This window comes from Bidens hawaiensis, unplaced genomic scaffold (genome assembly GCF_021521415.1).
Source record: "Bidens hawaiensis isolate Kalapana, Puna unplaced genomic scaffold, B.hawaiensis_p1.1 tig00026856_1, whole genome shotgun sequence".
Lineage (NCBI taxonomy): Eukaryota > Viridiplantae > Streptophyta > Magnoliopsida > Asterales > Asteraceae > Bidens > Bidens hawaiensis.
This window is the reverse complement of record NW_027494328.1, coordinates 190,920-263,008: the sequence shown is the minus strand read 5'-3', so window position 1 is coordinate 263,008 and position 72,089 is coordinate 190,920. Positions and strand designations below refer to the sequence as shown.

Genomic DNA, 72,089 nt, shown 5'->3' with positions numbered 1-72,089 from the left:
CATCGAATACGAAAAGGTTACATAATGTTTGTTGATATGGATGTTTTGCTTTCTTCAATAATTCATGTTATAAGTTGTCATAAGGAAGTTGTATTCATCCGACTATGTTCATGATTTAACTAAAAAATAAACAGGTAACTGTCAAGTGTCATGTTAAATTAACGTTTTAATAGAAAATGTGTTATCCTTTAAGCCTTAAACAAAAAAAGCATATAGCATTTGATCCTTTTTTTAATAAATATTAGTTGGTTAATGTGACTGGTTGAATTAAATTGTTATCCTACCTCCTTACCCCTCTCACACATTAACGGGGTAGCATCCAAAGGGGCTCACTAGCCATGGCGTCTTAGCCATTGGTTTGGTGGAAGTTTTGGTGAATAAAACATGACGAGGTGAATTGAGGCATCACCCCCACCACAACCATACCCAGGGAAGGGTCATGATTAGTGAAATGATAGCCGTTTCATATGTGTGGTCGGTGTATCTTGTCTTTGAGTATAGACATAAGGTGGTGTTAATAAAGTTAATCTTTAGAATTGAAGATTTAATACTATTTTCTAATGACAACAATTTTATTATGTTTTTAGATATTATTATGGCCGGCTCAACGGTCTCGGAGGCCTAAAACCAACTAAAATGTGGAGGTTTTTTTTTTCTTTTCTTTATACATATAGTATCAGAGAGTATCCAAAAATTATGGAGTATGATGATATGCAGTGATAATTAATATGAGACAATCCTCTTTAGCTTGTGGCTTATCAAGAGTTACTAATTCTAAAAAGAACTCTACTTTCAAAAACCTATAACATATAACCCTTATTTAAGATTAAGGCCCTAAAACTGGAGGCCTAAAGCCGTTGCCTCATTTAACTTACCCACCAGACGGATCATATTATCGTTAGTAATTTAAAAAGAAATAGTGATTTTGTTTCTTATTTGGCAGTTGGCATACATGTGCCTTGATTTATAAGTATCCATGTTCTTCTATCTACGACAAATAATAGATGCATAAACATTGTTTACAAACGTTCCATTATTTGAACCACAATAATAACGTGTCTACATTTCTTATTGATCCTAAGAATGTTCGTGTCTTTCCATATAGTTTAGATCATTGGATATTGGTTATTTGGTACAAATAAATGAATAATCATAGTGACCCATTGCTAGATTCAACATGAAATCGGTTTTGGCGGCAATAATGTATTTTGCGGCTTCGAACTCGAAGCAAAAGCATATTTGCATCATTTATCACGCTTCAATATATATATTATTAGTTATAATTTTTAGAACGTCAACTTTCTTTTAGTGTTTAGGTTATCACACTTTTCAAATTAAAGTGCCTCGTAGCTCCACTCTGACTAGACCATGTTATCAACAAATCCACGTTGGCTTCAGAATTTGGCTTGGGCGTTTTCTTGGGAAGCCATACAATCGGCTGTCACTTGACAGTCGTTATGCCGGCACAAGAGCAAAACTCTATAGCGTAACACACGGTGGAACGTAAACCCGAGCGGGCTTGGGATCCGAATTGACAACCTCGCAAGGCCTAGCACAAATCCTTTATTATCAATAATATTCACCAAAAATGACACAGGTGAGGATTAAATTTGAATCTCCACCGGATAACCAACCTTCCTACCACTATGTCATATATTATTTTATTTTTTAAACAACCAATAAAAATTTATTGCAAGTAAAATAAAACATCCTAGCAAGAGACTAGACTAGAAAACAGTAACACACCCAACAACAAAACCAGAGGACGCAAATTTTCAAAACGAAAAATAGCATCAGTTTTCTCATTCTAGCCCCTCTTGTTTTCTCTTATTCTTTACCCAAAGTAGCTTAACATATTATTATTTATATATAACATTTTCAAGCTTTGGTGCCGCTAAATACCAATTGGGACACTTGGTGGCACCGTGTTAGCCGATGTTTTTATTTTTGGTTTCTTTTAGGTTTTTTTAAGTTTCAGTCTGTAATGAGCGTAATGAAAATTGACTGAATGTCAATTTTTTTTCCTATTTTATTATTTTGTTTTAGTTACGGTATAGTGACGAACGTGACGGTAACTGATCGAATCGCGTAGACTCGCCGCATTTTGTTTTAGTTCCAGCACCGTAACGAAAACCGACCGGATGCTGATTTTGTTTTTTTAGTTCCGGTACCGTAAATACATGATGAAAACCGGCCGAATTTGCGTAGATTCACCGCCTTAACGTCTGGGATCGATAACGGTTGGGTTTTACAAATGATCGAGTTTTTACTTACCGACGTCACGCCTTTGGTCTACCCCAAATTTATATTTTTTTGTATTAGTTTTTGTCTTAAATCTGGTATAATAACGCACGTAACCAAAACCGACCGAATTGGCTTTGACTTACCGCTTCAATGTATAGATTTTACTATCGTCCGGATTTTACCGACTGCCCGGCGCAACACGTCAGGAAGAACACTAGTCAGTTATATAATGCACTAAAGTCGGGATATGAATAATAATCATTAGTTAATAGAGGTTAAATTAAAAAAAAAATCGAAGGAATTTCTTTTTTATATATTTTGGCTAGTCAAAGACGCATGTGAGAAGGGAATTTAAGAAACCTAAAGACTTAATATTCTCTTGTTTGGTCAACAATGTGACGGGATGGTAACGGTCAAACCCGGCGTCCATACTATTCCCATCCTTATCATACGTACTATTCTCCTCAAATAGAAATTTTAAATTTTAATCTATTTGGAATATAACTATTGATATTTTTTCAGAAGCAGCTTTATATCCATATTTATTTCTTCTCTACAGAGGGATTTTTTATTTTTACAATTTGCAAAATGCATCTTTATATCCATATTTATTTCTTCTCTACAGAGGGATTTTTTATTTTTACAATTTGCAAAATGTTGATTGTGAACATATAGAAATATTTTTATGGATAAATTATAGCTTTCAAATTGTTAAAACCGATCAAGCCATTAAAGCCGAAATGTATTAACTCGTTTGGCCGGTTTGAATTTACATATGATTTGTTGACAATTTACGATTTGAAAATCAAATAGAATTGTTCAATTCACGAGTTAGAACTTAAAATAATATTATGACGTGTGGCAGAGAGAGAAACTGGATAAGGGGGTTGTTGGAGCCCCCGTTGGAGCCCTGGCCCCTGGTGTGGAGGGGCTCCAGCAGGGGCTCCAACGAAAATTTTTATTTTTATTTTTTTATAAATATATTCAAACAACGTATTATTAAAAAAACTTATAAATTATTAAAAAAACACACATTAATAAAAAAACACATTAATATCTAAAATTCAAATTACAAAAAAAAAACATACTAAAAATTAAACAAACAATAATACTTAATAATAACACTAATCTAATACAAGATCATCGGGTCGCCTCGCCCACAAATGTTCAACCAACTCATGTCGAAGATTCCCGTGTATCTCACGGCTCTTGATATTTGCTATGTTATGAAGTCTTTGTTGATCACTGATTGTGGACGGTTGTGGCGGAATGTCACCTTGGTAGTTTTGGCAGATAGCTTTGCCCTCGTCTTCTAACGTCATGTTGTGTAGGATCAGACACGTGTAGACGGCGTCCATTATCCTCTCTCGAGTCCAATAACGTATCGGGTTCGCCAGCACATAATATTGTTTTTTCAGAACTCCAAAAGCTCTTTCAATATCTTTTCTAGCAGACTCTTGCTTCTTCGTAAAATACTTCCGTTTATCGGCGATTGGATCTGTAAAAGCTTGAACTAACAATGCCCATTCGTTGTAAATACCATCAACCAGATAGTACCCGTACTTGAAGAGTTCTCCATTTGCAACAAAAGATTGAGGTGGTTCAACCCCGTCGATAAGGTCGTTGATCAAATGTGACTGATCGATAACATTAAGGTCGTTATTTGACCCAGCAACACCAAAAAAAGCATGCCAAAACCAAAGATCCTGTAACACCGCCGCCTCAAGTATAAGGGTCGGCCCTTCATGATCACCACGGTGGAACTGACCTCGCCAGGCCGTTGGACACATAGCCCATCCAACATGCGTACAATCGATGCTACCTAGCATCCCAGGAAAACCATGTTTTTCTGCGTGCACCTCATATATGCGTTGGATGTCATACATTGTAGGTTTACGCAGATATCTCCGAGAGTAAATCGATATGACTCCTACGTATATAAAATAATCTATAAACATATAATATATATTACAAAATGTAATAAATATTTAATAAAAACTAAAATTAATGTTTTTTACCTTGGCAGAAAAAATGAAGGGATTCACGTGCAACCCTTTTCGACATCTGTAAATACTCATCCAAAGCGTCCGACGAGATGCGTACGCTAATTGACGGATAGCAGCCGTGCATTTTTGAAGAGAGGTAAAACCGGGGAGACCCCTAGCATCCTCCCTTTGTTGAAAAAAGGGATACCGTGCCTCTAAATCACTTGCTATACGCATGAACAATTGTCTGCTCATTCGGAAACGAGTTCGAAAATCCGACTCCTCGTATACCGGTTGAGGGCAAAAATAATGCCTAATCAAAGTATCGTTAGCACCCGATCGATCACGATCACGAGGTGGTGCTCTAACTCTCGGGACTTGAGGTTGATGGGCTTGATTTTGCAAGAGATCCACCACGGTTGCGGTCAAAACTCCCCCTACATGAAGAAGCAAATCATCCTCTTCGGAGGAGTCGGAATCAGACGAGTACCACGACATTTTTTTTGTGTTAGTTTTGAGAGGATTTTAGGAGGAAATGTGTATAATTGTGAAATGAAGTATATTTTATAAAGATATTTATTTATAGTTTAAGAAAATATTTTTTTTTTAATTTAATATGAGCTCAACGGCTCTTTTCCGTAAACCTATATAGAAAATATATTTTTTTTTGTTTTTTTCGGCTCCCAACGGTCCAAAATACCTCAAAAGGTGTGCTCCTCTCTCTATTATCCCGCTAACCAGCTCACGCCTGCATTGTTTTTCGCGTTAGTGCCCCGTTAGCGCCCCGGTGGTGTGGTTTTTAGCGCCTGGGGGCGCGAGCGGAGGGGCTCTAGCGCCCCCGTTGAAGCCCCACACACCTCAGCCTTATTGGATGGATTACCAAGTCTAGGTCAAGTCTAAGTCATTCATGGTTTCTTGTTATTGCTTGTAATATTTACTAACCTTTTTTACTACAAAATTTATAAGTTACTACGTTATTCATGTCGATCTTTGTAGTTTATATAAGTGATATATCATCGATATATCGGTTATCGGACCTCTTGAAACATATCGGTCATAATATCGGTCCCGATATTATTGGCGATAATTACCGATATATCGCCAATGTTTGCTTCAGTGATATCGGTTATATCATCGATTTTCTCGATTTGGCCATTTTTATATCCAACATGAAAAAATTTTCAAATTCAGATTACCTGGTTGCTTCAAACGCACTTGGCGATCACTTATTGATCAAATAGAGAACTTCGGCTGTTATTTCCGGCGAATATTATGCCGGAAACGAGAAAGAAGGAAGACTGCGACGCCATTTAGAAGCGAGGATGAAGATGGATAGGTTTTGAACTTTTCAGGTTAAATAAAAAGTTTATGTATTTTATTTTTTAACACTCTCTTTTTCACTAGTTTACATTTAATACCTAAAATTTCCAACAAATATTTTTTTACGCATTAACTACATAGATGTCGATCAAGGTGTGAAAAGAAACAGATTTTGCCATCGAATACGAAAAGGTTACATAATGTTTGTTGATATGGATGTTTTGCTTTCTTCAATAATTCATGTTATAAGTTGTCATAAGGAAGTTGTATTCATCCGACTATGTTCATGATTTAACTAAAAAATAAACAGGTAACTGTCAAGTGTCATGTTAAATTAACGTTTTAATAGAAAATGTGTTATCCTTTAAGCCTTAAACAAAAAAAGCATATAGCATTTGATCCTTTTTTTAATAAATATTAGTTGGTTAATGTGACTGGTTGAATTAAATTGTTATCCTACCTCCTTACCCCTCTCACACATTAACGGGGTAGCATCCAAAGGGGCTCACTAGCCATGGCGTCTTAGCCATTGGTTTGGTGGAAGTTTTGGTGAATAAAACATGACGAGGTGAATTGAGGCATCACCCCCACCACAACCATACCCAGGGAAGGGTCATGATTAGTGAAATGATAGCCGTTTCATATGTGTGGTCGGTGTATCTTGTCTTTGAGTATAGACATAAGGTGGTGTTAATAAAGTTAATCTTTAGAATTGAAGATTTAATACTATTTTCTAATGACAACAATTTTATTATGTTTTTAGATATTATTATGGCCGGCTCAACGGTCTCGGAGGCCTAAAACCAACTAAAATGTGGAGGTTTTTTTTTCTTTTCTTTATACATATAGTATCAGAGAGTATCCAAAAATTATGGAGTATGATGATATTCAGTGATAATTAATATGAGACAATCCTCTTTAGCTTGTGGCTTATCAAGAGTTACTAATTCTAAAAAGAACTCTACTTTCAAAAACCTATAACATATAACCCTTATTTAAGATTAAGGCCCTAAAACTGGAGGCCTAAAGCCGTTGCCTCATTTAACTTACCCACGAGACGGATCATATTATCGTTAGTAATTTAAAAAGAAATAGTGATTTTGTTTCTTATTTGGCAGTTGGCATACATGTGTGAAGAAACACTTATCGACCCCGGGCAGATTACGGATAATCTGGTGGTTAAATAGATGTTTCCCACGAGGGGTTAGATCCGGCAAAGATGGTTCTTCTGATAACATGCAAAACAGACACCGTGAGCTCGTCACTGAGAAGGGGGGGGGTTCCTCCTTGTGACCACCCTCCGGCGTGAGAATCAGACTAGATTGCTCTTGAATATAAGTATATATTAAGAGATTGCTAGAGCAGATATCAGGTATAATATGTAAGATACAAGATAGTATATCATATGATTAGATGATCATACCATTTGGGGTATTTATAGCCGAAGGTAGGTTTCCAAGAAGGTGTAGCCGGATGAATAGTATTCCTGTTCTACCAACTGTGGCCTACGCACGTGCCATGCTGGTAGTTGGTGGGTAGGCAGCAGCTGACAGTGACCAGGCCTGCTGTGTACTATTCCTTTTCCACCAACTGCCGGCTATGCACGTGGTATGACAGGAGTTGGTGAGTAGGTAGCGGCTAATAGTGACATACAGTACAAGAGCATGCTGCTCGCCATACTGTTGTCAATGAGCTGTCGTATCTTTGTTCAGATCTTTTGCCCATACTTCGTCAGGTACAGTACAAAAGATCTTTCAGTATCGTACGGACTGGCTCATTTGGGCGGGAGTATTCCCCCTCCCGCCTTTGTGCGGGATTGTTCCCGGCTTGCTCATTCCTTCTTCATGTGACTACTGAATTATTATGAGTGTTAAGCCTTGTGTGTGTAGCCTTGCTCCGCGGGTAGCCTTCCCTGATGGCTGGTATCCGTAACTGCGGGAACAGGCGGAGTACTTGGAAACCATTGGGAGGCGTTTCCTGTGGGAACAGCTAGCGTACTGCGCGTAAGGACGTCACGTCTCTGAGCATGGTGGGTCCTGCAGATCCAGTTGGTTTCTGCGCAGACGTCTCTCTTTGAGGTGAGACTTGCGAGTTTGGTCTTTGCGCAGACGCCCTCTTTGAGGTGAGTCTTGCGGGTCCAACTGCGCAGACGTCTCTCTTTGAGGTGAGTCTTACGGGTCCAACTGGGCTCTGCTGGGACCTACCTCTTCAAGTCCCCCCAGTCCAATGTTCTTCTCATGAATGTTTATTAAAGTGAGGTGAACTTTTGGACTTAAGCAAAGGGTTTTTGAAAAGGTTTTAGTTTTAAGGTTTTCCATGGGGATTTTTCCCGCGGAAGTCCTAATGTCACTTGCAGAAATTCCCGACTTTCCTGCTTGATCTTTGGGTATGATGCGGGTAGGTCTGTAACCTCCTCGCAAGTCAGGAGCGTTGAGTCCTAGTTGTGTGGATTCTCCATGAGGTTTTGGTAGTTTTTGAACATAGTGATCAATTATGTTAAAACCACCAATTCCATCTTGAAGCTTCAAACAATTTAGTTCTCGACGTTCCTGCTATGCGGGGATGTTATTCCCGTTTCCGCAAGCATGGCCCAGAAGATCCTTCTTGGTTTCATTTCCCTGCGGAGTGCTAAGTATGTGAAGGGTTTTGCCTTGACACTGTACCCGCACTCGTCTTATAGTTACTTTACTTCCAAGGTATTCCTGGCGTCAATTCCCTGCAGGTGCTAGGTATGTGAAGGGTTTTACCTTGACACTGTACCCGCACCCGTCTTATAGTTACTTGGTTGCCGAGGTATTTTTGGCTTCAATTCCCTGCAGGTGCTAAGTATGTGAAGGGTTTTGCCTTAACACTGTACTCGCACCCGTCTTATAGTTACTTGGTTGCCAAAGTAAGGGGTATTTTTCCGCTTACTTTTGAATCTTTGGGACTTGCGTTATAAACGTTACATGACTTGCGCATGCATATTTTAGTTTATTTTAGCAATTTTCCCAGTGTTTTGGGTAAGTTAACCGTTCGACGCGCGGTTGTCAATAGGTTCAGTTTCCTCTCATGATTTGTGCGGTTAGGACCGGCACTTTCATTTAGTGGGATGACCAAAGTTTACCTATGACTGACCTGCGTGAAGGTTTGCCGTTTTTTGGGTTTATGCGGGTTTTACCGCCTTCCCCACGCCACGGCTTTCTTTCACACTTATGTATGCGGTGAAGACCGGCATATCCGTGTGGAAAGTTAAAAGTATAAATGTAAAATCATCAGCGTTGATGTTCTAAGGAGAATCATTTCCATTAGAAGTGGCTCTGGGCCTTTTCTTTACAAATTTGGAATTGATCTACATGTAACATTTGCGTAATTGAGCTCCGTTCCATGTTCGTGGGACGGGAGTGCCATCGAGCCTTTCGAGCCGGTATGCGCCCTTTCCCAGTACTTGTTTGATAACGTACGGACCTTCCCAGACAGGGGTCAGCTTTCCTGGGCGCTCTTGGTTCGAAGCCTCGTTGTTACGCAATATGTAGTCTCCTACATTGAAGTTGCAGAGTTTTACCCGCGTGTTGTAGTACTTTTGCATTTGTCGTTTGTAGTTCTCTTCACGCGCTGCGGCTAAGTCTCTGCGTTCCTCGGTTAGCTTAAGGTCTAACCGTCTTTCCGCATCATTGTCCTCTGGTTGAATCATGACCCTTGGTGAGGGTAGACCAATTTCGACCGGGACCATGGCTTCAGTGCCATAAGTGAGGCTGAACGGGTTTTCTCCCGTACTTGCCTTTTTCATCGTTCTGTGTGCCCAAAGTACGTGTGGAACTTCGTCCACCCAGCCGGATCTGTGTTCCAATAGTCTTCTATTTATGCCGTCGACGATGCTCCTATTTGCTCTTTCCACCTCACCATTACCCTGCGGGTGCGCCACCGAGGTAAAGGTGTGGGTGATTTGAAGTTCTTTAAGCCACTGTTGTAGCTTCTTGTCAGCAAAGTTGGTGCCGTTATCGCTCACCAAATTCTGTGGAAGCCCGAAACGACAAATAATAAATTCCCAAATGAATTTTTTGATATGTTTTGCGGTCGTTTGGGCTAAGGGTTTTGCCTCTATCCACTTGGTGAAGTAGTCGATGGCGACCACTAGAAACTGGTCGTTCCCTGCTGCTGTGGGAAATGGGCCTGTCACGTCGATGGCCCACTTCTGAAATGGCCATGCAGAGGTGACTGGAACAAGTTCATTCTTCGGGCGATGCGTGTTGGGTGCGTAGAGTTGACAAGACCTGCACTTTCTGATGTACGCCAGCGCATCCGTATGCATCCCCGGCCAAAAGTATCCCGCGTTGTTTAGCTTAGCTACAACTGCGCGTGGACCTGCATGTATCCCACAGATGCCTTCGTGTACTTCCCTTAGGAGGTAGTTGGCATCTTGGTCGTCAACGCATCTGAGGAGGGGGCCAAGAAAGTTACGTCTGTAAAGGATGTCATCGATGAGTTGATAGTTCAGTGCTTTACAGCGTAGTTTTCTTGCCTGTGTTTTTGACTCTGGTAGTATACCCGCCGCAAGGTAATTTATTATCGGTGTCATCCACGTTTCTGTGCCGGTTTGGATGACACAGACTTCCTTGTGTGGGACTGATGGTGCTCCAAGGAGCTCAATGCGGATGTCCTTTCCCAAGTGGGTGAAAGCTAATGACGCAAGCTTGCTTAACGCATCCGCAGATTTGTTTTCGCTACGCTTGACGTGTATGACTTTACAATCATTAAAATCGCGCATGAGGGTTTTTGCTTGAGCGAGGTACAGGGCCATTGTGTCGTTCACGGCCGTGTACGTCCCGTTTATCTGATTGGCTACTAACATGGAATCCACATGGGCTTCCAAGTTCTTTACTCCCATTTTACGCGCAATCCTCAACCCGGCCAAGAATGCTTCATACTCAGCTTCGTTATTCGTACTTGGAAAGTCTAGTCGAATAGCGTAAGTGTATTCTTGGCCTGCTGGGTTGGTAAGTTTTAACCCTGCGCCTGAGCCCTCGTTGCTGGCTGCTCCATCAGTGTAAAGTCGCCAGACATCATCGATGTCTTGTGCTGGAGAGGGTTGAGCCTCGTCCTGGCACTCTTTCTCCCGCGATGCGGGGACTTCGGCAATAAAGTCGGCCAAGACCTGGCCTTTTATAGCTGGCCTTTGCTTGTACTTTATCGCGTATTCTCCCAATTCTATTGCCCATTTGGCTAGGCGTCCCGAAAGTTCGGGTTTGCCTAAAACGTTTGCAAGTTTGAAGTTGGTGAGAATAGTGATTGGGTGACCTTGGAAATATCATCTTAGCCTGCGTGAAGCCTGTACAAGTGCTAAGACTAATTTTTCCAGGGTAGAGTACCGAGTTTCGACGTCTGTTAGGAGACGGCTAACATAGTAGATTGGTATCCGGATGCCTTTTCGCTCGACTAACAGGACGGCCCGGTTGCTCTATCTGTGGCGGAGAGGTATAGGATTAATTCCTCTCCCGCTTCTGGTGCTGTGAGCGTTGGGAGTTCGATCAAACGTGACCGAATTTCCTGAAAAGCTGCTTCCGCTTCTGGTGTCCAGCGGAAGTGCGTTTTCTTTAGACAGTTTCTCAGCGTCGACACGAATGGGAACGACCTATCCGCATGATTTGCCAAGAAGCGGTTAAGTGCAACTAGGCGTCCGTTCAGTGTCTGAGCTTGCTTGATGGTAGTAGGTGATTCCATTTTGATAATGGCTTCGACCTTTTCAGGGTTCGCTCTGAAGCCATCTTTTGTAACAATGACTCCTAAGAACTTCCCTTCTTCCATCCCAAAGGAACACTTGCTCGGGTTGAGCTTCATGTTTATCCTTCTGAGTGTGTTGAATGTTTCTTCGATGTCTTTCAACATCGCTTCTGGGTCAAGGCTTTTGATGACCAGGTCATCCATGTATACTTCCAAGTTCCTCCCAATTTGGGCATGAAACTCTTTGTCCATCAGGCGTTGATATGTGGACCCAGCATTCTTAAGTCCGAATGGCATCATTTGATAACAGAATGTGCCATCGGGCGTCCGAAATGCGGTTTTGTCCTGATCGTCAACGGCCATGTGGATTTGATGGTACCCTTTATACGCATCAAGGAAGCATTTAAGGCGAAACGGTGCTAACGAATCTACCTTAAGATCAATTTCGGGTAACGGGTAACAATCTTTGGGGCATGCTTTATTCAAGTCTTTGAAATCTATGCACATGCGCCATTGCTTGTTAGACTTCGGTACCATAACGGGATTTGCAACCCAAGTTTGATATCTGCTAACGCGTACGATGCCCGCGTCAAGGAGTTCCTTGACTTGGGTTCTACACGCGTTAGCTTGTTCCGCCCCCATTACTCTACGCTTTTGTATGACCGGCGTAAAAGCCGGGTCACACTTGAGCTTATGCTCTGCTTTACTTCGAGGTACACCAGTCATGTCTGCTGGTTTCCATGCGAAGATGTCAGCGTTTTTCTGCAGTAAGCGTTTGAGTAATGTGCGCGTAGGATCAGTGATTGTTGGGCCAATGGTAACAGCCTGGTCAGGGTATTTGCCATTGAGGGCCCATTTTTCTGGTTCGGTGATGGTTGGTTTAGCCATCTTTGGTTTGGGTTTAGATGAGACAGATGCGATGCATACCTGGGGGATACCGGTGATCATCGCTACACCCTCAGCAGTTGGCCATCCCATCATGCCGTGGACTGAAGATACCACGGCGTTGAATCTTGCCATCCCGTCTCTTCCGAAGAGAATATCGTATGTGTGGTGTGGCTTCCTCATTACGACGAAGTCCACGTCTTCTGTGCGGGAGTATTTCCCGTCCGTAAGAATGACGGGGAAAGATAGGATACCCAGGGGGTGTTTGTGCTGCCGTCGAACCCTTCCATCGAGGCGTAGACCGTTTCTAGGCGTTCCTTGTCTTCATCATCTAGCTTGTCGAAGAACTGCCTGTACATAACCGTTGACGAGGCGCCGTTGTCAACAAGAGTGCGAGAAGTGATGTAGTGCCCCAGCTGGCTTTTGATGACGATAGGGCCTTCTTTGCTGGGTCCTCCTGGCACTCGCGGGAAGCGCACCTCAGCTTCTTTCCATGCGCATGGTTCTGTCGTCCGTCTTTTTCTTCCTCTGATGTTACCACGAACCATGTGAATGCTGATGTCAACGGGCTTTCGTCCGTTGCTTTTGTATCGGTTGTCATTCTTCCCTCCATTCCTGATTGATGCTACCAGGTGTGTAAGTTTGCCCTCCTTGACGAATGTTTCAATAATATCCCTCAAGGATGAACACTTCTCAGTGGTGTGACCCTTTGTGCCGTGGAAGTCACAGTATTTGCTCTGATCCGCGTCGGGTCGTTGCCGGACCGTTGGAGCTTTTGGCCATGGGAGTTTCTCAGTGGCAAATATCTCCGTGACGCTTTTGGTGAGCGGCGTCCACCTGGGGTGTCGGCTTGATGGGTGTGTATTACCCCTTCCGCCTACTTGGGAGCGAGAGCTGGATGAGGTGTCAAAGTTTACCCTTGACTGCCACATGCTTAGCTTCCTCCTTTTGTTTTGCCGGGCGGTCTGGACGTTGTTTTCTCTAGTTCTCTGCGTGTAGAAGTTTGTAGTCTGGGGCAGATTCCCACCTAGTTGCTTCTCTGTTTCGGCAAAGCGCTTGGCTGCCGTCATGATGGCATCCCATGTGGATGGCATGCCATCTTTACCCGTCAACGTGCGGATAAGCTCTGGGTATTCGGCGCCCTGGATGAAAGCGGCGCGAACAAGGTCTTCGCTTATAACGCCCAGACTCAGCTTTTTCGAGTTAAAGCGAGTGATGAAGTCTAGTAAAGGTTCATCCTTATCTCTAACGCAGTTGAGGATCGTCCACTGTTCTTCAATATATTTCCTCTGTTGACTGAAGTGTTGGCTGAACTTGTGTTGGAAGTCCGCCCAATCATAGATGTGGTGGACCGGTAAACGGTCAAACCACGCTCTAGCCGCTCCAACCAGTGTCATCTGGAACATATAACACCACGTGGGTTCCGTCCAGTTGCTGACGGTTGCCCCCGCTATGAATCTGTTCAGGTGATCATCTGGGTCGGATATACCATCATAAGTGCCGATGTTGGGCATTTGCTTGGCACTTTTCGAGGCGATTGCTTCCGCAATGTCCCTTGCAAACTTGGATGTTCCCGCGTTTGCAGCAGTTGGTCTGAAGGTTTTGGAGAAGTCACGGGGGTTTCCCCCCGTGTTCCTTTGTTTGAAGGTTTCTCCGAAATTCCTTCTCGTTTGGAAGTCCGTTTCCTTACGCTTCCCTTTCGCCCTAAGGCGAGGGTTTGCGTCGGTGTCGGATTCCTCCCGATCATCGTCCGAGGACTCGTACTCACTGCTCATGTTGAGCTGTTGAGTGCTTCCAAATTCGTCAGCCTGTTGGACGGAACGCAAGCGTTCGTCCAACTCGGCTTGGAATTCCTTCTGACGTGCCTCCGCCCACGCTTTAACTTGTTCAAGTGTTTGGCGGGGGAGTCTCGTCTGTTGTCCTTCCGCCTGGGTATTACTGAATCCCAGGGGATGGTTGTTTACTGCACTTGCCCTGGCTTGGGTAACCGGGGTAGTGTTCGTAAAATTTACTGCACTTGCCTCGGCTTGGGTAACCGGGGTAGTGTTCGTAAAATTTGTGTGTTCGCCGGTGTTCCCCCCAGTAGCTGGGGTTGTGGTTACCGGAGTTTCTTTAACCATCTTTCCAGAAGTTTGAAAAAACTGAAAAGAAATGAAGTTCTAGCTTTTATGCACGGATGGCGCCAATGAAGAAACACTTATCGACCCCGGGCAGATTACGGATAATCTGGGGGTTAAATAGATGTTTCCCACGAGGGGTTAGATCCGGCAAAGATGGTTCTTCTGATAACCTGCAAAACAGACACCGTGAGCTCGTCACTGAGAAGGGGGGGTTCCTCCTTGTGACCACCCTCCGGCGTGAGAATCAGACTAGATTGCTCTTGAATATAAGTATATATTAAGAGATTGCTAGAGCAGATATCAGGTATAATATGTAAGATACAAGATAGTATATCATATGATTAGATGATCATACCATTTGGGGTATTTATAGCCGAAGGTAGGTTTCCAAGAAGGTGTAGCCGGCTGAATAGTATTCCTGTTCTACCAACTGTGGCCTACGCACGTGCCATGCTGGTAGTTGGTGGGTTGGCAGCGGCTGACAGTGACCAGGCTTGCTGTGTACTATTCCTTTTCCACCAACTGCCGGCTATGCACGTGGTATGACAGGAGTTGGTGAGTAGGTAGCGGCTAATAGTGACATACAGTACAAGAGCATGCTGCTCGCCATACTGTTGTCAATGAGCTGTCGTATCTTTGTTCAGATCTTTTGCCCATACCTCGTCAGGTACAGTACAAAAGATCTTTCAGTATCGTACGGACTGGCTCATTTGGGCGGGAGTATTCCCCCTCCCGCCTTTGTGCGGGATTGTTCCCGGCTTGCTCATTCCTTCTTCAGGTGACTACTGAATTATTATGAGTGTTAAGCCTTGTGCGTGTAGCCTTGCTGCGCGGGTAGCCTTCCCTGATGGCTGGTATCCGTAACTGCGGGAACAGGCGGGGTACTTGGAAACCATTGGGAGGCGTTTCCTGCGGGAACAGCTAGTGTACTGCGTGTAAGGACGTCACGTCTCTGAGCATGGTGGGTCCTGCCGATCCAGTTGGTTTCTGCGCAGACGTCTCTCTTTGAGGTGAGTCTTGCGAGTTTGGTTTTTGCGCAGACGTCCCTCTTTGAGGTGAGTCTTGCGGGTCCAACTGCGCAGACATCTCTCTTTGAGGTGAGTCTTACGGGTCCAACTGGGCTCTGCTGGGACCTACCTCTTCAATGTGCCTTGATTTATAAGTATCCATGTTCTTCTATCTACGACAAATAATAGATGCATAAACATTGTTTACAAACGTTCCATTATTTGAACCACAATAATAACGTGTCTACATTTCTTATTGTTCCTAAGAATGTTCGTGTCTTTCCATATAGTTTAGATCATTGGATATTGGTTATTTGGTACAAATAAATGAATAATCATAGTGACCCATTGCTAGATTCAACATGAAATCGGTTTTGGCGGCAATAATGTATTTTGCGGCTTCGAACTCGAAGCAAAAGCATATTTGCATCATTTATCACGCTTCAATATATTTATTATTAGTTATAATTTTTAGAACGTCAACTTTCTTTTAGTGTTTAGGTTATCACACTTTTCAAATTAAGGTGCCTCGTAGCTCCACTCTGACTAGACCATGTTGTCAACAAATCCACGCTGGCTTCAGAATTTGGCTTGGGCGTTTTCTTGGGAAGCCATACAATCGGCTGTCACTTGACAGTCGTTATGCCGGCACAAGAGCAAAACTCTATAGCGTAACACACGGTGGAACGAAAACCCGAGCGGGCTTGGGATCCGAATTGACAACCTCGCAAGGCCTAGCACAAATCCTTTATTATCAATAATATCCACCAAAAATGACACAGGTGAGGATTAAATTTGAATCTCCACCGGATAACCAACCTTCCTACCACTATGTCATATATTATTTTATTTTTTAAACAACCAATAAAAATTTATTGCAAGTAAAATAAAACATCCTAGCAAGAGACTAGACTAGAAAACAGTAACACACCCAACAACAAAACCAGAGGACGCAAATTTTCAAAACGAAAAATAGCATCAGTTTTCTCATTCTAGCCCCTCTTGTTTTCTCTTATTCTTTACCCAAAGTAGCTTAACATATTATTATTTATATATAACATTTTCAAGCTTTGGTGCCGCTAAATACCAATTGGGACACTTGGTGGCACCGTGTTAGCCGATGTTTTTATTTCTGGTTTCTTTTAGGTTTTTTTAAGTTTCAGTCTGTAATGAGCGTAATGAAAATTGACTGAATGTCAATTTTTTTTTCCTATTTTATTATTTTGTTTTAGTTACGGTATAGTGACGAACGTGACCGTAACTGACCGAATCGCGTAGACTCGCCGCATTTTGTTTTAGTTCCAGCACCGTAACGAAAACCGACCGGATGCTGATTTTGTTTTTTTGGTTCCGGTACCGTAAATACATGATGAAAACCGGCCGAATTTGCGTAGATTCACCGCCTTAACGTCTGGGATCGATAACGGTTGGGTTTTACAAATGATCGAGTTTTTACTTACCGACGTCACGCCTTTGGTCTACCCCAAATTTATATTTTTTTGTATTAGTTTTTGTCTTAAATCTGGTATAATAACGCACGTAACCAAAACCGACCGAATTGGCTTTGACTTACCGCTTCAATGTATAGATTTTACTATCGTCCGGATTTTACCGACTGCCCGGCGCAACACGTCAGGAAGAACACTAGTCAGTTATATAATGCACTAAAGTCGGGATATGAATAATAATCATTAGTTAATAGAGGTTAAATTAAAAAAAAAATCGAAGGAATTTCTTTTTTATATATTTTGGCTAGTCAAAGACGCATGTGAGAAGGGAATTTAAGAAACCTAAAGACTTAATATTCTCTTGTTTGGTCAACAATGTGACGGGATGGTAACGGTCAAACCCGGCGTCCATACTATTCCCATCCTTATCATACGTACTATTCTCCTCAAATAGAAATTTTAAATTTTAATCTATTTGGAATATAACTATTGATATTTTTTCAGAAGCAGCTTTATATCCATATTTATTTCTTCTCTACAGAGGGATTTTTTATTTTTACAATTTGCAAAATGTTGATTGTGAACATATAGAAATATTTTTATGGGTAAATTATAGCTTTCAAATTGTTAAAACTGATCAAGCCATTAAAGCCGAAATGTATTAACTCGTTTGGCCGGTTTGAATTTACATATGATTTGTTAACAATTTACGATTTGAAAATCAAATAGAATTGTTCAATTCACGAGTTGGAACTTAAAATAATATTATGACGTGTGGCAGAGAGAGAAACTGGATAAGGGGGTTGTTGGAGCCCCCGTTGGAGCCCTGGCCCCTGGTGTGGAGGGGCTCCAGCGAAAATTTTTATTTTTATTTTTTTATAAATATATTCAAACAACGTATTATTAAAAAAACTTATAAATTATTAAAAAAACACACATTAATAAAAAAAAACACATTAATATCTAAAATTCAAATTACAAAAAAAAACATACTAAAAATTAAACAAACAATAATACTTAGGTGATTGAGAGCCTTTGTCCATCTCAAACTTTTTGAACCATTTCCTGATGGGCTGATATTGTTGTTACTTCCCTCTGTTAACACGACAAAAAGAGCAACAAGTTAAAACTTTTAGGATGACTCGAATCCAAGACATTAGGTGATTGAGAGCCTTTGTCTGGCTAATAAAACTCTTCATCTTTATCTAAAATAAAACCATATCTCTGTTAAAAGATATCATATGTTGCAACTTTTTTTTTTCTTTTTTTTTTCTGTTCTTGTCAACCATGATAACCAATGGGACCATATCTAAAATACAAAATTTAAGGAAAATATTGTGAATGAAACTGTTGACATATTTACCTAGACAAGTGGATTCTTTGGAGAGAGTAGTATAGATAATGTTATTTCCATAACCGTTATATGCGCATCTTGATAAGGTACAACTAGAATCTGAAGTAATATTTCCCAAATCAAAATTGGTGCCTACACATTGAGTAGAAGGACAAGTTCTCCCATTTCGCGGATTAAATATTCCTGATGGCTCACAGTTCACTCTGAAATATCGAAATGAAAATCGACTATAAGAATTCAAAAACAGTTGACCAAAAATGAAAACTTGAAGTTGACTTACATCCAATTGCCAGCAGCATTGCATTTGCATCGGACACAATTGTTAGCAGTATAAGCGTAAGTGCCGTTTGGGATTAGCAAAGGGTAATCCATAGAGTTATTTCTCACTTTTGTGTTGCAAACTGATAAAAATAGAAATAAAGCAAAAACGGTTATAGTTGGCCGGGTCAAAGTTAACTACCTCGAACAAAAGGTACCTTTTTTGAATAAACTTTTTAAGATTTTTCTATTATCAAAAACGTTATATTTTTCCAGGATTGCCGGTTTTAAGATGTGCGGTGGTGGCTTTATACGCGCTACTTTTTTATTATTATTTCATTTTATATTAAGCATATATATTTTGGGTTTTATCTTTCTCTTATTGTAACGAATACACCAACACCGGCTGAATTCCCGCCCGCCGCAGGTAATCATTCTCGTTATCCCTGCAATTCTAAATAGAAAACTTTGTTTAAGCGACATTAGCTTGGTGACAGCGGTATCTCTCTTAAAGGGTCATAACACTTACCAACCTCTTCTTACCAAAGTTCGAACCTAGAAGAGTGGTGTTCTTCCCCATTTAATGGCATAAACTTGTCGGATTCGAACCTTGAACGCCAGGAAGAAAGACATAAACAACCCCCCGACCATCATATCATCTTGCAAACCTTTGTCTCAGCCATACGAGTTCATCTCTCTCATCTTGCTGAACTCGTATTTTCTTGTATGTTGATCATCGTCGTCATCATGGTGATGACAGCTGTGTAGGCTTTGGTATTCATATTATTGTGCGTAGTGTTTAGAGTTAGATCTATTGTCAGTTGTTCCGTAATGTTGATTCAAGAATTTGGAGGAACAAAGAGTTTGAAGATTTGGTGTTTGCGAGACAACATTACCTTTAAGAGGAACATCAAGAATCGAATCAGGTAGCAACTCTGCAGGACTAGTCATCCCATTCAAATCCAACAAAGTGCTCTCCTTGGTATTTAACTGCTGCGCAATCCCACTCACCGTGCTCCCGGCTGCGGCCAAGTATCCGTAATGAATCACCTGCTCTCCGCCAACACCATCACAGCTACACGGCAGCGGAATCCACAGCTTCTGGCCTACTAATATATTATTGTCGTCGGATATGTTATTCACATTCTGGATCTGCTTGTACGTCACCAGCCCAGAAAACAACTCAGCGGCAATATGGTAGAGACTATCGTCGGGTACGACGGTGTAAATGGGGCGGCGGTTGGATATTCCGGTGCCGTTATGACATAAGCATGGGAATGGGATTTTGAGGACTTGGTCGGGGTTGAATTGTTGGGTTTTAGGGGTTGTTGGCGCCAAGGAGTGATGGGAAGTTTTTTATTTCAAAGAGTGTGGCTATGGCAGACAAAGTGGTGGTGTTTGGTAGTTTGTAGTCGATGAGTGAATGGCAGGTGGTGGTGGTGGCGCATCGGAAACCCAGCTGGTCTTGTGTAGTTGATTGAATGGAGACGATGGAACAGAGTATAATTAAGGTGGGGAAGAAAGCCCCCATAGTCTACTGTCAAATATGTGTAATGAGGTGGGTACATCTACATGCAGATTGATGCATGTTTGAATGACAAGAAGATGGAAAGGTTGACTTGGTGTCTTGCTAATATTGCATTATTACATCAAGAACTATTTTCTTTTGTTTTTTTTAAATAGGGAAAAATATAAGCTAAAACTCTAAAAGTGTTTTCGAAGAGAAAAAGAATTGAAGGTTTCTAGGTGGTTTGTTATCTTAAATGACGGATTATGAAATAATGACAAGTTGTGTCAGATTTTGTCTAATAAGGTGGACTTCTATCCTGTATTCCGTCAATTAAAATGACATAAGTGATAAAGTTATCTTGTGTTCCGTCATTTCAAATGGCGGATCCCACTACCATCTAATTCGTCACTTTGACTGGCAGATCTTGTATATCGAAGCATCCAGCCCTTATAATTTTTTTTGAACATTTGAAAATCATCTGTCATTTGAAATGGTAAGTCTGGATCACATATTTTCAAATGGCAAATGTAAATAGTGACTTTTCTAATCGATTTAACGACTGACGCATGTCCTTTTCTACAACAACAAATGACAAGTGTTAAATAATATTTATAGGTATTTTAAATTTATAACTTATAAGTATACATATATTGTTTGAAAAATCTTTTTTATTTTCGATAATGGTTATCTTTTATTATTATCATTATTTTTGAACGGCATTTTTCAATAATATTTTTTTAATTATTTTTTATAATCGATGTTAAGTTAATTATCGATAATTTTTCTTAACAGCTAATTTGAATCATTAACGGGTCACTGGCATGTCCTATCATCTTCATTCTCGAGAGTATCGAAGACCACTCTTAGCAGGAAACCCACCGAAGGTGAATATTATTACTTATTCGTTGAAATAATATTAGTAATATTTAACATAAAAAATATTTGTATACAAGTTATAAATTTAAAATACTTATAAATATTATTTAATACTCGTCGTTTGAAATGACAAGTTTGAATAGCAGTGGTCAAAAAGGACATGTGTTAGTCGTTAAATCGGTCAGAAAAGTTACTATTCACATTTGTCATTTGAAATGATGAATGTCTGATTCACACTTGTCACTTTAAATGGCAGATGTCTTTCAAAGATTCAAAAAAATTATAGGGGTAGGCTACTTTGAATACGAGATATGCCAGTCAAAGTGACGGATTAGAGGGTAGTGAGATCCACCATTTGAAAAGCCGGAACACAAGAAAATTTTATCAATTCTGCCATTTCAAATGGCGAAACACAGGATAAAAGTCCACCTCACCTAACAAGATTTGACACAACTTGTCATTATTCTATGATCCATCAATTCAATTAACGGTTCACCTAGAAATACCTTCAAGTCTTTTTCACTCTCCTAGAAACCCTTTTAGCTTATCATTTTTTCCTATTTAGAAAAAATCCATCAAGAACATTGTTGTGGGTTTGCGTTAACCCACAAGGCCACATCAAATAGCCTAACCACAATCAACATGTTCATAGTGAAGTTTCTTGTAATATGATTTAAGAATAACGACTACCTCTTGATTGCTATCAGGTACCATTATGTCAAGGCCGCCTCAATATTTTTCAAGGCTTAAAATGCATAATAAAATCGGGGGTCTTTTTTTATAAGAAAAATCGTTTTTGATTATGTGGCTCCTACATCATCTATAAGTATATATAATTATCGACCACAAAGCTCTTGCCTTATTTCACTTATTTAAAGACACCCTCTCCAACACATGTGAGGATCCAACATGATATAGAGGGGTCAGAAAGTAATGAGGTGGAAGTAGGGTGGTTGGAGTGTCATCGAGCCGAGCTCGACTCATTTAAATCAAGTACAATAATGCATTAGTGAATTGAACTTGATGGATTGTAAACTTGAAGAAACACTAACCGGACCCCGGGCAGATTACTGGTAACCTGGGGGTTAGATAGATGTTTCCCACGAGGGGTTAGACCCTTGGAAGATGGTTCTTCTGATAACCTGCAAAACAGACACCGTGAGCTCGTCACTGAGAAGGGGGGGGGGGGTTCCTCCTTGTGACCACCCTCCGGCGTGAGAATCAGACTAGATTGCTCTTTAAATATAAAAGTATATTAAGAGATTGCTAGAGCAGATATCAGGTATATTATGATGATAATGTGATAATGTAGTGTTGAGATGATCATACCATTTGGGGTATTTATAGCCGAAGGTAGGTTTCCAAGGAGGTATGGCCGGCTGCTACAGTGTTCCTGTTCATCAACAGTAGCCTACGCACGTGCCCTGCTGGTAGTTGGTGGGTAGGCAGCGGCTGATAGTGACCAGGCCTGCTGTGTACTATTCCCTTTCCACCAACTGCCGGCTACGCACGTGGTATGACAGTAGTTGGTGAGTAGGCAGCGGCTAATAGTGATACAGTACAGGAGCATGCTGCTCGCCATACTGTATCAGTGAGCTGTCGTATCTCTGATCAGATCTTTCGCCCATACCTCGTCAGGTACAGTAAAAGATCCTTCAGTATACGGACTGGCTTATTTGGGCGGGAGTATTCCCCCTCCCGCCTCTGTGCGGGATTGCTCCCGGCTTGGCTCATTCCTTCAGGTGACACTGAATGATCGAGAGCTAAGTGCCTTGTGCGTGTAGCCATGCTGCGCGGGTGGCCTTCCCTAATGGCTTGTATCCGAGGCTGCGGGGACAGGCGGAGTCCTTCACCATTGGGAGGCATTTCCTGCGGGACCAGCTTGCGTACTGCGCGTAAGGACGTCACGTCTCTGAGCATGGTTGGTCCTGCGGATCCAGTTGGTCTCTGCGCAGACGTCCCTGTTTAAGGTGAGTCTTGCGGGTCCAACTGGGCTCTGCTGGGACCTACCTCTTCAAGTCCCCCCAGTCCAATGTTCTTCTCCTGAGTGTTTAATAAAGTGAGGTGAACTTTTGGACTTGAGCAAAGGGTTTTGAAAAGGGGTTTTGTAAGGTTTTCCATGGGGATTCTTTCCGCGGAAGTCCTTGTCACTTGCAGAAATGCCCGAGTTTCCTGCTTGGTCTTTGGGTATGATGCGGGTAGGTCTGTAACCTCCTCGCAAGTCAGGAGCATTGAGTCCCAGTTGTATGTATTTTCCATGAGGTTTTGGTAGTTTTGAACATAGTGATCAATTATGTTAAAACCACCAATTCCATTCTGGAGCTTCAAACAACGTAGTTCTCGACGTTCCTGCTATGCGGGGATGTTATTTCCGTTTCCGCAAGCATTGCCCAGAAGATCCTTCCTGGTTTCAATTCCCAGCGGAGCGCTAGGTATGTGAAGGGTTTTGCCTTAACACTGTACCAGCGCTCGTCTTACGGTTACTTTACTTCCAAGGTATTCCTGGCGTCAATTCCCTGCGGGTGCTAGGTATGTGAAGGGTTTTGCCTGAACACTGTACCCGCAGCCGTCTTATAGTTACTTGGTTGCCGAGGTACTTGGCTTCAATTCCCTGCGGGTGCTAGGTATGTGAAGGGTTTTGCCTTTACACTGTACCCGCATCCGTCTTACGGTTACTTGTTTGCCAAGGTTTATTTGGCTTCAATTCCCTGCGGGTGCTAGGTATGTGAAGGGTTTTGCCTTTACACTGTACCCGCATCCGTCTTACGGTTACTTGTTTGCCAAGGTTTATTTGGCTTCAATTCCTTGCGGGTGCTAGGTATGTGAAGGGTTTTGCCTTTACACTGTACCCGCATCCGTCTTACGGTTACTTGTTTGCCAAGGTTTATTTGGCTTCAATTCCCTGCGGGTGCTAGGTATGTGAAGGGTTTTGCCTTTACACTGTACCCGCATCCGTCTTATGGTTACTTGTTTGCCAAGGTTTATTTGGCTTCAATTCCCTGCCGGTGCTAGGTATGTGAAGGGTTTTGCCTTTACACTGTACCCGCATCCGTCTTATGGTTACTTGTTTGCCAAGGTTTATTTGGCTTCAATTCCCTGCGGGTGCTAGGTATGTGAAGGGTTTTGCCTTTACACTGTACCCGCATCCGTCTTACGGTTACTTGTTTGCCAAGGTTTATTTGGCTTCAATTCCCTGCGGGTGCTAGGTATGTGAAGGGTTTTGCCTTTACACTGTACCCGCATCCGTCTTATGGTTACTTGTTTGCCAAGGGGTAAGGGGTATTTTCCCGCTTACTTTTTAATATTTTCGAATTTTGAATTTTGAAATTCGAAGAGTTGGTGAAAAGATAAGAACAGTCCAAACCTCTGAAACGTCGTGCGACGGTTTCTTCTGACTGTCAGGACGTGCAGGAAGTTATGGTGACGTGACAGAACATGGTCATTCCAGTCGCTTTTTCTGGCGCGTGGGCACGATTTTTCGGGCGCGTGGCCGCGAAATTACTGGCACGCGTCCTGTCAACAGCTGTTGCCAGCTTGCTTTTTGCCACGTGTCATAGTTTCATTGCACCTTCGATTTCTCTCTCTTCCGCATTAAATTCACCGCATTAATTGCGATTACTATATAAAGGGGGAGAGGGTTATTTGTAATCCATACTTTTCACTCTTCTCTTCATCTTTAAGGCGATTTCCGGCGAATACTCCTTTATTCAATCGAGCATTCTCTCGAAATCGTTCTTTTCTTCCTCTGCAAGATGTCTTCTCGTGATGCTGAAGCTATAGCTGACGACAGGGGTACTGCTGGCGAGTGCCAGTGTGCTCTGCCCGGCGATCAGTACCGGTATGTTGTCAGGAAGTTCATGCTCGATCATCTCGAGCCTGAGTTTCCTGAATCCCACCAGACCGTGTACGATGCCCCCAGAGGCAAGATCGGGGTTTATGCTGCATTTTTTGTCTATGGGAATCTTAGATTCCCATTGACAAAATTTGTTTACCGTGTCCTTGAGAGGCACGGTGTTCATTTGACCGAGCTGCACCCTATGGCGATCGCCAAGATTCGCCATTTTGAGTGGGTGTGCCGGATTTTGGGCATCGAGCCCCATGTGGACCGCCTGATGACCTTCTATACCTGGAGGTGCATCCAGGGGTGGTACACTTTGACGACCCGTATTAAGGGTCTGAAGATTTGCGACACCGAGCGCAGTCTTCGCGCGTGGAAGCAGGAATTCTTCTACATTTCTGCCCGCGCCATCCCCCTTGCCATGAAGTTTAAAAATGGCCAAGCGATACCGAGCCTTCACGCCCCCAACTACCAGGAGGCGGAATGGTTTTCGAAGATATCCCGGATCCAATCTCCGGTTTACCGGTTTGCGGAGTCCGGGATGGTCATGTTAGGGATGAGCCGGGTGTGGAAGGATGCGTCTCAGGTTCCCATCCTTCTCGAATACGGTTTGAACTCTATTCCCTATGGTATGTCTTGTCTTTCTTTTTGATACGCGTTTGTCTTCTAACTGTTTATTCTTTCAGAGGGAAATGATTTGGAGTCGCTTCTGTACCCGCGGGAAACCGATGGTCCTGCGCGGATGGGTATTCGTGCTCTGGACGAGGGCGAGTTGCCCATCCTGGAGCAAACGGCGGATCGGTTTGTGGAGGTCTATCCACTGGGCCACGAGATCCTGAGCCACCGGCGGCCAGGTAAGGCGATATTCTTTCCTCAATCCCTCAATGCTGTACCTGCTGCTGGAATTCCTGACCCGTCTTCTTCTGAGGAATCCTCAGATGCTCCTCCGTTGGTGCGGAAGAAGAAGGCTGCTGCCGGCGTGAAGGGGAAGGAGAAGGCCTCCACAGCTGATCCAGTGGTTCTATCTGACTCAGAGTCAGATAGTGAAGAAGTGGCGGGGAAGCCCGGTGGTGAGAAGACCACTGCTCCGGAGGCTACGACCGTTACCTCCGGAGAACCAACGAAGACGACGGTGACCGGTACCAAGAGGCCGGCTCCATCGGGTTCCTCCCCGCCCGTCCGTACGTTCAGGGTCAAGAAAACCCGTAAGTACAATCATAATGTCTGTAGATTTATCACTTCATAAATTTATCTAACACTTTCTTCTTTGTGCAGGCGTGGATGTTGACGCATTCCGGGGTGAAGCGCAGGGGAGTACCTCCCCGCCAATGACGGTAGGCTCGGTCATCCTTCCTGAGGCGTCGACCCAGGCGCCTGCGCCTGCATCCGCTGGTCCAGTTGCTCGTTCCTTTGAGCCAACTGTTCCGGCCGAGATGACGTCACCGCCGGCCGTGAGTGCGATTTTTACAGCATCCTTCACGGAGCCGGCGGTTACTGCTGCTGCTGAGGAGGCGGCGACCGCGGCGGCGACCACAACGGCGACCACGGCGGCTGCCACCATGCCCGCGCCACCGGCACCTACGGCCGGACCATCAGGTACGCGCAGGGCTTCCCGCCGATCTTTGCCCCCTTCCCGTCTGCCTGACCTGTTGGATGGATTTCCTTTAGGTTCAGGTGATGGGTTTGGCGGCTATCGGCCTGTCATTGACCCTACAGGTGCGTAGGGTTCCTTTCTTTTTCCCTTATGTTTTTTATCATCTTTTCCTTACTGCCTTTGTTTCTTTTGCAGTGTCGGATTCCAATGAAGTGTATGTTCCGCGATGGAACATACGCCGAGGAACAACCCTTCGTACCCCTGTGGAGTGCGTGGACTGGGCTCGCCACGCTGCTCCTCATGGTGCGTTGGGGGAAGCCATGGCTAGCTACCAGGAGGGTAGGCTAACCAATGAGCTTCGGGTTCTCCAAGCCCGGATGCAGCCGCGCGTCGAGCTGCTTTGTCGTGAGAACGACAAGTTGAAAGCAGCTCGCGCCAAGGACGTATCTGAGGCGCGTGCTCTTCGGGAGGAGAACCAACAGCTGGCGGCAGCTGCCGCCGACAAGGAGAAGGCCTTCAAGGCCCTCGAGGTTGAAGTTCAGGCGCGACTCGAGGCCCGCTCCAAGGCTGCCCAAGCTGTGAATGAACAGCTTCGGCTGGCCAGGGAGACTGCGCGAAACGCAACCGAGAGGGCTGCCAAGGCTGAAGCCGTTGCTGAGCCTTTGCGTGTGGAGAATGAGGAGCTCAAGGCCAAATTAGAGGCTCTCCAACGCGCTCATGATGCCTTGGCAATGGAAGATGCCAAGAAACTCCAGGAAATCTTGGACCAAAGAGGGGTGCTTGACCACACCGAGCGGAAGCTTAAGGGCGTCGAAGAGGCTGTCGCAAAGGAAGTTTTACTTGCCAACCTTAACAAGAGCGTAGCCGAACGCGCCCATAACGAAGCTCAAGCTGCCCTCCAATGGCTTCTTCGAGAAGCGTTGCCTCAGGTATGTTTAGCTTTATCTTCTCGCTTTTCTTTTGTAAGAAAAGGTTCTAATACTTGTATTTTTTCTTTGTAGGTTGTGCGTCGGGTCTTTTCAGAGACCTCTTATGATGATGCTATGACCGCAGCCCTCAACGCTTCTCATGAGGATGGGGAAAAGGCCGGCTTCCTGCTTGGTCTAGGGTTTGTTGAGAAAGGCGTCCCGCCTTCCAACTTCCCTTTGTTCGATGTGGATACCGAAGCCATTTATGACCAAGCATTGAACCAATACGCCGCCTTCCCGCATCCAGTGGTGGAAAAGGTCGACGAAGTAGCTGCTGCTGATGATGGGTTAGCTGTCCTCAAAGCGTTCCTCGAACCACCCCGTTCTTCTGACGGAGCGGGTCCAAGTGGAAGCGGCCCTGAAGCTTGATCCTGAAGATCCCTTCCCATTGCTAAGACTTGTATAGTTTTATTCTCTTAGGCGGGTAGTTACCCGGCCATTCTTGTAATATATTCTTGAAATATTAATCTTTTTGCGCATAAGATTGTTATTTCCTTCTTTGGGTTCCTTGCTTTATAAACTTATGACTTGCATACTTAGTTTAAATTAGCAATTTTCCAAGTGTTTAGAATAAGAACCTTTGAACGTGGTTGATAATGGGTTAAAGTTTCGCTTCCTCCTTCGTGATTGTGCGGGTAGAACCGTCACTTGCACTTGGTAGGATGGCTAAACTTTAACCTTCATCTGACCTGCGTGTAGGTTTTCCTTTTCGAAATTTCTAAGGCATTAAGGTAAGTTAACCTTTGAACGTGGTTGATAATGGATTAGAGTTTTTGCTTCCTCTTTCGTGATTGTGCGGGTAAAACCGTCACTTGCACTTAGTAGGATGGCAAAACTTTACCCTTATCTGACCTGCGTGTAGGTTTTCCTCATCCTTTTGAGGATAAGTTAACCTTTGAACGTGATTGATAATAGGTGTGAAGTTTTGCTTCCTCTTTCGTGATTGTGCGGGTAGAACCGTCACTTGCACTTAGTAGGATGGCAAAACTTTACCCTTATCTGACCTGCGTGTAGGTTTTCCTCATCCTTTTTAAGAATTTTGTTTTGAACCGTTCGACGCGCGGTTGTCGATAGGTTAGTGTTCGGTTTCCTTTCATGATTCATGCGGATAGACTGGCACTTTCATTTAATAGGATAATTGAACTCTTCCCCTTCAACTGACCTGCGTGAAGGTTTGTCAAGTTATTGGGTTCGTGCGGGTAGGACCGCCTTCCCACGCAACGACTTCACGTAATGTGAACGCCGTCACCAGTGTTGCATAGTTTAACCGTTCGACGCGCGGTTGTTGATAGGTTATTATTCAGTTTCCTTTAATGATTCATGCGGATAGACCGGCACTTTCATTTTTGGGTGCTGAACTTTTTCCCAAACTGACCTGCGTGAAGGTTTGTCATGTTATTGGGTTCGTGCGGGTAGGACCGCCTTCCCATGCAATGACTTCACGTAATTATGCGGTGAAAACCGGCATATTAGTGTTCAGAAAAGTATGAATGTAAAATCATCAGCTTCGATGTTCTTAAAGAGAATCATTTCCATTAGAAGTGGCTCTTGGCCTTTTCTTTACAAATTGGAATTGATTTACATGCAGACTGTGTAAATGAGCTCCCTTCCATGTTGGGATGGGAGTGCCATCGAGCCGATACGCACCTGGTTCGGGATCTCGTTCTTTACGCAGCATGTAGTCTCGATTTTGAAGCTGGAATTGATTCGTGTCTTCCCCAGCTGAGGTTCTATACGCACCCGCCTGCTCAGCCTTTATTGTGCCACGAGGTGCGCGAGCGTCCCATCTCTGACAAATGCTTCGACCATGTCCTTTACGTCTATGCATTCTTCAGTGTTGTGGCCTTTTGTCTTGTGGAAGTCACAGTATTTGCTCCGATCAGCATCGTGACGATGTCGGATTATTGGAGGCTTTGGCCATGGGAGCTCTTCAGTGGCGAATATCTCAGTGACGCTTTTGGTGAGTGGCGTCCATCTGGAGTTCCGGTGCGACTGTACATTATCCCTTCCGCCCACTCGATGTTGCAAGCCGGATGAGGTGTCAAAGTTTACCCTTGACTGCCAAATGCCTAGCTTTCGCTTTTTATTTAGTCTGGCGGTGAGGACGTTGTCTTCTCTCGTCTTCTGAGTGTAGAGGTTTGTGCTCTGTGGGAGATCTCTACCCAGTTGCTTCTCTGTTTCCGCATAGCGTTTTGCTGCTGTCATGATGCCATCCCATGTGGATGGCATGCCATCTTTACCCGTTAGGGTGCGGATGAGCTCTGGGTCATGTGCGCCCTGGATAAAGGCAGCGCGAACAAGATCTTCGCTGATATTGCCCAAACTTAGCTTCTTTGAGTTGAAGCGAGTGATGAAGTTTGGCAAAGATTCATCTTCCTCTCGTATGCATTTGAGGATTGTCCATTGCTCCTCGGTATACTTCCGTTGCTGGCTGAAGTGTTGGCTAAACTTCTGCTGGAAGTCTGCCCAGTCGTAGATGTGGTTGACCGGTAGGCGGTCAAACCAAGCTCTAGCAGCCCCCACCAGCGTCATTTGGAACATGTAACACCACGTGGGTTCAGTCCAATTGCTGACGGTTGCCCCCGCTATGAACCTGTTCAAATGATCGTCTGGATCAGATATACCGTCATATGTGCCTATGTTGGGCATTTGTTTGGCACTCTTTGGGGCGATTGCTTCAGCAATGTCCCTTGCAAATTTGGACGTTCCTGCATTTGCAACGTTCGGTCTGAACGTTTTAGAGAAGTCTCGTGGACTTCCACCTGTGCTTTTTGGTTTGAAGGCTTGTCCAAAATGCCTTTTCGGTTGGGATTCCGTTTCCTTACCCTTCCCTTTTGCCCTATGGCGAGGGTTCGCGTCGGAGTCGGATTCCTCCGAGTCATCCTCCCAGTATTCGAATTCGTCGGCCTGTTGCACGGAACGCAAGCGTTCGTTCAACTCAGCCTGGAATTCCTTTTGTCGTGCCTCCGCCCATGCCTTAACTTCATCGAGAGTCTGGCGGGGGAGTCTTCGTTTCTCAAACTGGATATCGGTGGATCCCAGTAGGTGATCATTTACTGCACTTGCCCCAGCTTTGGTAAGTGGGGTAGTGTTCGTAAAATTTACTTCATTTGCCCCGGCTTCGGTAGCCGGGGTAGTGTTTGTAAAAACTGTGTTGCCGGTATTCCCTCCAGTAGCTGGGGTTGTGGTTACCGGAATTTCTCTAAACCATCTTGTAAAAGTTTGAAAAAACTGGAGAAAATTGTAGTTCTAGCTTTATGCACCGGATGGCGCCAATGAAGAAACACTAACCGGACCCCGGGCAGATTACTGGTAACCTGGGGGTTAGATAGATGTTTCCCACGAGGGGTCAGACCCTTGGAAGATGGTTCTTCTGATAACCTGCAAAACAGACACCGTGAGCTCGTCACTGGAGAAGGGGGGGTTCTCCTTGTGACCACCCTCCGGCGTGAGAATCAGACTAGATTGCTCTTTAAATATAAAAGTATATTAAGAGATTGCTAGAGCAGATATCAGGTATATTATGATGATAATGTGATAATGTAGTGTTGAGATGATCATACCATTTGGGGTATTTATAGCCGAAGGTAGGTTTCCAAGGAGGTATGGCCGGCTGCTACAGTGTTCCTGTTCATCAACAGTAGCCTACGCACGTGCCCTGCTGGTAGTTGGTGGGTAGGCAGCGGCTGATAGTGACCAGGCCTGCTGTGTACTATTCCCTTTCCACCAACTGCCGGCTACGCACGTGGTATGACAGTAGTTGGTGAGTAGGCAGCGGCTAATAGTGATACAGTACAGGAGCATGCTGCTCGCCATACTGTATCAGTGAGCTGTCGTATCTCTGATCAGATCTTTCGCCCATACCTCGTCAGGTACAGTAAAAGATCCTTCAGTATACGGACTGGCTTATTTGGGCGGGAGTATTCCCCCTCCCGCCTCTGTGCGGGATTGCTCCCGGCTTGGCTCATTCCTTCAGGTGACACTGAATGATCGAGAGCTAAGTGCCTTGTGCGTGTAGCCATGCTGCGCGGGTGGCCTTCCCTAATGGCTTGTATCCGAGGCTGCGGGGACAGGCGGAGTCCTTCACCATTGGGAGGCATTTCCTGCGGGACCAGCTTGCGTACTGCGCGTAAGGACGTCACGTCTCTGAGCATGGTTGGTCCTGCGGATCCAGTTGGTCTCTGCGCAGACGTCCCTGTTTAAGGTGAGTCTTGCGGGTCCAACTGGGCTCTGCTGGGACCTACCTCTTCAAAACTCATGACTAGAAACAAGAGAATGAAAAACCTGAAGAATTGGTCATTAGATAGATTACCAAGTCCCTGGTTTGTAATGTGGTAAATGAGTCGAGTGTAGCCCGAGCGTGGCTCGTTTTAACTCACAAGAGCTGAAGCTCGGCTTGTGAGTTATTTTTTGAATCCCGGCTCAGGCTCAATTCATAGTGGATTTTTATTTGAAATGATCACAGTAGATTAGTAGTCTACTGCTAAAATCAATTGTATAATAATAATAATAATAATAATAATAATAAACAATTTAGACAATTTCAGAGTTCGGACATTGAAATATCAAATACATCTTCACGCAATTTAAGTTTTACCGCTCGGCAAATTCAATAGGTGTTTCTCCTGGCTTCATGTTTTGGGGCTCTAGATACCAAACATCACACACGACAGCCCATGATGTCATCAACTGCAACAAATGTGTTGTGAAGGATTGTCTGCAAAAGGGGCCGACATGGTCTCAACATATTGATTCAATGTGTCATTAAAATATCAAATTAGAAGAATAATCCTTACTTTCTACTATTCCAAAAAGCATCAACAAAGATTTTGTTGTACTTGATTGCAATTGGGCAAACAGTGGATCCAAGCTCAAATGCACCCTGAAAAATGCTTATTGTGATAAATCAAATTATAATCAATTTATGCATATTAAATTATGTACCTTTTTGAACATAACAGTGTAATGATTATTCACACAAGTTCCTTCTAGGAATATCAGAAGAGGATTGTTGTCGGCCCCTTCAACGTGGTCTCTTAACCTGAAATTGCAAGCCCATATTATGTTACAACATATCAAAGCATAATATGTCAATATACGGAAAAAAAAACAGACTTGTGATATTTTACATACTTTTTAGTTACAATTTCACGATCTTTTGCTTCTGAACGATTGAACCATATGCACCCCACACTTTCCAATATAGTGCTTTGTAAAAGTCCTGAACATAATGAGTTATTAATTATTATTGTAACATTTTTTATTGCTTCTAAATTTAATTCTAAGATGACACATACCAACCCATCCGGCGTGTTTCTGCATGATGACAGCAAAAGCAGTCATCTGCTCTAGAATGATGAAATCAATCATTGATGTATGATTGGCTACAAACACCTGATTATCCACCAATCAAGCACATAATTTAATTTGTTACATGGAAGCAAAGAAACTTTTATCACTCTTGTTTATTTGTTTTTATGTTTGACCATTTTATTCATATCAAGTATTAAATAAAAATTACTTGTTTGGGCCTTGCACATGGCCTCGGGCCATGATATTTGACAACTCCAATCCATGATGCAACAAAGAAGCTGCATATTAACTCCACTAAAGCTCTCTAAATATTAATCAAATACCAAAAAAGATAAACACTAGTGAGAATGTCAAATAAATACAGTCAGTTACAAATCTGAATAGAAAATGATGATTCTTCTCAAATGTTTCTTACCTCTAACTTTTTCCTCAACTTATCATTCCCTTCTAATAGCAAATGCACAGGAATATAACATGAAAGGAATATTATCCAACCTGTTGTCAGAATTAAAACCCTGTAAAAAAACAACTTGCTTATTAAAAGAGACCCTCTGCTCCTGTAAACCTATTAAACTCTACCATTAACCTCCTAAATAGCCCAATAAATGAAACATAATCGAGTGGCAGAAATACCAACCTTACAGGGAAAAGAATTCCATATCTAACTGCAACTCCCAAACACCACAGTGGGAACAAATAAACATTCCAGTTCCAAGGTTCTGGCGGATTTGACTTGAAACATCTCGTAAAAGAATCCTGTTCATCAACAATGAAACTTTTGTTGGTTATCCATAAATAGTGGCGCACGCCCGTGCAGCTACAACAAGGTAATAACATAACATGATAATTTCATTATTGTATTGCCACTCCTCCCACCATCACATGGACCTTGTAACATTTGAACTAGCAATCTAGTACACTTATTCATACAAGTTTACAATTTTATATCAGATGTCTAACAAGCCTAACAAGAGTCTTTGAGCAGTAATTATATACTTAGAATCCCCTAAGATAACACCAAGATTGAGAAAACTCTAGACCAAAACAATTTCACCAACATATTGTTGTAATTTCTAATGAGATAACAGGCAAATTGGACTATAATCTAAAAGTTCCAATTATTGCAAGGCAACCAACAATAGATTCATCAAGCTAATTGTTTATATTCCCAAAACAGTATTCCTGATTAAGCAACAGACCCATTTCACTATAGGATTGGAATTTGATATGATCTGGTTAACTGCAATAGTTTAGTTTGATTTACAAGCTCTCACATGAAATATATAATAGCAGTCCAAATAATAATGAAAACAGCAATCCAAACTAACACAATTATACAAATGTATTGTGTGGAAAGCGAAAGGGAAAGAATACTTGCATCGACAATGGCGCCACCTGCCTCCCTCAGTGTGGGTGAAATGTCCAGTATATCACGCCTAATCATAATAATCACTCAGTTCATCAACAACTTCATTTAAATAATGAAATAATGCGCTCTGTCACACACACAACGACTCACAGAGAGAAAGTTTAAAACAAATATATAAACGAACTGAAACAGTTGGTAACTATAAGCATAAACGAACATAACCAAATGAATATAAATGAACAAAGAAACGTAAACGAACGAATACACACAAATTTATGTTCATTTGGTTACGTTCATTTATGCTTATAGTTAACGACTGTGTAAGTTCGTTTATGTACGTTGGTTTATGATTGTTACGGAATTAATAAATAGCTCATTACAATTTACTCTACTTTTATTCACTTTTAGGCCTGACTGATTGATGTTCACATTTACATTTAATTGGCTTTCGCTTAGTTATATTCATTTATCACTCAGTTCATCAACAACTTCATCACACTCACACACAGAGAGAGTTTAATATTACAGTCGAAGCGTTCCGAGAGGTTCCTGAATTGAATCAGTATTAGGAAGGTAATCTTCAATATTAGGCCGGTCTAGGTCTAGTTCCGAGTTTGATGAGTTTAGCTTTGGTCAAATGAACCAGATAGAAGCCTCATTCTCTATCTTAACAGATTCATTTATATTATAATTATAATATTGATGATGATTTCCTAATCGATCAGGATCATCTCTTCGAATCAAACGAGAACTAGTCAATCAAAAGTGATAAATTATTAGCTTACCGGTGATCGACGGGAATGAAATTGTAAGGTTTTACGGCGATTTGTTTAGGAATTAGGCGCCATTGTTGGTGGTTTAGTTGAGAAATGAAATGAAACTAGCACTGTCACGCAATCGATGCCAGTTCTTGACGCTTTTCTTTTTATATTGTTATTATAATAATATATGGCAGTTGGAAATAAATTAATGAGAGAAGATTACAAAAATATGTTGGGTGGGAACGTTACAAACTATTTCTTTTTTCTTTTCTAAATGGTGATTTTCTTGTGTTTTTAGGCCATCGTACTTTTTAATTTAAAGAGTTTTATTGTTTTATTATGGCCAGACTATGGCTTTAGGGTTTGACTTGGAAGTTACCATATCGTCGGCTGCCACTCTCTGACGTAACACACGGTGGGGCTAAAACCAGGAGAGCTCAGGATTCGAGCTGACAACCTCACAAGGCCTAATTCAAATCCTTCATGCAAATATCCATCTAAAATACCACAAGTAAGGATTAAATTTGGGTGAATATTGGAGAATCCAAATCTTCTCTAACTAGACCACAAGTGTGAGATGAAACACTACAAACTAATGTGGGGTAGGGAAGATTTTATGTTATAAAAATATTTAAAACTGTTTTGTTTAATTATTTTAATATAAATAAATAAAATATATTATTCAATTTGAAGATAAAATAATAATCAAGTTTTTGTTCTACTGAAATTATTATTACTTTTTAACTATAGAATTCACTAAAGTTTCATTCATCGCTCCATGATTGTATGGTTAAAAGTGTATGGTTAAAAGAAGCCTTAAAGATGAACAATTATAAATCACAAACTTTATAAAAATCAGGTTGAACTTATCTATACTAGCTTTATCAACAACCTCTTATGAGATTTTTACACTATTTACATATTAAAAAAATAAATTAAATTAGCTATAGCGCACAACTCAAGCCATAAGATCAACCTAGGTCATGACCTAACTTCATTTAAATATTTATTTTTTTCTTTCAAATAATTTCTTTTGTATGTAATTTGATTTTTTTAAATAATCTACATTATTTAACTTATTTTAAAAATTCAAAAACACAGTCTTGTTTAGTTTATTTTTATGAGCATTTCGATATAAATTTTGTTAGAAACGAATCACTTTTAAAAACATGTATTTTTTATAATATTATTATATGTAAAATTAGTTTTGTTACTTCTAAAAAATTCAAGTTTTTTTAATATTTTTTATATTTAAAATAATACAATTTAAAAAATAAACATTTTTTTAATTATAATAAATTTTATAGAATAAATTAAAACCTAAATAAATATATGTATTAAAATAATTGGGTTGGGTTGGGAATGAAAATGAAAAATTGGGTTAGGTTGGGTTGTGTATGTGAAAGAAAGAGAAATTAGTTTTTTATTAAAATGTTGGGTTGGGTTGAGTTGTTGATAAAACTAGTCTAAGCAGCCTTAAAAATGACCCCGCATCTGCCATTTGTTCTCCAGAGATGGACTATAACGCAATGTGCCCGCCCGCTGCAGCTTTGAAAGTGGTGTTTATAGATTTAGAGAATGAAATGTGTTTGATTAAGTATTATTACTCGCGTCTTCGTCTTTTCTGGAAAAAAAAAATTTATTTGCACCATGTTGTCTGTAATGCCTAATGAAAAGTTTTTTGTTTGCTAGAAAGTTGTTGAAGCTCTGACGAGTCTACCCCAATGTTGATACCAATCTATATTGGTTTTTAGTTTTTTGAACTTAGGGGGTGTTTGATAGAGAGATTTGATTGGGGAGAAATGGAATTAGAAATATTTCTTTTGTTTGTTTTCCACTTTTCATTTCTATTTCTCTTTCTATTTCTCTAAAACTAGAGAATTCCATTTCTCTTTAAAACAAAGAGAAATCCATTTCTCAGCAGCCTCCTCATAGCATGTCACCACCTCGTCTCCGGCCACCACCTCGTCTCCGACCACCACCCCGTCTCCGGCCGCCACCTCGTCTCCGACCACCACCCCGTCTCCGGCCGCCACCTCGTCTCCAAGTCTGCAACCGCCACCTCGTCTCCAAGTCTGCAACCGCCACCTCGTCTCCAAGTCTGCAACCACCACCCCGTCTCCGCCGTTCGCAGTGGTGAACACAGAGATGGTAACCGGTTGTAGGTTGCAGGTGGTACGGGTGAACGGAGATTAGGGTTTCAAGTGGTGGTTCGTGGTAGGTTAGGGTTTTCAGATGGTCGGGTGATTGTGGTCGCAGGTGGGTGACAGTGGTGGTGGAAATCGGCGGTGGTCGCAGGTGGCTTCTGATTATCATCATCATCATCGCCACCACAACCACCACCACAAAATCTCCAAAGAGGCAGTGATGACAGATCTGAGCCTCCTTTTTCTATATCTTATGTTCCAAAAATTTGAATCTTTTTAATTTCTTGTGTACTGTGGTTGAAGAAGGGGATTTGGTGGCGGCAGCCGGTGGTGGTGGGCTGTGGTTGAAGAAAGGGCTGTGGTGGTGGTGCTGGTGGTGTGGGGCTGTGGTGGTGGGGCTGGTGGGGCTGTGGTGGTGGTGCTGTGGTGGTGGTGCTGGTGGTGGTGGGGCTGTGGTGGTGGTGCTGGTGGTGGTGGGGCTGTGGTGGTGGGGCTGCGGTGGTGAGTGGTGTCAGGTTGGGTGGAGGTGGGGTTGGGTATGGTAGAGTTCTCTGTTTATTTTCTCGTGTACCAAACAAGAGAAATGATTCTCATTCTCCATACCAATTCTCTTTCTCTACAATTCCATTTCCATTTCTATTTTCTCTCCTTTTCCATTCTCTGTACCAAACATCCCCTTAGTCTTTTATTTCTCATATGAATTTATGGCCTCGCTGTGTAAGGAGAAATGGGCATGTGGTAGGTGATATTTGGTTTCTTACTTTCTTACTTTGGAACTAGGATGTCCGTGTAATACACGGATGGTCAAAAAACATAAAAAAAAAGGTTAAATTTAATAATATATGTAATAGCATACTTTATGGTTTGATAAGATATAAATAACGATAAATAAAATTTTATGATTCTTAAATAGCTAAAAACCTAATATAATACAACATTTAAAGTTATATTTGTAACTTTGTTAATAATTCTGTAAATGGTAATAGTATTAGCTAGCATCTTAGTTAGCTAATCTAGTTGAATGGCATGTGAAATAATGGTTTTGCTTTATTAGTATATGTAATTACAATGGATACTACTACTAGTTAGATTGTTAGAATGTTAGTCTCGTATGAATTTATGGCATCATTGGGAGAAATCGAGGACCAATCGCAAAATGATGTTTTGTTGTTAATTAAATTTTTACCCGGCGCGTTGCGCCGTGGCAACTGGTAAAACATCAACGTTGAAACCTAGGTATTGGTAAAACCTGAGTGTTACGTTAGTGAGTTGACGCGAATTCAGTTAGTATCGTTTACGCTCTTTACGGTATAGACAACATTGGTAAAACCTTAGCGTCCAAAAAATATATATTCGTCAAATTAACATATAAAAAAAATAAATTATTTAAAATGAAGTTTGTTTGGTTGGTAAGCCTGGGGGATGGTAAAACCCAAGTGTTGTCAGTCCTGGGCATTGAGAAGGTAACTTGGCACGAATTCGGTAGGTTTCGTCTACGTTCGTTATGGTACCAGAGCTAAAATGTGAACAATATATATAAAAATTGAGTGGACCAGTGGAGTGGTGTCGGTGTAAACTCGGACACAGGTAAAATCGTGCGTTGTCGATCCTGGACGTTAAGACGTTGCGAATTGGGTTGGTTTTCGTCACTTTCGTTATGATATTGGAATTAAAACAAACAAAGAAGAAAACAAAATTATTATTCGACCAGCTTCCGTTGTGTTCGTTACGGTACAAAAACGAAAAAAAATTGTATGGACAAGTAAGGTGCCACCAAGTGGCCCGGTGACGGCTTAGCGACACCAAACTTGTAATTTATACTTATTAGATAATGGAGGTAAATAGGAGGACAAAATAGCAAAACTCGTCATTTATATTTGTACGTTTTTTCAGCGGTTGTCCTTTAACAAATTTAATGATAGAAAACATCCTTTATATTCAATAAAACCTTGCACGATTCGTCCTTTCCACTAACGAGGGTTAGTTTTGCCATTAAATCCAGTCATGTGCACCTTATGTGAGGGCAATTTGATCTTTTTACCCCAATCACGAGTTATTTGTGTAATTAGCTTAAAATTTAGGTCTTCTAATAAATAAACGTTTTTCTCTTTTTAACCATCATCTTCATCCTTGATCATTCATAACACACCATCAACACCACAACCACACCCTAGTGCACCACCCATCATCTCTATCGGCCACCATCATCCTTATCTCAGAAACCCTTGATCTACTGGCGGTGGGTTTTCTTGTCCGAGGTAAACGGCAGAGGTAGAAGAACAGAGAGGCGGTTTCGGCCGAAGTTTGGGTGAATTTTATGGTGGTGGAGGAGGCAACCATATGGAGAAAAAGACCTTAAATTCTCGTTATTCCAGCATAGTCGTCCTCTCCGGCAACCAGTTGGGCGACATAGACTTGCAACTCCCGCAATTCTGGCCAAGAACTAGAGTTCCGACCTGCCGTCAACATTTTCCGGTGAAAAACGACAAAATTAAAACCCTGTATTTTAGGGGAATGATAGATTGAGACTTGCACAAGTGGGACGAAGTACCATTTCGAGCATTCCAACAACAAAATCGATTTTTCGGTTAATGGTTTTCGACGAGCGGATTTAATTATGTGTCACCTTCTTTGTTGAGGTAGACGGTGGTGAGGTCGATGAAGTTTTGGTCTGGTGTGGTGGTGGAGGTTGCGGAGGTGAGTGACGGAGTATTCAGATGTGGCGTCGGTTGTTTTGGTTGATGATGGTAGGGTGATGGTTTTAGGGCGGTTCACAAGCCGAGCCGAACCGAGCGAAGGCTTGCTCGTTGCTTGGCTCGTTTACAACCGAACCGAATCAAACTGCTGAAATTCGAACCGAGCGAATAACGAAACGAGCAAAAATCGAACCGAGTATTTTTCGATCGAACATCAAGCGATTTCGAGCATTTTTTATTTCTTTTTTACTTTAAAATTTTCAATAAGAAACAAGTTTGAAGGCTGTAAATAATATATTTTTATACAAATTAGTAGTTTTTAGACAAACATATAATATGCTGTAAATTTTTAGGAGAAAGAAGTTTGAAGTAAGATATAATGAACATTTGAACAAACTTTTAGTATTCTGAAAACTTGAATCGAACTAATAAAACTATAAAATTGATGGAATAGGAAAAATTTTTAAGGGTTTAAAAAATTATATACTTATATTTTATGTGTTTTGTCTATATATTTATATATTTTTTCATATATACTTAGGATTAGGTTCATTTCAGAAGTGATTCTTATAGCGAGAAGTGCGAGAATTGATCTAAACCGTTAGATTATTAATCAATGGTTGAAAATGTATTGCAATTATTGTAATAAATGAAATTTGAGAAAAAATAAAATAAATAAATAAAAGGTTAGTATAGGTAGATTAAAATAATTTATCATTTATTTTTTTTAATCTATCCCTAAATAAAAGTCTAAAGCATTAATATCCAGATTTTATGATTTGTAAGTTACAATTTATTTATACCACTAGTTGTCCTTTAGTTAGTATGGATTTATTTTTGTTTATTTTTTCACTAGTTCTATTTACCATGAAATAATTGATGCATTTCGAATACCAGCTTATCAACTAATATTACCAAGTAACATACTATGTTCTGTTTTAAATTTGTTTTTTTTAATCTATGATTAATTCGTTCGTCATAATATTTCAAATTTAACCATATCTAGAAATATTTTTAACTTTATACCGAATTCGTAAAACCACCTACATATTACATAAAATGATCCTACACATAATAAAATTTGCACGTATATAATTCGAGATGCCACATACCCAGTACATATATGAACATACACACGCTAAAATTTACAGATACACAATTTAAAATACCACTTACACAGTATATATATGAACCTACAAAAGATAAAAATTACGAATACACAATTCGAAATGTTGTCTACACAACCCATATATGAACCTACATAACACATAAATGATCCTACATGTTATAAAATTTACACGTACAAAGTTTTTAATACCACCTACACAGTACACATATGAACTTACACACGACAAAATTTACACGTACATAATTCGAAATACCACCTCCAGTATCCACAATACATATATGAAGCTACACACAATAAAGTTTACACATACACAATTCAAAATACCACTTATACCGTACAAATTAAACTCTTTTTTTATATTAAACTACATATAATAAATAGCGGATCATGCTAATAACTTATAATTATAAAATTTTCACATACAGTAATGACTAGCTTAATAATAAATATAATAGTAAAAATTATATATGACATTATGACCATTGATTAAGCATAAAAAAATGAAACCGTTAAATACCACTTACACAGTACAAAATAAACCTTTTATATATATATTAAACTACATATAATAAATAGCGGATCATGCTAATAATCTACAATTATAAAATTTTCACATACATTAATGACTAGCTTAATGAAAGAAATAAAATAGTAAAAATTATATATGACACTATAACCATTGATTAAGCATAAAAAATGAAACCGCTAAATGCATTAATATCTAGCTTAAAAAGGGCTACATCACAAAAAACATATGCACCCTTTTTAATTAAAAATATGTCATAAACATGTGTTTATATTTAAGAATTTGTCATTTCTTTTGTTGACCATTGATTAAATAAATCAATGGTTCAGATTCACTTCTCGCACTTCTCGCTATAATATCACTTCTCGCAAGATCCATCCCCTATATACTTATATATAAAATAAATTAAAAATATTCGAGTCGAACCGAACCGAGCAGACCTTTGCTCGTTGCTTGGCTCGTTTACAAACCGAAACGAGCAGAGCGACTCGTTTACAATCGAGCGAAAAAACGAGCGAGCATTTTCCGAGCAAATTACGAGCGAGCGTCGAGCTAGTTCGAGCGTCGAGCGGTTTGAATGGCTCTAGATGGTTTTGTGGTATAGATAGAGAAAGAAGAAAGGGGTGGACAGTGGTGGTTTAGTGAGGGAGGGAGGAGACATATTTTTATTTTTATATTTATATTTCTAATTATTAAATAAATATGTAAATTTAGTGACCTACCCTTATGTGCTTTTCACATGACCGAATTTAATGAAAAAAGTTAACTGCGTTAGGGTGAAAGGACGTAATGTGATAAGGGCTTTAAACATAAAGGATGTTTTCTGTTATTAAGTTTGCTAAAGGGCAACTACTGAAAAAACGTACAAACATAAAGAACTAGTTTTGCTATTCTGTCTAAAATGGAGTATACGAAGAGCTACAGGATTTTATCATGGGCGGACCTAGGTATGTAGGTCTGGATTCACGGGTACCTACTGAGTTTCAAAAAATTACAAGAGCGGCTATATAAAAAATTTGAAGTAAAGCCATTAAAAAAATGTACAGTGAATCCAAATCTTAAAATGAAAATGGTTCAAATTGTAAGAAGGGTTGGTTTCAAACTCTTGGTTGGGGGTTCAACACCCACCATTGGCATTTTCTTTTTTCTTAGTGTGTTTTCTTTTATCAATTTATGTTCGATTTAACTTCTTGAGCACACAAAAAAAGTGCTGGTGATCGAGTGTTTTTTTTTTATTTAAGTTTGCATTTAATGGCTTGGACACACCAAAGAAATAGGTAACTACCAAAGTTTACTTTCAAGATTCATGACCAAAGTTTACTTTCTAAGATTCATGTTAACTTCTGCTGATAATTATCTATTCTATATGTAATATATCACAAGAGAGTAAATTAATGCATTTTTTGTTTAAGGGATTTACAAACCATGAAACACATGATATAACCACCTATATAGCATGTTTAAGTGGGACAAAATAGTCATTGAAGCTTTAAATATCATGTGTCTTTCAATTTCATCAATAAAGTTACAACATTGCTCCCTTATCTTTACTAACATTTTTGTTAATTTGAAGAATAGTTACAAGTTTCCCTCCTCATCTTTACTAATATTTTGTTAAATTTAAAGAATAGTTATAAGTTTGCTCCTTCATTTTTAATATCTATTTAACAACTTTATTTATTTTTATATTTTCTTTTGATTTTTTAAATATATTATGTCAAAAAAAACGAAGCATGCCGATCAAACGAGCTTATTTTTGTCGACGTTTCGATATAAATTTTATTGAACATCTAGGTGTGATTCATAAGGTAGAAGTCATGACTTCATCCTTGTACAAGTCTTTTAAGTGTCAAAATTGTAAGTTGTAACTTTTTGATAATTGTCAACGGTTTTTTTTCCTTAATCCGTTAGCGAATAAGCATCAAAGTTTCCCAAAGAAGTTGTTCCCTCCTACTAGTAGTTACCAATATTAATAGGGAAAATTTTTAAAATAGCCTTTTTAAGAGAGAGGATTCCCAAAGTAGTCCTTTTTTCCTTAGAATTATTTAAAATTTGGACTTGAGAGAAACTTTGGGAAAAAAAATTATTATGAGGGTAGCAGGCCGAATTTTAAAAGAAAGGGAGGGAGCAGGTAAGATTTGAGAAAATATTGAAGGTAAAGTTCAATCTTTTCTAAACTTTTTTTTCTCAAAAAACAGTCTTTTTATGTTTCTTACCTGGCCAGTTCATATTTTCAAATTCTTGTAAAATATATTTTTTACAATTATACCCCTTGAACCACCACCACCGTGAACCACCATCATCACCGACACCGTCACCCCCACCCCATCACCACCACCGTCATCACCTGCCTGGCATCGGATACCACCTGCTTCCACCACAACCGGGTATAACTGTAAAAAATATATTTGACCAGAATTTGAAAATATGAACTGGCCAGGTAGGAAATATAAAAAAAAGTTTTGGGAGACTGTTTTTTGAGAAAAAAAGTTTAGAAAATATTAGAACTTCTCATTCAATATTTCAAAAAAATTGAACTTTACCTTCAGGGCCTGTTCATTTCAAGGATTTGGAAGGAATTATAAGGAATGTGATTTTAAATCCCATGAATTGATATGTTCGTTTCATTAAATGAAAGAATGGGAATGGAAACTAAATCTCATCAAATCCCACATTTCATGGGATTTTAAAATCCCACCTATTTGATAAGGATTATGATGGAAAATAAAGGATTGTTTTATTAACAATAAAAACACCTCCAAAAAAAATTCAAAAAAATTAATAAAAAAAATCATAACTCAAAATATAAATCAAAAACGAAAAATATAAAAAAACTAAAACGTTTCCGCCTTTGCCCTCATTCATAAAAAAAACCGAGAATGAAGAAGATTCCAATTTCAATACATATTAACCAACCAAACATATGATAGGGATTCTCAAACATTCCATTCCATTCCAATTCCAATTCCAATTCCAAATCCTTTAATAAAAGTCCGTGAAGCAAACGCGCCCTCAATATTTTCTCAAATCTTACCTGCTCCCTCCATTTCTTTTAAGATTTGGCCTGCTACCCCATAATAATTTTCTTTTCCCCAAAGTCTCTCTCAAGTCCAAATTTTAAATAATTTTAAGGAAAAAAGTGCTATTTTGGGATCCGACTATTTTGGGAATTTACCCATATTATTATCTTCCGATGCTTGACTTCGATATTTTGGCGACCACATATATGCTTTGTTCAGATTAACATAATCCGCAATCGTTTAGATTGCCTTCAATCGACATCGTTATTTCCTGGTAGGTCTTGGATTGAAGAACACACATCCAGGTTTGTTATTTTCTTTGTCATATTCATATGTATTCTCTGATAAATTAGTGACTATTTTGCAAACCCAAGGTTAAATATCATCTGGATTTGCAAACCCTTCTATATTTTATGTTAATAATCAGTATTTGGGGTTTAATTTGAATATGATTATGTTTGAATGATGATGAATTTATGTTATTGTTTGAACTAATTGTAAATTGTAAATTAATAGTGTGTGATTGTATCTATGATTTACTTCAATATGTTTATGTTGTTTTATGAATTGGTTTTTTATACTTATAACTTAATTGTTGTGTAGGTGATTTGGGTGTTTAGAAGAAGATGGTGATAAATTGATAATCCTTCAACTGGAGTTGCTGATGCCTGATGATGAGTGTCTTTTGCTTGATTGCGAAGAGGTAAAGTTTTAGCCCTCTACAAAACTTATTAGTTCTTGGTTTTTATCCTCAAAAGAATTGTAATACTTGAATTAATTTAGCATGACTTGATCTGTAAATGCAGATTAAATTTGAATTTGAGTTTAAGTTAAACCCTAAATTATAGATCCACATAATGCATATTTCAAGTTGGTGTTAAATTTATGATAAAAGAACTACATTTTTTCACATGGTGTGTGTGTTTTGTAGAATTTTAGGGATAATATATAGGGATTTTTACATATTTTTCCTTCCTAACCTTTGAAATTACATGTTTTCCCAAAATACAAGTTTTTAATACAAAATGTACAATGCTCTTTAAGCATGGTTTGAGGAAATATATAATTTCAAAGTTTAGGAAAGAGAAATATGTAAAGGCCCCTATATAGTACTATCAGCACTTCTTATGTCAATTATAGGTGTGATATTGATTGAAAGTTGGGGATCAAATTTATTAGAGGACTGAAACATATTCTTAATGTTGTATACAAGCATAAATAAACAACTTTTTACGGGTTACAGAAAAAGATTTGTACTTGATGGTTATTTAGTGCAATTCTTATACATGATAATACAACTCATATATCTAAGTTTCGCTAAAATGATTTTTTTTTAGTATAGATTTATCAAGAGTGAGAAAGTGGTGAAAGGCAAGAGGGAGCTGGAGTAATAGGGAGCAAGTGATATCACTATCAATACCAAAAGAGTGATATTTCAGGTGCGCTGGTGAATTGTCAACCTTATTATTGAAGCATTCTTTGTTTATGAGATTCTATCTACTTCATATATATATACACACACATACTAGTTTGAGGCACATGCATTACACAGGTAATCAATGAAAATTCTAAACTTTAAACATTAAGTGAAATACAGTTAACAAAATGATCATATATTGCTAATACAATTACAATTTACATTAATATTACAGAAATTACATAACTAAGATTATATAAATATGTTACAAATACGTAAAAACTTTCTTGTACACTACATTTGTGATTGTATTGGTAGGTGTACATCGTTTATCAAAATTCAAAATCTTTAGTCCATGTTAGCTAGTACTCTTGATAAGATAACATATAGGTCTGCTTATAACTTTTGATATAACCACGTATAGTTGTCCATGTGGCAAATAAGGTTCTTCAAGTACATACCAACTCTAGATAAATGATAGTATATCTATGAAACTAACAAAAAAAATATTCCTAAACATAAATTATCATACCTTTTAATCCATTAATATGATGCCATTGGAGATCATCTGCTCATGTTTATCCAAAAAACATGATTATCTCAAAAACCAGATTACCTGAGCTTTGATTATATAATCATCCTTAGAATCTTTAGAATTTGAAATCGATTAATTATGATAAATTTATTGTCATTAATATTCTGTGTATGACAAATTTTTAATTGATTTATATTTTACAATTAACATTTGTATAATCAAGCAATATATAAAACGGAAAATTAAAATATAACAAAATGATTTGTTTCATTTCATATGAATGTAATTGACAGGAAAATGAAAAAAAAATCATGCTCAAATTACAGTGTTATTCTGAGTTAGCAGAATACTAGAAGATCTAAAGTTGCATAAAGTGAAGGAAGTGATTATTATTTATAATAGTTGAAAGTATTAGATAAGGAATGTTTAAATTTTGAATACTAATCCTGTGTTATTAGTTAATATTATGAGAAGTTGTTGGAATATTTAATTAATCGATATATCTATATATATAGGGTAAGGTTAAAATGAAAACTCACTTGAGTTGTGAAAACCTGCGAAAACCCTATGTAACATCGTTTTTTATTTTTTTTGTTACATGTAATATATGTTGTAACATTTAATACAGAACATCGAAACATAAAAAAAAATGTTTTGCTATTTTTTAACATTTTTTTACTAATTTTTATATATGTTTTCAGGAGAGAGAAAAAGTTATATTTATATTTACATTTTTTATTCACTTTAATTGTGGACTACAAGATTTAAACATTAATTAAAAACATGTGTGAAGAGGTAGGTCCCAGCAGAGCCCAGTTGGACCCGCAAGACTCACCTTGAAGAGAGACGTCTGCGCACAAACCAACTGGATCCGCAGGACCCACCATGCTCAGAGACGTGACGTCCTTACGCGCAGTACGCAAGCTGTTCCCGCAGGAAATGCCTCCCAATGGTGAAGGACTCTGCCTGTTCCCGCAGTTGCGGATACAAGCCATCAGGGAAGGCCACCCGCGCAGCAAGGCTACACGCACAAGGCACTTAGCTCTCAATCACTCAGTGTCACCTGAAGGAATGAGCAAAGCCGGGAACAATCCCGCACAAAGGCGGGAGGGGGAATACTCCCGCCCAACTAAGCCAGTCCGTACGATACGGGAAGATCTTCTGTACTGTACCTGACGAGGTATGGGCAAAAGATCTGACTAAAGATACGACAGCTTATTGACAACAGTATGGCGAGCAGCATGCTCCTGTACTGTATGTCACTATTAGCCGCTGTCTACTCACCAACTCCTGTCATACCACGTGCATAGCCGGCAGTTGGTGGAAAAGGAATAGTACACAGCAGGCCTGGTCACTATCAGCCGCTGCCTACCCACCAACTACCAGCAGGGCACGTGCGTAGGCCACTGTTGGTAGAACAGGAATACTATTCAGCAGGCCACACTTCCTTGGAAACCTACCTTCGGCTATAAATACCACAAATGGTATGATCATCTCATCTTATCATATCTTATCACATTATCATCATATTATACCTGATATCTGCTCTAGCAATCTCTTAATATACATTTATATTTAAAGAGCAATCTAGTCTGATTCTCACGCCGGAGGGTGGTCACAAGGAGGAACCCCCCCCCTTCTCAGTGACAAGCTCACGGTGTCTGTTTTGCAGGTTATCAGAAGAACCATCTTTTTTGGGTCTAACCCCTCGTGGGAAACATCTATCTAACCCCCAGGTTACCCGTAATCTGCCCGGGGTCCGGTTAGTGTTTCTTCATTGGCGCCATCCGTGGGAAAAAGCTAGAACTTCATTTTTCTCCAGTTTTTTCAAACTTCTGGAAAGATGGTTAAAGAAACTCCGGTAACCACAACCCCAGCTACTGGGGGGAATACTGGCTACATAGTTTTTACAAACACTACCCCGGTTACCCAAGCCGGGGCAAGTGAAGTAAATCTTACGAACACTACCCCAGTTACCCAAGCTGGGGCAAGTGCAGTAAATAATCGCTCACTGGGATTCACCGATACCCAGTTAGAGAAACGAACAAGACTCCCCCGCCAAACACTCGATGAAGTTAAGGCATGGGCGGAGGCACGTCAGAAGGAATTCCAAGCTGAGTTGGAAGAACGCTTGCGTTCCGTCCAACAGGCTGACGAATTCGAAGAATACTTGGACGATGACTCGGAGGAATCCGACTCCGACGAGAACCCTCGCCATAGGGCAAAAGGGAAGCGTAAGGAAACGGACTCCCAACCGAGAAGGCGTTTTGGAGAAGCCTTCAAACCAAAAAACACAGGTGGAAGTCCACGTGACTTCTCCAAAACATTCAGACCAACTGTGGCAAACGCGGGAACGTCCAAATTTGCAAGGGACATTGCAGAAGCAATCGCCCCAAAAAGTGCCAAACAGATGTCCAACATCGGCACTTATGATGGTATATCTGATCCAGACGATCATTTGAACAGATTCATAGCGGGGGCAACTGTCAGTAGTTGGACGGAACCTACGTGGTGTTACATGTTCCAAATGACGCTTGTTGGGGCTGCTAGAGCGTGGTTCGATCGTCTACCGGTCAACCACATCTACGACTGGGCAGACTTCCAACAGAAGTTTAGCCAACACTTCAGCCAGCAAAGAAAGTATACCGAGGAGCAATGGAAAATCCTGAAATGTATACGAGAGGAAGATGAATCTTTGCCAGACTTCATCACTCGCTTCAACTCAAAGAAGCTAAGTCTGGGTAACATTAGCGAAGATCTTGTTCGCGCTGCTTTTATTCAGGGCGCGAACGACCCAGAGCTCATCCGCACCTTAACGGGTAAAGATGGCATGCCATCCACATGGGATGCCATCATGACAGCAGCAAAACGCTTTGCGGAAACGGAGAAGCAACTGGGTAGAGATCTCCCACAGAGCACAAACCTCTACACCCAGAAAACAAGAGAAGACAACGTCCTTACCGCCCGATTAAACAAAAAGCGGAAGCTAGGCATTTGGCAGTCAAGGGTAAACTTTGACACCTCATCCGGCTTGCAACATCGGTTAGGCGGAAGGGATAACGTACGGCCGAACCAGAACTCCAGATGGACGCCACTCACCAAAAGCGTCACCGAGATATACGCCACTGAGGAGCTCCCATGGCCAAAGGCTCCAATAATCCGACATCGTCCCAACGCTGATCGGAGCAAATACTGTGACTTTCACAGGACAAAAGGCCACAACACTGAAGAATGCACAGACGTAAAGGATATGGTCGAAGCATTTGTCAGAGATGGGACGCTCGCGCACCTCGTGGCGCAATGAACGCTGAGCAGGCTGATGCGTGTAGAACCCCAGCTGGGGAAAACACGAATAAAATTGCAGCTTCAATATGGAGACTACATGCTGCGTAAAGAACGAGATCCCGAACCAGGTATCGGCTCGATGGCACTCCCATCCCAACAACATGGAAGGGAGCTCAATTACACAGTTTGCATGTAAATCAATTCCAAATTTGTAAAGGCCCAGAGCCACTTCTAATGGAAATGATTCTCCTTAGAACATCGACGCTGATGATTTTACATTTATACTTTTAACACTGATGCCGGTTTTCACCGCATACATAAGTGTGAGTCGTTGCGTGGGGAAGGCGGCAAAACCCGCATAAACCCAAAAAACGGCAAACCTTGACGCAGGTCAGTTGAAGGGGAAAAGTTCAGTCATCCCACTAAATGAAAGTGCCGGTCTATCAGCATGAATCATGAGAGGAAACTGAACACTAACCTATTAACAACCGCGCGTCGAACGGTTAATTTATTCAACACGGATATGCCGGTTTTCACCGCATAAATACGTGGAAAGTCGTTGCGTGGGGAAGGCGGCAAAACCCGCATAAACCCAAAAAACGGCAAACCTTCACGCAGGTCAGTTGAAGGGGAAAAGTTCAGTCATCCCACTAAATGAAAGTGCCGGTCTATCCGCATGAATCATGAGAGGAAACTGAACACTAACCTATTAACAACCGCGCGTCGAACGGTTATTCAAAACAGAGAATTTCTAACAAAAGGATGAGGAAAACCTACACGCAGGTCAGATATAGGTAAAGTTTAGCCATCCTACTAAGTGCAAGTGACGGTCCTACCCGCACAATCACGAAAGAGGAAGCAAAACTTCAACCTATTATCTACCACGTTCAAAGGTTAACTTATCCTAAACACTTAGAAATTTCAAAAAAGATGAGGAAAACCTCCACGCAGGTCAGATGTAGGTAAAGTTTAGCCATCCTACTAAGTGCAAGTGACGGTCATACCCGCACAATCACGAAAGAGGAAGCAAAACTTCAACCCATTATCTACCACGTTCAAAGGTTAACTTATCCTAAACACTTAGAAATTTCAAAAAAGATGAGGAAAACCTCCACGCAGGTCAGATGTAGGTAAAGTTTAGCCATCCTACTAAGTGCAAGTGACGGTCATACCCGCACAATCACGAAAGAGGAAGCAAAACTTCAACCCATTATCTACCACGTTCAAAGGTTAACTTATTCTTAACACTTGGAAAATTGCTAATTTAAACTAAAGTATGCAAGTCATATAATGTTTATAAAGCAAGGAATCCAGAGAAAGTAGCGGTCTTACCCGCACAAAGATTTATATTTCACAATGATTCATTACAAGAATGGCCGGGTAACTACCCGCCTACAAGAATATAAATCTATACAAGCTAAATCTATCCTAGCAGTGGGAAGGGATCTTCAGGATCAGGCTTCGGGGCCACTTCCACTTGGACCAGCACCGTCAGTAGAGCGTGGCAGTTCAAGGAAAGCTTTAAGGATAGCTAGCCCATCATCAGCAGCAGCAACTTGGTTCACCTTCTCCACCACCGGATGCGGGAAGGCGGCATACTGATTCACTGCTTGGTCGTAAACAGCTTCAGTATCAACATTATACAAAGGGAAGTTGGAAGGCGGGACGCCTTTCTCAACGAACCCTAGACCAAGCAGGAAGCCGGCCTTTTCCCCATCCTCGTGAGAAGCGTTGAGGGCTGCGCTCATAGCATCGTCATAAGACGTCTCTGAGAAGACCCGATGCACAACCTACAAGAAAATATACAAGTATCAGAACCTTTTCTATTTACAAAGAAAAGCGTAAAGACATGAAAAGCATACCTGAGACAACGCTTCTCGAAGAAGCCATTCCTTGGCAACCAGAGCTTCTTGGAGGGCAGCTTGAGCTTCGTTACGGGCGCGTTCGGCTTCACTCTTGTTGAGGTTGGCAAGCAACACTTCTTTAGCCGCAGCCTCTTCGACGCCCTTTAGCTTCCGCTCAGTATGGTCAAGCACCCCCCTCTGGTCCAAGATCTCCTGGAGCTTTTTGGCGTCTTCCATCGCCAAGGCATCATGAGCCTGCTGGAGAGCCTCTAATTTGGCTTTAAGCTCTTCATTCTCCACGCGTAGAGGCTCAGCAACAGCTTCAGCCTTGGTGGCCCTCTCGGTTGCGTTCCTTGCAGTTTCCTTAGCCAGCCGAAGCTGCTCATTAACAGCTTGGGCAGCCTTGGAACGGGCCTCGAGCCGGGCCTGAACTTCAACCTCGAGGGCCTTGAAGGCCTTCTCCTTTTCCGCAGCAGCTGCGGTAAGCCTTTGGTTCTCCTCCCGGACAGCCCGCGCCTGAGCTACTTCTTTAATGCGAGCTGCTTTTACCTTGTCGTTTTCACGACAAAGCAGCTCGACGCGCGGCTGCATCCGGGCCAGGAGAACCCGAAGCTCATTGGTTAGCCTACCCTCCTGGTAGCTAGCCATGGCTTCCCCCAACGCACCACTGGGAGCAGCGTGACGAGCCCACTCCACGCACTCCACAGGGGTGCGAAGGGTTGTTCCTCGGCGAATGTTCCATCGTGGAACATACACTTCATTGGAATCCGACACTGCAAAAAACATAAAGCAGTTAGGAAAAGATGATAAAAAAATATATAAAATGGGCCAAAAGAACCCTACGCACCTGTAGGGTCAATAACAGGCCGATAGCCGCCAAACCCATCACCTGAACCCAACGGAAATCCATCCAAGAGGTCAGGCAGATGGGAAGGAGGCAGAGGTTGGCGATAAGCCCCATGCATACCTGAAGGTTCGGCCGTCGTTGCCGATGACGGAGGTATGGTAGAAGCCGCCGCGGTCGCCGCCGCGGAATCCGCAGCAAAAGTAACCGCCGGCTCAGTGAAAGATGCGGCAAAAATAGCACTCACAGCCGGCGGTGACGTCATCACAGCTGGAACAGTCGGCTCAAAGGAGTGAGCAACTGAACCAGCGGAAGCAGGCGCAGGCGCCTGGGTCGTCGCCTCAGGTAGGCTGACCAAGCCTACCGTCATGGGCGGAGGGATACTCTGCGCTCCACCCTGGAATGCGTCAACATCCACGCCTGCACAAAGAAGATAAGCATTAATGATGGAAAACTATGAAGTTAAAGATAAAGGAAGTTTGTACTTACGGGTTTTCTTGAGCCTGAAAGTGCGGACGGGCGGGGATGAACCCGATGGAGCCGGCCTCTTCACGCCGGTCACCGATGTCATCCTTGGCTCTCCGGAGGTGACAATCGTCGCAGCCTCCGGAGCGGCGGTCTTATCACCACCGGGATTCCCCGCCACCTCTTCGCTCTCGGTCTCCGAATCAGACCGAGGCGCCGGATCGGCAGTGGAGGCCACCTTCTCCTTCCCCTTCCCGCCGGCAGCCTTCTTCTTCCGCACCAACGGAGGACCATCTGCGGATTCCTCATCAGAACATACGATTAGAGGAATTCCAGCAGAGGTTTCAACATTGAGGGGTCGAGGGTCGAATAGCGCCTTACCTGGCCGCCTGGCGCTAAGGATCTCGTGGCCTAGCGGATAGACCTCCACGAACCGATCCGCCGTTTGTTCTAGGATGGGCAACTCGTTCTCGTCTAGAGCACGAGTACCCATCCGAGCAGGACCGTCAGCCTCCCGCGGGTACATGAGCGACTGCAAGTCGTTCCCCTCTGAAATAAACAGGAAAGAAGTTAGAAGAAATTCTAAATTAACAAAAGGAAACAAAGCATACCGTAAGGAACAGAGTTCGAACCGTATTCGAGGACGATTGGGATCTTTCGCGCATCCGCATCCTTCCACACCCGGCTCATCCCGAGCATCACCATCCCGGACTCCGCAAACCGGTAAACCGGAGATTGGACTCGGGATATCTTCGAGAACCATTCCGCCTCCTGGTAGTTGGAGGCGTGAAGGCTGGGAAGTGCTTGCCCATTCTTGAATTTCATGGCAAGGGGGATGGCGCGAGCGGAGATGTAGAAGAACTCCCGCTTCCACGAGCGAAGACTGCGCTCGGTTGCGCAAATCTTCAAACCCTTTATCCGGGTTATCAACGTATACCACCCCTGGATGCACCTCCAAGAGTAGAAGGTCATCAGGCGGTCAACATAGGGCTCAATGCCCAGAATCCGGCACACCCACTCGAAGTGGCGAACCTTGGCAATCGCCATCGGATGCACCTCGGTCAGGTGCACACCGTGCCTCTCAAGGACACGGTAAACAAACTTTGTCAATGGGAACCTAAGATTCCCATAAACAAAGAATGCAGCATATACCCCGATCTTGCCTCTGGGGGCATCGTACACCGTCTGATGGGGTTCAGGAAACTCAGGCTCGAGAGACTCGAGCATGAACTTCCTGACGACGTACTGATACAGATCGACAGGCAGAGCACACTGGCACTCGCCAGCAGTACTCTTGTCATCGGCTGTAGATTCGAGATCACGTGAAGACATCTTGCAGATGAAAGAAGAAAACGATTTCAAGTGAATGCTCGACTGAAAAGATGAGTATTCGCCGGAAATCGTTTTGAAGATTAAGAGAAGAATGAAAGTGTGGATTACAAAGAACCCTCTCCCCCTTTATATACTAATCGCAATTAGTGCGATGAATTTAATGCGGAAGAGAGAGAAATTGAAGGTGCAATGAAACTATGACACGCGGCAAAAAGCAAGCTGGCAACAGCTGTTGACAGGACGCGTACCATTAATTTCGCGGCCACGCGCCCGAAAAATCGCGCCCACGCGCCTGAAAAAGCGTCTGGAATGACCATGTACTGTCACGTCACCATAACTTCCTGCACGTCCTGACACAGTCAGAAGAAACCGTCGCACGACGTTTCAGAGGTTTGGACTGTTCTTATCCTTTCACCAACTCTTCGAATTTAAAATTCAAAAATTCAAAAGATTCAATCAAGTAACCGTAAGACGGATGCGGGTACAGTGTTAAGGCAAAACCCTTCACATACCTAGCACCCGCAGGGAATTGAAGCCAAGAATACCTTGGCAACCAAGTAACCGTAAGACGGATGCGGATACAGTGTTAAGGCAAAACCCTTCACATACCTAGCACCCGCAGGGAATTGAAGCCAAGAATACCTTGGCAACCAAGTAACCGTAAGACGGATGCGGGTACAGTGTTAAGGCAAAACCCTTCACATACCTAGCACCCGCAGGGAATTGAAGCCAAGAATACCTTGGCAACCAAGTAACCATAAGACGGGTGCGGGTACAGTGTAAAGGCAAAACCCTTCACATACCTAGCACCCGCAGGGAATTGAAGCCAAGAATACCTTGGCAACCAAGTAACCGTAAGACGGATGCGGATACAGTGTTAAGGCAAAACCCTTCACATACCTAGCACCCGCAGGGAATTGAAGCCAAGAATACCTTGGCAACCAAGTAACCGTAAGACGGATGCGTGTACAGTGTTAAGGCAAAACCCTTCACATACCTAGCACCCGCAGGGAATTGAAGCCAAGAATACCTTGGCAACCAAGTAACCATAAGACGGGTGCGAGTACAGTGTAAAGGCAAAACCCTTCACATACCTAGCACCCGCAGGGAATTGAAGCCAAGAATACCTCGGCAACCAAGTAACCATAAGACGGGTGCGGGTACAGTGTAAAGGCAAAACCCTTCACATACCTAGCACCCGCAGGGAATTGAAGCCAAGAATACCTCGGCAACCAAGTAACTATAAGACGGGTGCGGGTACAGTGTTAAGGCAAAACCCTTCACATACCTAGCACCCGCAGGGAATTGACGCCAGGAAAACCTTGGAAGTAAAGTAACCGTAAGACGAGCGCGGGTACAGTGTTAAGGCAAAACCCTTCACATACCTAGCGCTCCGCAGGGAATTGAAACCAAGAAGGATCTTCTGGGCAATGCTTGCGGAAACGGAAATAACATCCCCGCATAGCGGGAACGTCGAGAACTACATTGTTTGAAGCTCCAGGATGGAATTGGTGGTTTTAACATAATTGATCACTATGTTCAAAACTACCAAAACCTCATGGAGAATCCACACAAGTGGGACTCAACGCTCCTGACTTGCGAGGAGGTTATAGACCTACCCGCATCATACCCAAAGATCAAGCTGGAAAGTCGGGAATTTCTGCAAGTGACAAGGACTTCCGCGGGAAGAATCCCCATGGAAAACCTTAAAACTAAACCCTTTGCTTAAGTCCAAAAGTTCACCTCACTTTATTAAACATTCATGAGAAGAACATTGGACTGGGGGGACTTGAAGAGGTAGGTCCCAGCAGAGCCCAGTTGGACCCGCAAGACTCACTTTGAAGAGAGACGTCTGCGCACAAACCAACTGGATCCGCAGGACCCACCATGCTCAGAGACGTGACGTCCTTACGCGCAGTACGCAAGCTGTTCCCGCAGGAAATGCCTCCCAATGGTGAAGGACTCTGCCTGTTCCCGTAGTTGCGGATACAAGCCATCAGGGAAGGCCACCCGCGCAGCAAGGCTACACGCACAAGGCACTTAGCTCTCAATCACTCAGTGTCACCTGAAGGAATGAGCAAAGCCGGGAACAATCCCGCACAAAGGCGGGAGGGGGAATACTCCCGCCCAACTAAGCCAGTCCGTACGATACGGGAAGATCTTCTGTACTGTACCTGACGAGGTATGGGCAAAAGATCTGACTAAAGATACGACAGCTTATTGACAACAGTATGGCGAGCAGCATGCTCCTGTACTGTATGTCACTATTAGCCGCTGCCTACTCACCAACTCCTGTCATACCACGTGCATAGCCGGCAGTTGGTGGAAAAGGAATAGTACACAGCAGGCCTGGTCACTATCAGCCGCTGCCTACCCACCAACTACCAGCAGGGCACGTGCGTAGGCCACTGTTGGTAGAACAGGAATACTATTCAGCAGGCCACACCTCCTTGGAAACCTACCTTCGGCTATAAATACCACAAATGGTATGATCATCTCATCTTATCATATCTTATCACATTATCATCATATTATACCTGATATCTGCTCTAGCAATCTCTTAATATACATTTATATTTAAAGAGCAATCTAGTCTGATTCTCACGCCGGAGGGTGGTCATAAGGAGGAACCCCCCCCCCTTCTCAGTGACAAGCTCACGGTGTCTGTTTTGCAGGTTATCAGAAGAACCATCTTTTCTGGGTCTAACCCCTCGTGGGAAACATCTATCTAACCCCCAGGTTACCCGTAATCTGCCCGGGGTCCGGTTAGTGTTTCTTCAATGTGGTTAAGAATGGGTTTTAGAGTTTTCACAACTCAAGTGGGTTTTCATTTTATACTTAGCTATATATATATATATATATATATAGAAAGTGAATATGGGGCTGTTATCCATATAAATTAGATGTGAAACCCATCAAAACTACGTCAATTTTGATTAAAATCAATTAAATATCTTATTTATCTCCCGATCAATCTTTAATTCTCCTTCAATATGTCCAACGTAAGTTCATCTTTCTCCATTTTATCTGGTATAGAACTCTCAAAATTAATAGCTAGTCACCCTCGTAAGTCGTAACCGATTGACCTGTTATTCTTTGTTCCTAATTTTTTTGTTATTGGATCTCAAATATTTATTCTTTCATTATCGCCATATAGTAGCTGTTCACCAATACAGATATCATCATTAGCAAAACATGAATACTTCTATTTTGATTTTTGAAGATATTGTTGGCAAACACTATTTGGCCTCAAGCCTACCTGTTATGGATAAAAGTTGTATCATTCATGGTTTAATACCAACTGTTCTTTTGATAAAAATTAATGATCGATAGGGGATATCAACTCATTCATATACATCATTTTCATAACTGTATTTATGAAATTGACGATGATCAAAAAGAAGAAAGAAAAAATCAATTATTAAATTAAAAATTAAATTAAAGATTGATTGGGAAATAAATAAGATATTTAATTGATTTTAATCAAAACTACGTAATTTTGATGAGTTTCACATCTAACTTGTATGTATAACAGCCCCACATTCACTTTCCCCTACATATATATATATATATAAAAGGTAAGGATCCTAAGAGAACCATTTGCAAATTGAGAACTTTGAGAACCATTTTGGACATTTAAAAATATTTAAAAAATTATGAAACAAAAAATAAACAAAATTTTTAAAAAAGTAAAAAAACCAAATTAATGCCAGCAAAGAAGAACACCGTTATAGCCAAATCAAGGGATCCACAATATTTTTTATTGTATTTTCATGGCTAAGCTAATAGAGCTACCTATTTATTATTTATCTTCTTTCTTTTGTAAATCATATCAACAAGAATAAAATACACAGTTCCTATTCCAATTCAATATTATTTTATTCCCAGTGAAAACATGATATCAAAGCAGTGCTTATGATCATTGGATTAAACCTACTCAATAACGTCATCCCCAATTCAACCACCAATTTCAAACACCATCTCACATGAATCAAAATCAATTAGTATCTCAAACCCTAGCTTCTTCAATTGAGACCACCATCTGTCAAATCAAATCATAATAATAACAATTTCTTCAACTAAAACAACAACCGAATCAAAAAATTGGGCCGATTGGTACTGCCGGACATGTAGACGCATGCTGTGGTGGTGTAGCATCCGCTGGAGATGGTGGATTTTGCGACAGAGGACCTATTGGCTTCGGTGGTGTAGTGATAGGAGATGGAAGCCATGGAATTGCCCAGATCCATTGTAACAGAGGTAATGGGGTTGAGTAGGGCTGGCATATTGTGTATATCCGTACACGATAAGACACGAACACAACAAGACACGAACACGAAATGTGTATACTTGCATACGACACGAAAAATTGTCATGTACCTGTATCCCAAACACGAACAGGAACCTGTTAATACATAGTATACACGATAAGACACAATATACGATAAGAGCTGAAATCGATCCTACAAGAGCCAATTATTCGTATTAACCTAATTGGGAATGTTATGAGAATGTGACGGTTGAGAGAAAGTGAGAATGCTTTAGAAATTTAGGGTTTAGGATAACTTATAATTATATATATTTAATTATAAAAATCTAATCAGGTACTTAACATGTACGTAACAGGTAGATTCGTGTCTAACTGTTTAGTACACGAAACCTGTTATGGCCTTACCTGTTACTTGTTAAAGTCGTGTAGGTACGTCTCGCGTATTCGTGTATCGGGTATAAATTGCCAGCCCTAGGGTTGAGGAATTATTCTCAAAATCCATTATTTGCTAGTTTTGTTACTCCTGTAGTCTTATATCTTTTAAAAAAACCCTTGAAGAAATCCTAAAATTTAGATATCCATCCTAAAGACAATAGTAATTTTGATACTGGCCAAAACTTTATGGTGATTAAAAATAAAAGTTCCCAAACATGCTATTTTTTTGAAAAATGATCCAAGTAAAATTATAGGAGAAGTTAATATGGTCAAAACACATTGAAAAAAATTAATAAATCATGGATTTTTGACTGTGGTGCTACCGACACCATGACTTTTGAATTATCCGACATAATTTCCAATTCTAAACCTAAAATTAACTATATAAAAACCGCTAATGGTGGAAAGGTTCCCGTAAAGGCAGGAGGAACTATTGAAATATCACCCACCTTAAAACTTTCAAACTGTCTTTATGTCCCATCTTTGTCATATAAACTTTTATCTATTAGTCATGTGACAAAAGAATTAAACCGCTCTGTTTTAATGCACTCGACCTTCTGTATTTTACAAGATATTAGGACAGGAATGATTATTGGGAGTGGCACTAAAAGCCATGGATTGTACTATGTAGATGAAGTGACTCAACATGGTAGTCTGATGCTAGCTCATGGAACTATCAATAGAGAGGCCTGGTTGTGGCATAGGAGATTGAGGCACCCATCTATCGGTTATTTACATCTTTTATTTCCAAAATTATTTCCTTTAAATGAAAAAATAAGTTGTGAAACGTGCGTCTTGACTAAAAGCCATAGAAATACCTTTAAACCCAACAACACAAAAGTTAAAACCCCTTTTTCTTTTATCCATTCGAATGTATGGGGACCAGCAAAAGTTGTCGGAGGACAAAATTTTTGTTTTTTTTGTACTCTTTGTTGACGATTGCACTCGTACGACGTGGATTTATTTTTTAAAACATAAATATGAAGTTTTGATAAATTTACTATGTTTCATGCTATGATACAAACATAATTTAAAACCAGTATCCAAATCCTCTGGTCCGATAATGGTGGGGAATTCATAAATGATTCAATGAAACAATTTTGCCAAACAAAAGGGATAATTCACCAAACGTCAGGCTCTCACACTCCTGAGCCGAATGGCACTGTTTAACGGAAAAATCGGATTCTTTTAGAAATAACTTGTGCCTTGCTGATTGAATCTCAGGTTCCTAAGTCCTTCTGGCTTGAAGCTCTTGCTACTGCGTCTCTTAATCGACAACCAATAAAAGCCCTTGACTTAAAAACACCTCTTCAAGCCCTTTCAAAATTTACCAACCTTCTAGCGCTTACATTACAACCACGAATTTTCGAATGCTCCGTGTTTGTGCACATACCAAAAACTAATCGAACCAAACTCGACCCATATGCTGAAAAGTGTGCTTTTGTAGGATATGTCAACCAAAAAGGGTACCGTTGCTACAATCCAAAAACACATCATATACACACTACCATGAACCGTGACTTCCTCGAAACCGAGTTCTTTTATAACTCCCAACACAGTGGTCAGGGGGATAACGAGCATGACATACTGAGTTGGCTAAAATGGGTTCCAAAACGGGCAACATCATCTGAAGAAGTTAATCACAGTACCCAAAATGAGGCACCAACTTCATACTAGTCTAGTGGACCAACAATAAGTGTTATAATCCTAAATCCTCGAACCCAACATATAAGGTAATTAATTCACATATATATAAACATACATCAGATGAAGGACCTTACGATACTCAAGAAAATATTGATATAACTAATAATCATGAGATAGAAGTAGAACAAACAGTGCAGGTTGAACTCGAAGAACAACAAGTACATGTGGAACACGAAGAACCAATACAAGAAGAAACCACCATGAAATATGTTCTTCCACCAAGAGTCAACAGAGGAATTCCAGCAAAATAGTACTCTCTAGAAAAACAATCTAATTCCTCTCAGTATCCTATAGCAAACATAGCAGAAAGGAACCTATCCAAAGAAGTCAAAGCATTTACCTCTTCCTTTTACTCCGAACATATTCCAACTTCTGTGGAACAAGCTCTAGAATCGAAGAATTGGAGGGATATGTAGAAATGAAGGCGTTATTGAACAAAAACACGTGGGAGAAATGCGATCTTCCTCCGGCGAAGAAAATAGTGTTATGCCGTCGGGTATTTACAATAAAAAACAAACCGAAGGAAACTATTGAAAGATATAAAGCACGCCTAGTTGCTAAAGGCTATACCCAGACATATGGGATTGACTACTTTGAGACTTTCTTCCCAGTAGCCAAGTTTGGTACAATCCAAGTTCTTTTCTCAATTGTTGCAAATGAAGGATGGCCTCTTCACCAATTTGATGTTAAGAATGCATTCCTACACGGGGATTTAGAAGAAGTCTATATGGAAGCTCCGCCCGGTTTCACAAAAAAATTCAAAGCAAATGAAGTATGCCGATTAAAGAAATATCTATACAAGCTTAAACAATCCCCTCGAGCGTGGTTCAGAAGATTTACCTTAGCAATGAGGACATATGGATATCAACAAAGCAACTGCGATCTTACGTTGTTTCTTAAATGAAGAGGTAAACTCGTGACTTGTTTAATTATATATGTTGATGATATGATCATTACAGAGAACGATGAAGAAGAAATGAAGAAGTTGATGTCACACCCTCAAAATCCACTAACGGAGTTTTACCGTCAGAGGGTGTGAACTAACAGGATCGGATTCATTAGTTATAATCAAACCATAAAACAAAGTTTCAAAACCATGAAAACGTTTACGAGTAATTAAATGCGGAAGCGTAAAACCATAGAAACCAATGTTGCGTCACGCAGGACGACTTAAAACCCAATGATAACAGTTTAAAATAAGTTTGCATAATTAAAAGTGTTTCAAGCAATGCATGATCCTAAACCGCGCGCCCGCCTCGGCTACCTGAGAATAACATACTAAAAGTGTCAACACGGGGTTGGTGAGTTCACAAGTTTATATAAAATAAAGCGTTTAGCGTTTGCGTTCAGCGTTTTGCGTTAAGCGTTTTGCGTTACAGCGTTTTGCGTTAAGCGTTTTGCGTTACCAGATAGTGTTATGTCAATTATATATCTATAGGTAGCTAGCCTATAAAACAAGTATTACTAAGTGTTCGACACCGAAGCTGACTGTTTATCATTTGCCTTGCCACCAGGTCTATCCCGACCATGGTATGTGTTTAGCCAAGATTACACCCACTCGACCTCCAGTCGAGTTTAGCGTTGGGTGGGGTTTGTCAAACCCAGTAGTACTACTCAACAATGACTCGCTATTATCCAATATTAAACGGTTCGATGTGAATGAAGGACTTTAGTTATTGCGTTTGCCACTTAGTCTTTACAAGTGATATATAATCTATATTAACAAAATCTTAAATGCGTTTTCGGAGTATGTTATCTCCCCCAAGTGAAAAGCGTTTGAAAACAGTTTAAAAGGGGTAAGTGAACTCACTGTTTGCGAAGTATTCCCAAAATAATTCACCAAGATGCGCGTCACAGAAAAACTCTCTCTAGCATTCTAAAACAACAAAGAGATTTTTTTCTAAGTGTCGGAATATTATCGAGTCTCTAGACCCGGCACATAATACCTATGCACACAACATGTTTCGTGTTTCGTTTGTGAATCGTGTGTGACTTTAACAAGTGTATTTGTGATACGTTACATGTGTGAGCAATTATTTACGTGTCATGTATTCATAATGTACGTCACTAGCAATTACTTCCCGTAAGGGCAATTTGGTCAATACATAACAGTTAACTAGCAATTATTCCCCACGAGGGCAATTTGGTCAAATTATGACAATCAATTAGCAATTATTCCCCGAAAGGGAATTTTGGTCAAAACACGACAATTAATTAGCAATCATTCCCCTCAAGGGCAATTTGGTCAAAACACGATAATAAATTAGCAATCACGTTGTTTCATGCAACTTCCACAAAATTCAGCAACTAGTTTCTTAACGACAGAATTCTACTTGAAAAACTAGTCTATCCCACCGATCATAGCATCACAATTAATTTACCAAAAATCATCACAAAAGCATATATGTCTTAGGTTTCCAGAACATATTTTATTATATTTTTATTCCACATAGGTTTCCCACCATAATCAAATCATTACAGCAAACTCATAACAGTCAAATTCATGCGCAACAGAATGTTATTTGAAATTCCCGTTAAACGAAAAATCCAAAAATTGCAAGACCACTTGGGTTAGGTCCCTAACTCAATAAGTCAACTTACAGAAGTGGAACCAAACCAATTGGTCTCGTAGTTCATGAGATATAATATTTACAAAACAACCTAACAGCAGGTCTAACAACTCAGCTTTGCATAACGTTTTTGTAAAATCATAAAAGTTAACTTTTACACGTCCAAAAATTGCAAATTTATATTCTTTAGAAACTAGACTCAACCTAGTTTACTGTAGTATCAATAATCTCAACCAATTTTCATATTTACACCCTGTTACATTCAATTAAACATCAATAACACAATCTGTCCAGAAACTGTTTACATCCAAACTCAACATATTAACTATCTATGGACCATAATTCATTCATATAACACTCTAGACTCCATAATCACTATCCATGCACATCAATTACACATTACATACATGATTAGGGTTTTTGTTTGAACTCAAATCAAAGACACAACAATTAACATGTAATAATATCAATTCTAGTTATCAAATCATCATCAATACATCATCAAATCAAACAAAATCATATGAACACAATAACATGTAAAAATCGGAATCTAGGGTTTGTAATTAACCCAATAAAAGTCAAGATTAAGTATAAAGGATGCAATGGATAGGCGTTTATACCTTCCTAGCACCTTAATCTTCAATTAAAAGCTTGAAAACTTGGTTGTATGTGTGTGTGTGAATGGCGGCAGCCGTGAGGGGGGGGGGGGAAGAGTCCGATCGGGGTAGAGGAGAGGAGAGAAAGAATGAGATAGGGTTTAGGTTTATTATTATTAATAATAATAATATGTTACACTCAAGTCCCTCAACTTTCAATTGTTGCTTTTCTAGCTTAATTAACTAGTTCTAGTACATTGAGTTAACGTTTATAACGATGTTATCACACAACACATAAGTCTAACACATAATTATCACATAATTACTGTTTTGACGTTTTTCGTTTATTCACCAATTGTTTGCGTCAACTCGTTTGCGTTTCGGTGCAATTTCCGAAAGACTACACATGTAGTAATTGTCAAGCGTCATTTAAACCCTAGTTTAAATGTAATGAAGTGTGCGTTATAGATTCAATGATCTTAAGTTTGAATTGACGGAGTTGAGTTAACGGAGTTAACGGAGTTAACCTGAAATTGACGATTGTCACAGTTGAAGACAAACTTCTTCACGGAATTCGAAATGAAGGACTTGGGAAGACTCAAGTATTTTTTTGGAATTGAGGTACTAAGATCCAAACGAGGAATCTTTATGTCACACCCCGACCAAAGGCGGCGGAACATGCCGAGGTGCAACGATTGTCCATAAGCACATGACACTAATTAAAGTGACAATATTTAATAAACTCATTTCATTTCACAACATCAAAAATGTCATATAACAATTATCCATACAATAACCATAAATAAGATATCACAAAATATGGCAAATTTGATATTGTTCATTTTTACTAATATCCTAAGGTCTTTGATGTCATTTTCTTCACAATCATAAATCAACCAAGATGCAAACCTGCAACATTTCATAAAATAAAGTTTGTCAACACAAAGGTTGGTGAGCAATTCATAAGTTTAATCATATTAGTATATAATAAAGATAGCCACAAAACTTGCATACGAAACGATAAATAAAAGTGGTAATTTGGATAAATAGATATCGCTAAACACATTAGCGACACCTAGCTATAAGGGGATGCCAAATAGTGTAGGATTTTATAGTTATCGTTAATTGCATTACGTTAACGACACCTTGCTATAAGGGGATGCCAAATAGTCTAGGATTTTATAGTTCCACAAACCAAAAGCGATAAACACATAGGCATATAAGCATAGAACACCAAATCGAGCAATTATTTAGGTAAAGTATACAACTACGTTTGTGGTTTAAGATTCAAATATAAAGCATTTTGTTGAATAAGTATGAAATGTCACCCCAAAATAAAAGATGGAAAATGGGGTATGAAGTACTCACCTTCAAGTAGTAAACTTGAAAGATGATAATTTGGATATTTGTCGGAACGACGAGTTTAATGCACAATGCCTAAATAGAATAGAAGTCTTGAATTTAGAAAGGTTGTCTCGAAGTTCTTTAAACAAAATAAATGTTGAGAAATGTAAATAATTAAAGTTCAAGGTTTTAAAATGTAACTATTTAAGAATTTATAATAATAACCCTTTAAAAATGTAAGTTTGCTCAAAACCGGGTTAAAGTATCTAACCTTAATATTTACTCAACCTATGTTAAGTAATAAGGTGGATAAAATGCAAGAATGCAAATCTCTTTGGAATAAAGATACTAAAACGGTTTTTTTTATTGAGTGTTCGGGTTGTCGGTTCGGGTCTTGATAATTGGTCAAACCCAAAGTCAACTTTCCAAAATATTGAATGTTATGAGATAACTCAATAAAATTTAATAAGACTTAACCAAATATGTAGTTCCATTGTTTTAGAACTAACAACGCACGTTAAGCGACTGTTCGGTTTTGTCGGTCCAAACTTTGTTATGAGATCAAGTTGGATCCAACATTTCCAAGTACTTAAGAAAATATTTAAAAATCAATTTGTAACTATTTTTAAAGAAATATACAAGTCTTGATGGCTAAAAAAACACACTTGTGTGTCTTAAGCGAGTAAGAATCGGTTTGGTTCGGTTTCCATCTCACCACAAGTTCATAGATGGTTTCCACATGTCCAAACACTAAAGAACTTGTATAATAATGTACAAATAAAAAAATACCAAAAGTTAACAATAAAGTCTTTAAACAAAAGTTCGGTTTTCGGTTCGGATCGTGTTTCGGGTTAAGACCGAGGTAAGATTCTACAAACCCATAACCATAGAATTTGTAAAAATGATTTTAGAAACTTAGATCTAACAATAAGTATGTTTAAACAATTATTTAACAAAACTAGTAACAAAGTTCGGTTTACGGTTTAGAGCTATTTACGGTTAAACCGAAGCATAGACTCTTAAAAACCCATAACCATGAAACTTGTAAACATGACCAACAAACTAAAATAAGCAAGATTAACATGTATGAACAAGTTATATAGATGTATATATATCAAGGACACGAAGTCCTCCATGAAGCCTTGCCTTATGAGGTCCGAAACCTCACCGACCGGAATCGGAGAAGTAACTACCAAAGGTAAACAAGGGGTGTATATTATATATATGTTGCACAACCATAAACAAGTATTAATAAGACTACATAAACTAATTAAGATGAAAGACTAAAAACCTTCAAGAACACTTAAGAAGATAACCTTGAATCTTTGATGTTTGAGAGAGTTTTTTTTTTTTGGAGTTGTAGCAAGGGAAAATGAAGAGGAAAGGTGGTGTATATATAGGGTAATGTTGGTGGTCAAATATGGGTGTGAGACACAAGAGATTTCATGCAAAATGGATCAAGACAAAAACACAAAACAACAAAAATAAATAAATAAATAAATAAATAATAAATAAATAATAAAAATAAAAATAGGATGTTTTCAAGACCCAACAAGTGTGAAACAATATTGTAACATAAATCCATCATTTTGATTATAACATAAGCTTCGGTTTACAAATCGGGTTGGTTTACATAATAAACAAATACAAAAACGAATACAAACAAGACCCGAAATTGACGAATGTCACACTTTATACGCCAGAAAAAATACATTCTTGATCTTCTTGCCGAAACAGGAATGATTGACTGTAGGCTCTTCGACACATCAATGAGGGTGAACCACAAATTCCATATAGAAGAAGGAGCTGAATTAACAAAGAAAGATACCAACGACTGGTAAGTAAATTAATATATCTTTCACATGCTCGTCCTGATATATCATATGCAGTTGGAGTTGTTAGCAAATGTATGAACCGACCTCAAGTTACCCATATGGAGGTGGTAATGAGGATAATTAGATACCTCAAAGGAACAGTGGGTCATGGAGTTCTCTTTCAACAAAACAAACATCGAAAGATTCAACTGTACACTGATGTAGAATGGGCAGGAGATCAAGATGACCGAAGAATCTACATCAGGATATTTTACTCTGGTTGGTGGAAACTTGGTAACCTAGAGAAGCAAAAATCAGAAGGTAGTTGCTTTATCAAGCGCAGAAACTGAATTCAGATGGATTGCACGAGGTTTGGCAGAAGTCATATGGATCCATAAACTTCTGACTAAGATTGGATTCCCTCCAACCGAAACAAGCAAGATTATGTGTGATAACAAACCCGCAATACAAATTTCAGAGAACCCTGTCCAGCATGATCGTACAAAACACATTGAAGTTGACCAAAGCATCATCAAAGATAAACTTGAAGCTGGAATTATAGAACTACCGTTTATCCGATCAGAAGACCAATTAGCTGATATATTAACAAAAGCAATTAACGGAAGAATATTTAGCAGTTTTCTTAGCAAGTTAAGTATCGAAGATCCTACTACTCAACTTCAGGGGGAGTGTTAGAAAATCAAAATAAATAAAATAATACATAATGATATGCCTTTACCTATTTCCTTACTTAGAGATTGCACAAGTTAATGCCAGCAAAGAAGAAGATCGTTGTAGCCAAAATCAAGGGATCCACAATCTTTTTATTGTATTTCCATGGTTAAGCCAATAGAGCTACCTATTTATTGTGTATCTTCTTTCTTTTATAAATCATATAAACAAGAACAAAATACATAGTTCCTATTACAATTCAATATTATTTGATTCCTAGTGAAAATAAAAACTCTGAGCTAGTATAAACAAATCAAAGATAATTGAAAGTCTTCATGATATAATAATCTTAACTATGAAATATGTGTTGAAGCATGTGTATTATACACTCAAAAACCCATTCAAACTCACTATGTACTTACGCCGCATATTAATAAAACATCCCACTACATAATAATCTAAATGCGTAACATGTACGTAGTGATATTGTTAAAACTATAAGTTCATGGTTTAATTTGGGCTAGTAAGATAAGTGTCAGCCTACTAATATGTCTTATATGAATATAGAGAAGTTCAAGGGCTCAAGTGTAAATTGCTGGAACTAAAGGGACTTGTCTGTCATTAAGGCAAAGTAAAGGTTTGCGCCTTTGTGGATTCACGGCTTTATAAAATTCTGATGCGTAAGTCTTCAACCGGTTCGATCATAGAGCAATCCTTTTAGAGTTTCAATGTTTCTTTTGTGCTGTATCGTCGTTGTTTTATTTCATTTTGAACTCATGATATGTTTGTTCATATACCGATTGATTATTTGTGTTGTTGAAGAGCTCCTAGTTTGTTTGAGTTCTTTTAGGGTTGATTGCATATTTTTTGGTTTGGGTCTAATATTCTAATAAAAGTTTTGTTGGGTTGGTAGACCTTGTTAGCCCGGTGTATTATTTGAAGTAAAAAAGGAGACGGGTGCGGGCGGCGGGCCCAAGCCCAACCCAGTTGAGATTTCTTGTTCAATAATTTACAAACCCTAGTTTAGTCTCTATTTAAACAACGCTATGTACTTGTAATTATTTGTCACTGAATAAAAGAATACATAGTTGCCACCCGTGGACGTAGGTCAGTTTAGACCGAACCACGTTAAATCCTCGTGTTCGTTATTGCTTTTGTGTGTGTGTTCATTTTTGTGTGTGCGTTTAATCCTAACAAGTGGTATCAAGAGCTTAGGCTTGTTACACATGAAGAACACGAGAACTAGCCAAGTCGTCGTTAAACCATCTAGCTGCCGCCACTCTACTGCGCTAGGGTTCCACCACCACTCCGGTTTTTCGATTGTCATTAGGGTTTATTTCGTCGTTGTTTCGCCGCCACTAAATCCAAGCCGACGATTGCGATTAGTGTTCAATTGAACGCTATACACCACAGTTGCTAGATTCCCACCGTAGATCAGTTCATTGTCGATAGTTTAATCGCCGACCAAAGAAGATCAACATGGTCAGGGTGCTGTTATCAAGATGTGGAAAGTCGAGCCAGTTCAATGTTGGATCGTTGGCAGAAGAAGAAGAAGAAGAAGAAGAAGAAGAAGACGGGTTGTGGTGAAGGCTTTGCAAATTAGTTTTTCTTTTTGGTGGTGAAGTCTCGTGAGCTATGCAGTTAAATCGGCCGATATATCGGTTATCGTTTATCAATGATATATCACGGGTATATAATATCGGTTCTTATATCTGTTCCGAGAATATCGGTGATTTTTATCGATATATCGGCGATATTTTGAGTCACAAATACCAATGATCTCACTGAGATTATCGGTTTGGCTTGATAAGCCCATTTCCGGTGGTGAATCTAGCGTGGAGGTTGCTTTTTCTGGCATAGATAACTGCCAAAAATGAGGAAGAAGAAAGCGGTGCCAGAGATCTGGAGTTACTGCCGGAAACCTACCGAAAATTAGGAAAAAGAAAGAGTGGCTGCAGGAAGAGGAAAGTGCAGCACATAATTTGTGTTTTAGCCTTTTAGGGTTTAAGTAAGTTTAAGTATTTTGACATTTAACCCCTCTATTTTCCATACTTTACATAAAATGTGTTAATCAGTTTGTGTATTATAACAAATAATCGCCTCTATCTTTACTAGTTTACATTTCGGTCCTTAAACTTATAAATTTATATACAAAAAGTATTAAATTAACATTATACATATATAGAAATATACGTATATCTAACTTTTTGCATGATATTGAATAACCGATATCTCACTACAAAAAACAATATATCATGTATCGGTCATTGATCGATATCCGATATTTTTCCCGCATTAACTGCATAGCTCGTGATTATAGGCAGATCAAGAATTCCTCTTTTTTAGCTCTGGACCACATATTTCATTTTGGGCTAGCAAATCTAGTTGGTTTCTTCTTTTTTGGTCGTGTGTTTAGGCAGTTGCCCGTTTAACTTTCTTTTTGGGCCAACAAAGTAGAACACTAGAGAATTTTGTTTGACTAGTTGACCACAAGATTCGTTTAAGCAAGATCGAGCCAAGAACAATTAAATCAAGATCCTATTGTTTTATTGAAGAAAAGTTGTTAAGTTAAAAGAAGCGTTAAAGAAACAGTGCCAACCGTGTTTGTCAGGTTTTATTGTTTTGGTTTTAAGTTTCAGTTTATGTTTTATAGTTCGTATTTCCGCTGTGTTTAAATAGGTTGATTATTTTAACAGAGTACAGTAGAACAACCGTTAAGTTCAGGTCCGTACCATTGTTGTGTCTGTCTCTGTTTTTCTATACAAGTTTTTTCGTTTAGTCATTATCATGGCAGAATATGGAAAGGATTCAATACATAATTTTGTCGAACAGAAGTTTGGTTGGTGGAAGATGCAGTTTGAGGCGCTACTTTGTTAGAAAGAAGTTAGAAAATCCAGAAAAGTTTGATTGTAGTGCTTGAGGATGAAAAGCCAGAAAAGTTGATGCAGATTGGAAGAAGTTAGACAAGAAGGCTAGGGCTTGTATTACTTTGTCGTTGTCAGAAGATGTAGCGTTTAACATCATGAAAGAAACCACAGCCCGTGGTATGATGGAGGCACTATCCAACATGTATGAGAAGCCTTCGGCAGCGAATAAGGTATATCTTATCAGAGAGCTTGTGACAACTAGAATGAAAGAGGGTGGGTCAGTTACAACGCATCTTAATAATCTAAATTCGATCTTATCTCGCTTAGTGTCAGTCGACATTAAGTTCGATGATGAAGTTCAAGGCCTCCTGTTATTATCCTCTTTGCTTGACAATTGGTCGCAAACAGTGGATGCGGTTTGTAGTTCATCTACAAAAATTACTTTTGTTGGGATTCGGGATTTGATTCTTGGAGAAGATTCAAGACATAGAAGTTCAGGTGAATCAACAAGTAATATATTAGTCACAGAAGGTAGAGATAGGGGAAAACAATGAGGTAGTGGAAGCAGGAAGAGGAGTCATCCAAAGACTCGTAAAGATATAGAATGCTAGAGTTGTAAAGAGACGAGACACTTCAGTAATCAATGTCAGAATGGTAAGAAAGAGGTGAACGTTACAGAATACGACACATATGACGGGGTCACTAGCGATGAGGTTTTGGTTTGTAGTGTTGAGAGTAACGTTGATGATTGGGTGATGGATTCTGGTGCATCGTTTCATACCACTCACTGTAGTGAAATGATGAAGAATCTAAAGCTTGGAGATTTTGGAAAGGTTCGACTAGAAAACGATGATATTCTAGAGCTTACGTGTCACACCCCAACCTACAGCGGAACATGCCTGGGCGTGACATAATTTATCATAGCTCAAAGACACTAAAGTAAATTACACGTATCAATATCTAAAATTATTCATTTCATATATCAAGTACGCAAAGCACAAACATTGTCTCATAGGAAGTAAACATTACAATTAAATAATTACAAATTAAAATAAATAATTACAAATTAAAATAAATAAGTCTTTATTCGTCATATAACCTAAGGTTTAAACTACTCTTTAATCACATGCTTCATCCCAAATAGCTAACTGCGTCATGCATGAAAATATATAATTTGTTAGCATAAAGTTGAGCAAGTAATCACGGTTTTTGTATATATATAATATTGAAAAAGACAATTCCTTGCGGTAAACATGAACTACTACAACTAGCATAACAATAATATAAAAAGTTGTATTTCACCTGAATCACATAGATAACGACCTACTTCGACGGCGTATGATCATACTAATGAGGATGAGGATGAGGATGAGGATGAGATACCAACAACCATAACTCAAAAGAAACACATAATTACAGTTCACACATATCAACTAATCGAGTAATTTCATATCTACGCAAATAATTGAATTGCAGTGAAAATGATAGTCAAATTAACTTTTGAACGCATAACGCCCCCAAAATGTAAAACGGTAAAAAAGGGGATGCGAGTTACTTACCTTATCGAGTGGGCTAATGGGGATGAGAATGATGATAAGAGTTAAGATAAATGGTCAAGCTCCTCGGAATACGCCAAAAAAAGATCCTATTGTTAATAATAGTATTAATAATCAAAGGAAAATTAACAAGACATATAACGTATTTGAGGTTTGATGGTGTTTTAAGATTAAGGAATTACTAGTTTAATTGTTAAAATAAATTTGGAGTCTTTTAGGGTTTAAATCATTAATATATTATTATTTATTATTATTATTTATTATTATTATTATTATTATTATTATTATTATTTGTTTTCATGTTATTATTTTGTACCTACCTTGGACAAACATAATATGTAAGCATTTTATAGCATCCCTCTATGTGTACGTTTTGATGTGGAGTCATTACGTAAAATTTATCATTATATATGTATTTAAAATGAAAAAACGTTGTAGATAAATAATCAAATTTAATTATATAACACC

General features: G+C 40.2%; 1 protein-coding gene and 1 pseudogene across 1 annotated transcript; both read right to left on the bottom strand.

Annotated features, from left to right (window-relative positions):
• Positions 1–17,013: 17,013 nt before the first annotated feature.
• On the bottom strand, positions 17,014–19,852 carry LOC143574178 (lysM domain-containing GPI-anchored protein 2-like; annotated as a pseudogene).
• Positions 19,853–31,700: 11,848 nt separating this feature from the next.
• Positions 31,701–44,095, bottom strand: LOC143574177 (glycerol-3-phosphate acyltransferase 9-like). Its single transcript, XM_077058863.1, has 13 exons — positions 44,083–44,095; positions 43,318–43,416; positions 34,956–35,047; positions 34,316–34,416; positions 33,799–33,856; positions 33,058–33,176; positions 32,836–32,935; positions 32,629–32,724; positions 32,405–32,501; positions 32,241–32,328; positions 32,052–32,148; positions 31,904–31,989; positions 31,701–31,824 (listed from the first exon to the last, which is right to left on the bottom strand). Exons 1-13 carry the CDS (start codon positions 44,093–44,095, stop codon positions 31,701–31,703), a joined length of 1,170 nt encoding a protein of 389 aa, XP_076914978.1.
• Positions 44,096–72,089: the final 27,994 nt, after the last annotated feature.

What these genes read in the sequence shown, in the direction of transcription:
- LOC143574177 (XM_077058863.1), bottom strand. An exon ending in CGGTGGTGGTGGTTCAAGGG is followed by an intron (nt 35,048 to 43,317) that starts GTATAATTGTAA and finishes GTGGTATTTTAG; the next exon opens with ATGGATATTTGCATGAAGGA. An exon ending in ACACTGTTATGTTCAAAAAG is followed by an intron (nt 31,990 to 32,051) that starts GTACATAATTTA and finishes AGCATTTTTCAG; the next exon opens with GGTGCATTTGAGCTTGGATC.